General features: G+C 39.4%; 1 long non-coding RNA gene across 1 annotated transcript, besides 2 other annotated features; it reads left to right on the top strand.

Moving 5' to 3' along the window:
- Positions 33,225 to 33,425: a silencer, noted in NCBI's record as "peak2636 fragment used in MPRA reporter construct". NCBI's record gives its function as "represses an SCP1 promoter by STARR-seq MPRAs in K562 erythroleukemia cells {active_cell/tissue: K562}" and the evidence as "EXISTENCE:reporter gene assay evidence [ECO:0000049][PMID:32103011]".
- LOC124903722 (uncharacterized) lies at positions 38,664 to 39,420 on the top strand. Its single transcript, XR_007065119.1, has 2 exons — positions 38,664 to 38,705; positions 39,150 to 39,420. It is a non-coding gene; the product is annotated as an uncharacterized LOC124903722 (long non-coding RNA).
- Positions 47,742 to 47,851: a silencer, noted in NCBI's record as "silent region_7695". NCBI's record gives its function as "represses an Ori minimal core promoter by ATAC-STARR-seq in GM12878 lymphoblastoid cells {active_cell/tissue: GM12878}" and the evidence as "EXISTENCE:reporter gene assay evidence [ECO:0000049][PMID:35858748]".

Below are 72,089 nucleotides of genomic sequence, written 5' to 3'. Positions count from 1 at the left end.
TACTGAGAGTTCCTTAATAATCTCCTTGAGGGAAGGACAGTGTCACTTTCACTGTATCCCTAGGGTGCTCAAAGATATTTGTGAAATGTAAGACCCAATGAGAGTATCCATTTGGGTTAAAGGAAGGCTTGTGCTCCCATTTTCATGTTGTAACTACTTCTGAAATAATTATTCCCTTCCTCCTCTTATTCCTCTGTTATCTCCAAAAAAGCATTCATTGAGGGCTTGTGTTGAGTTTTCACAAGTGACACTACCCATCCTGTTGCCTAGGTTGTATTCATAATCTCAACAAGGAAGAGTTTCATGTTTGAAGTGATAGGGGTCTCTGCAAGGTGTCTGCCTGTTTGTTTGCAGACAAATACACTGCCCTTCCCTACTCTTCTCTGTATCATAGGGCCAACACCTGCAAACCACATTTCTCAGATTCCCCTGCTAACTGGTTTGTGGCCAGGATTGGCCAATACCAACAGAATTGTGGGCGGGAGGAAGGGAAAAATCAGGGGGTTCTGCTTATTAATGAGTGCCTGGCTGTGACTGTGTCCCCTCCCTGGGGCCAGCTCCCACCACATGCTCCTTCTGTAGTGGCTCCAGTTTCTGCTAGGGGGCCTGGCTCTTAAGTTCTGGTAAAACCTCATCTCTTTGTCTCTCTTTCCCAAGAGGTGATCAATGATTGTGGCTCCTTTTTCTCCTTCCTTCTTTTCTTTTCTTTTTCTTTTTTTTTTTTTTTTTTGAGACAGAGTCTCATTCTGTCGCTGTTGCTCAGCTTGGAAAGCAGTGGCGTGTGATCTCAGCTCACTGCAACCTCCGCTTCCAAGGCTCAAGAGATTCTCCTGCCTCAGCCTCCCAAGTAGCTGGGATTACAGGCACGTGCCACCATGCCTGGCTAATTTTTGTATTTTTAGTGGAAATGGCATTTCACCCTGTTGGCCAGGCTGGTCTCAAACTCCTGACCTCATGTGATCCACCCACCTCAGCCTCCTAGTGTTGGGATTACAGGCGTGAGGCACCGTGCCCGGCCCTTTCCTTCTTTTCTTTCTCCCTCCCTCCCTCCCTTCCTTTTGAGATAGAATTTAGATTCTAAAAAATTCACCCTTTTAAAATGTACAGTCCAGTGAGTTTTAATGTATTCACAGGCTTGTGAAACCATCATCACTATCTAATTCTGGAGCATTTTCATCATCCCCCTCAGAAAAACACCCCATACTCATTCTCAGTCTCTCCTCATTCTCCTCTCCTCAAAGCCCCTGGCAACCATTCTTCTACTTTCTGTCTATGGATTTGCTTATTCTGCACATTTTATCTGTGGAATCGTACAACATGTGGCCTTTCATGACCAGCTTCTTTCACTTAGTGTACTGTCTTCAAGGCTCATCTGTGTTGTGGTATGTATCAGTACTTTTTTTTTTTTTTTTTGTGAAACAGAGTATTGCTCTGTCACCCAGGCTGGAGTGCGATGGCATGATCTCGCCTCACTTCAACCTCCACCTCCTGGGTTCAAATGATTCTCCTGCCTCAGCCTCCCAAGTAGCTGAGACTACAGGCACCTACCACCATGCCTGGCTAATTTTTGTATTTTTAGTAGAGATGAAGTTTCATCATGTTGGCCAGACTGGTCTCGAACTCCCGACCCCAGGTAATCTGCCCACCTTGGCCTCCCAAAATGCTGGGATTACAGGCATGAGCCACCATCCCCGGCCAGTACTTCATTTTTATGGCTTAGTAATATTCCATTGTATGGACATACCACATTTTCCTTATCTGGCCATTCATCAGTTGATGGACATTTGCATTGTTTCTGGGTTTTTTGGGCTATTATGAATAATGCTGCTATAAACATTCATGTATAAGTTTTTGTATAGACATATGTTTTCAATTCTCTTGGATACCCATACCTAGGAGAATTGCTGGATCCTATGGCAACTCTGCATTTAACTTACTAAAAAACCGGAGAGTGGTTTCTTTCTGTTGCAAATGTCTCCATTGTCTCATTCTTTTCTTTGACGATTTGTTTTTCCAGCCCCTTTATAAGTACTTCCCTATATAAAATATCCTGCATTAAAATTCCAGGCATGGACTTCTATTTTCTTGATTGAGCCTTGACTGAGAATTTCCTCTGTGTTATACATGAAAGTGAAGGCTATTTTCTCCGGCCCACCAGAGTTTCTTCTCTTTTGTATAGATGATAGTGAAAGAAGCCAAAAGTTATTAGCACTGTCCAGCAACAGAGTATCTGGTTAATGAGATTTTGCAATCATATTTAGTAATTTGCTGCCATCACTAACCTGGTGACAGTTCTTTTAAACCCACCTTATTTTCTCAATAGTCCCCAACTTTGAGTGTAGGTAATACAGACAGAAGATAGGGAAATACTGGGTAGAAGAGGGCAGTTCCTTGGCAAAGGCCCACCCTCAAGCCTGGATACCCATGGCCTTAAATGAGGAAAGGCATTCCTGTTTTTGCACCCAAAATCTGCCTTTTGGCCCACCACACCCCCTAGGCTGTACCCACATAAACCCCAGACCCCAGGCTCCAGAAGCAGACAAGGAGATGATCAGACAAATGGAAGAGCAGACGGCACAGCAGAGAAAAGAGAATAGGAGTCTGAATGTCGAGAGGAATTTGGCTGGGGTTGATCAGAGGAGATAGGCTGCTGGACAACCAGACTCCAGGGGAAGATCATCTTCCCACTCCATCCCCCTTCTAGCTCCCCATCCATCCCACTGAGAGCCACCTCCACCACTGAATAAAACCCCTGCATTCATCTTTCAAGTCCGTGTGTGACCCGATTCTTCCAGGATGCTGGACGAGAGCTTGAGATACAGAAAGCTGTCATACTGGCCCTGTGCTGTCATAGTGGCCCTGTGCGCTTACAAAAATGTAGAGGGTCCACTGAGCTGGTTAACACTTAAGCCATCCACAGATGGCAAGGCTAAAAGAGCGCACTGTAGCACACTCCCATTTGGGCTTTGGGAGTCACAGGCTCCCACTCCTAGATGCTGCCATGGGGCCAGAGTCCAGCGCCCTGGCTCCTGCACCTGCCTATCTGCATGTTCCCCCTCCCATAAGAGGTTTGAGCAGCAGTGCCCAAAAAGATGAGCCACACCCCTATTGCACATCCTGTGAGGGGAGTCAGGGAACTCTCCTGTATCACAGGTATTTGGAAAGTGACTCCAGGAAGGGTATGGGGAAGTGAGACAGGGGAGGGAAAAAGGCCAGTCAAGGTGCATTAAAAAGAAGGTGACTATTGAGGGCAACTGGGGCTCAGTTCTACTGAAGACCTTGGAGGAACTCTACAGCATATGTCCCAGAGTTGTCCTGCCTGAGGAACAAGGAAGCTGGGCTTTCTCTCTACTGTATTTCACTGGTCATTGGTCAAGGGCTGCTCACCAAGGAATTACTTTCCTAAGGACTTCAGGTCTTGTGGCCAGAGAAAGCTCTTAGACAGAGTCCCAGGCATTTGCAGAAAGAGGCTGTGTGTGTGTGTGTGTGTGTGTGTGTGTGTGTGTGTGTGTGTATGTGAGTGTACATAAGAGGAGTCTGTAAACTCCTTGAGTATGAGACCTTGCATTTGTATGTAACTTCTACTTGTAAATAATGATTTACAAGTAAATGCATTGATTTTATGCATTTATGAAGGAAACTGCCCAGAAAAAGATGCTTCCTGAATTGTTTATAGGAACTGTCGCTCTATGTTTATCCTGGAACTTTTCTTCCAGGTTTTGGTTGATCTCACAATTATGTGTTTCTAGAAAGTACCACAAATTCTCAATTTGTAACTAGACCATGAGCTGCACTGTCAACATGCTTTGAAAGAAGCCTCATAAAAATACAAAGTTCAAATGTTCTAGATGTCTTTAGCTGCAGAGGATAAAACCTAGAAGGGAAAATAACATCTCACTCCCAGACTTTTCACAGGCACAAAGCAGAATGCTTCAGAAATCCCTGAGAAATGACAGGTGTTTTTTATTTTTATTATGTATGTATTTATTTTTGAGATGGAATCTCTCTCTGTTGCTCAGGCTAGAGTGCAGTGGCGCGATCTCGGCTCACTGCAACCTCCGCCTCCAGGGTTCAAGCAATTCTTATGCTGCACGCCACCACGCTCAGCTAATTTTTGTATTTTTAGGAGAAACAGGGTTTCACCATGTTGGCCAAGCTGGTCTCAAACTCCTGACCTCAGGTGGTCTGCCTGCCTCAGCCTCCCAAAGTGCTGAGATTACAGGTGTGAGCCACCGTGCCGGCTGATGGCCCTAATTTAGGCATTCGCTTCTTTCACTCTCAGAGACCCACCCTTCCCCTCTGCTTTCCAGCCCCCAACTGGCTCCTCATCCCACCATGGATTTTCCTGCAGCCCAGCCACATGGATTCCCCAGGCAGAAGCAGCCCTGGCCTGGTGCCTGAGGCCAGTTCTGGGATCTGGAGACAAGGTGTTATAGGAAAAGTGAGATGGAGATGTAGCACGCAATTCTGGTTCATGTTCGCATGAGATCATAGGTGCTAGAAGCTCCCACCTAGGTTGGAGTTGTCACTTTTCTCTTTAAGGGTAATATAAGCTTCAGCCAAATCTCACCATCTCTCTGAGCCTCAGTTTCCCCAGCAGATAATAGTAGCTACTTTGAAGGTGTTGTGAAAGTTAAATGAGAAAATGCATACTGGTGGCTTTATGCAATGCCTAGATATAGTAGTGCTGAGTAATGGTAGCAGTTATCATTATAAGCTGGACCCTTTAACCCCATTCATCTGTTCAACAATATGGAAGGCCTTTTCTGAAAGACCTGGTTATTAATCCATCTAAAGAACCCATCTGAGGTCTGGTGCGTGGTGGCTCATGCTCATAATCCCAGCACTTTGGGAGGCTGAGGTGGGCGGATCACCCAAGGTCAGGAGTTTGAGACCAGCCTGGCCAACATGGTGAAACCCCATCTCTACTAAAAATACAGAAATTAGCCAGGCATGGTGGCATGAGCCTGTAGTCCCAGCTACTCAGGAGGCTGAGACAGGAGAATTGCTTGAACCCAGGAGGTGAAGTTTGCAGCGAGATGAAATCATGCTACTGCACTCCAGCCTGGACAACAGAGCAAGACTTGGCTCAAAAAAAAAAAAAAAAAAAAAAAAAAAAAAAAAGAACCCATCTGAAGAACTCATCAACAATTGTGAACATTATGAGGAGACACTGGAACTTGCTAGAAGGTCCTTGCAAGGATTTTCTCAAATTGTGTGCCAGGGGTGAGTATATAAGGATCTTTCATTCATTATTTTTCACATATTACCAAATACTTGAAACATCTAGGTAGAACAAGTTTCTGGTGCTTTGGTCAGAAGGCTTCTTCACACCAAGCTAATTTTTGTATTTTTTGTAGAGACAGAATTTTGCCACTTTCCCCAGGCTCATCTGGAACTCCTGGGCTCAATCAATCCACCTGCCTTAGCCTCCCAAAGTGCTGTGATTCCATGCTTCAGCCACCGTGCCTGGCCTGAGTTCATCTTTTTTAGATTCCATGTATAAGTGAGATTATGCAGAAATACAAAAAAGGAAAACAAAGAGATTAACCTTTTGTATTTTTAATAGAGATGGGATTTCACCAGTTGGCCAGGCTGGTCTCGAACTCCTGGCCTCATGTGATCCACCTGCCTCGGCCTCCCAAAGTGCTGGGATTACATGTGTGAGCCACCACACCTGGTCTTTTTTTTTTTTTGGTACAGATGGGGCTCACTATGTTGCCCAGGATGATCTTGAACTCCTGGCCTCAAGTGATCCTCCCACCTTGACCTCCCAAAGTGTTAGGATTACAGGTGTGAGCCACTATACCCAGCCTAAATCTCTTATTATATTAACTGATTCTCAACAGTTGCAGTCTCATCACTGAGGAATCTATTTTGGGGTATGCATTTTTATAATTCAGTCAGATTTATTATGCTGTGTATTTCATTATTAAAATTCTATTTTCATTAAAAATTTGATAAACATTTTATGGATACCTTAGAGCAAGGGACCTCAACTCCTGGGCCACTGACTTGTACCAGTCTGTGGCTTGTTAGGAACCAGACCCCACAGCCAGAGTTCACTGGTGGGCAAGCGAGCATTACCACCTGAGCTTCACCTCCTGTGAGATCAGCAGAGGCATTAGACTCTCAAAGGAACATGAACAACCCTATTGTGAACTGTGCATGCAAGAGGTCTAGGTTGCGTGCTTCTTATGAGAATGTAATGTCTGATGTGCCTGATGATCTGAGGTGGAATTTTTTTTTTTTTTTCTTAAGATGTAGTCTCGCTCTGTTGCCCAGGCTGGAGTGCAATGGCAGGGTCTCGGCTCACTGCAGCCTCTGAGAGGTGGAATAGTTTAATTCTGAAATCATCCCTGTCCTCCCACAGATGATGAGAAAATTGTCTTCCATGAAACCAATCCCTAGTGCCAAAAAGGTAGGGGACCGCTTTTTTATAGAATGGCAAGCAGTATTTTCCATTTGTAGTAGTGATATGATGCTTCCTCTTAAATGTATATAAGTAAAAAAAAAAAAAAAAAAAGAAGAGGGAGAAAGCTGACCTAATAAAAATTTAAAATACAATGAAGCAAAATAGAAGAGTGGGTTGCTTATAGAAATGACAAAAATTGTGAAGTGTGCTTTGTGACAGTTGGCACTTGGGAACACTAGCCTCACTGCATTCAGACTCAGCATGGCCTCTGTCCTGGGTTGAATAGTGTCCCCCCAACATTCATTCATCTCCACCTGGCACCTCCAAATGTCACCTTATGTGGCTGCAGATGTCATTAGTTAGGATGAGGTCCTATTGGGTTAGGGTGGGCCTTAACGCCCTAATCCCCACAATGAATGTCCTTGTAAGAAGACCACATGAAGATACACGTGGAGAGACACCATGTAACAATGCAGGAGAGATTGGAGTGGTGCGGCTGCACACTAAGGAATGCCGAGGACCACCTGGAGCCACCACGAGGTAGGAGAAAGTCAAAAGACATTCTCCCCCACAGCCTTCAGAAGGAACCCATCGTGTCAACACCTTGATTTTGAACGCATGGCCTCCAGAACTGTGAGAGAATGAACTTCTATTATTTGGAGCCGTCCAGGACATGGTGACTTGTTGTACCACTTTCTAGAAAGTGAATCCAGCTTCCCTTCTGTATTAGTCAGGATTCTCTAGAGGGACAGAACTAATGGAATATATATATATGGGAGTTTATTAAGTATTTTTTTAAGCAGAAAGGTTTTTATTTTTATTTATATATATATATTATGCTTTAAGTTCTAGGGTACATGTGCACAATGTGCAGGTTTGTTACATATGTATACATGTGCCATGTTGGTGTGCTGCACCCATTAACTTGTCATTTACATTAGGTATATCTCCTAATGCTATCCCTCCCTCCTCCCTGAATCCCACGACAGGCCCTGGCGTGTGATGTTCCCCATTCTGTGTCCAAGTGTTCTCATTGTTCAATTCCCACCTATGAGTGAGAACATGCGGTGTTTGGTTTTTCGTCCTTATGATAGTTTGCTGAGAATGATGGTTTCCAGCTTCATCCATGTCCCTACAAAGGACATGAACTCATCATTTTTTATGGCTGCATAGTATTCCATGGTGTATATGTGCCACATTTTCTTAATCCAGTCTATCATTGTTGGACACGTGGGTTGGTTCCAAGTCTTTGCTATTGTGAATAGTGCCACAATAAACATACGTGTACATGTGTCTTTATAGCAGCATGATTTATAATCTTTTGGATATATACCCAGTAATGGGATGGCTGGGTCAAATGGTATTTCTAGTTCTAGATCCCTGAGGAATCGCCACACTGTCTTCCACAATGGTTGAACTAGTTTACAGTCCCACCAACAGTGTAAAAGTGTTCCTATTTCTGCACATCCTCTCCAGCACCTGTTGTTTCCTGACTTTTTAATGATCGCCATTCTAACTGGTGTGAGATGATATCTCATTGTGGTTTTGATTTGCATTTCTCTGATGGCCAGTGATGATGAGCATGTTTTCATGTGTCTGTTGGCTGTATAAATGCCTTCTTTTGAGAAGTGTCTGTTCATATCCTTCGCCCACTTTTTGATGGGGTTGTTTGTTTTTTTCTTGTATATTTGTTTGCGTTCTTTGTAGATTCTGGATATTAGCCCTTTGTCAGATGAGTAGATTGCAAAAATTTTCTCCCATTCTGTAGGTTGCCTGTTCATTCTGATGGTAGTTTCTTTTGCTGTGCAGAAGCTCTTTAGTTTAATTAGATCCCATTTGTCAATTTTGGCTTTTGTTGCCATTGCTTTTGGTGTTTTAGACATGAAGTCCTTGCCCATGCCTATGTCCTGAATGGTATTGCCTAGGTTTTCTTGTAGGGTTTTTATGGTTTTAGGTCTAACCTTTAAGTCTTTAATCCATCTTGAATTAATTTTTGTATAAGGTGTAAGGAAGGGATCCAGTTTCAGCTTTCTACATATGGCTAGCCAGTTTTCCCAGCACCGTTTATTAAATAGGGAATCCTTTCCCCATTTCTTGTTTTTGTCAGGTTTGTCAAAGATCAGATAGTTGTAGATGTGTGGTATTATTTCTGAGGGCTCTGTTCTGTTCCATTGGTCTATATCTCTGTTTTGGTACCAGTACCATGTTAACTCACACGATCACAGGGTCCCACAATAGGACATCTGCAGGCTGAAGAACAAGGAGAGCCAGTCCGAGTTCCAAAACTGAAGAACTTGGAGTCCAGTGTTCAAGGGGAGGAAGCATCTAGCTTTGGGAGAAAGATGTAGGCTGGGAGGCTAGGCCAGTCTCTCTCTTCACATTTTTCTGCCTGCTTATATTCTAGGTGCGCTGGCAGCTGATTAGATGGTGCCCATCCAGATTAAGGGTGAGTCTGCCTTTCCCAGCCCATTGACTCAAATGTTAATCTCCTTTGGCAACACCCTCACAGACACACCCAGGATTGATAATTTGTATCCTTCAATCCAATTAAGTTGACACTCAGTATTAACCATCACACCTTCTGAGACCTGCTCATCATCATACTCATTCTTAACATTTCCTGAAGGTGCGTGGTGCTTCCAGGCTTCTGTTCTCTTCCTCCTCACCTCCAGCTTCATCTCTGCATAGTCAGTCTTTCATTCCTAGCCCTTTACGGCACTTATTTCATTGTCAGATTTTCGTTTCCTACAGTGTTTGACGTAGCTTGTTGTTCAGAGTCATTTCCTGTATTAACCCATGGACATCCTAAAGGTTGGGATTATTTCATCTTTTTATTCCCACAACTCGGGATATGACTGGCACATAATTGGCTCCCACTCGATATTTAATGAAAGTTTCTCTTAAGTTTTTTTTTTTAATTTTTGGTCTCTATATTTTAAAAATCAAGCCCCTTTCTTTCATTCTCTTTGGAAGATGTGTGTGAAAATAAATGCCACTTTGAATGTAAAAACAGGTCATCGTGAGATCAAAAGTTAAGTCTTCCTGGCCTGGCTATTAGAAACTGCTATTTAAAATTTGCTTAATTTGGAACTTATTTTATTTTATGAAGATAAATGATGGAGTAAAAGGAATAAACCAGTAAATAACTGTCTTGAAATTGTAGAGAGTGAAAGCCGCGGTGGCTTCATTGAAGGCTATTAAGAGCAAGGTCACAGGCAGCAAATCAGAGAAATATTTCCACCTAATTGATGGAGGTGAGTTCATGTTATTAAAGACCTGAAAAGCTTTTATGCCCAGAATTATTCTTCATACCATCTCCTGCCACAGTGTGTGGGAAATGGGTCAGGGAGAAAATTTGTGGGAAGGGGTGGAAAACTTTTTTATATTCCATAATTAGTTGAAGGTGATAATAAGACAGCCAAGTCATTTAAAGAGTAAGAATGATTTTACTCTAAGGAAAGAAAGAGAATTACAAAAGAGAAGGCCAAGCATTTCAAGGACTCCATGTCTGTCGAATAATCTTGTGTTTTTGAACCATTTTATGCCATCATGGCATTGGCTGCTAGTTAATTAATTTATTATTCACAAAAGGGAGGAATATCCTGAGTCCAACATGTCCTGAAACCATAAATCAAATCCCAGTGAAGTTATGAATTTGAAAGGGCTGACTGTGGTTGTATCTTAAATATCAGTTCTGTGTAGGGAGAGAAAAAATATTAGCCAAGTGGCTTTTGGTAATAAATTCAGATTTCCTGAAAGTGAGACATAAGTTGCAAGTTGTTTTTCTATGAGCTCTGTCAGAAAGATTTTTAATAAAACATTCTTTCATCTGTAGTGAGAAAGAATTGCCCTTTTACCAGAAGCATTCTGGCTGTTTTCACTGGCTGGGTCCCTTCTTGTAGCCTCTAACCAGTGAATCTGGGGTTGTCCTACAAAGAAAATTGTTTTTGGAATCACAGCTCCTAGTGCACCTACACCAATAATAATCTGTTAAGAGGGGAAAGACAAGGCTGGACATGGGTGGCGCCTGTAATCCCAGCACTTTGAGAGTGTGAGAAAGGAGGATAGCTTGAGGCCAGGAGTTTGAGACCAGCCTTGGCAACATAGTGAGACCCTGTTTCTATAAAAAATAATAAAAAAACAGCCGGGTATCGTGGTGCTTGGAGGCTGAGGTGGGAGGTTCACTGAAGCCCAGGAATTGGAGGTTGCATTGAGCTATGATTATGTCACTGCTCTCAAGCCTGGACAGTAGAGTGATACACTGTCTCTTAAAAAATAAGAGAGAGAGACAGAAGGAGAGAGAGAATAAAGATGATTTGATTAGCAGCTTCTGATGGTCTTAGGCTACAGATAATTACAGTTCATAGTTGGCAGGTTTAGACTCTGTTTCATGTCTATTACCCAAAACTTTAATTGTTTTTTTTCTCATGATTCTGTGGGTCTGTGGGTTGACTGGGCTTAACTGAGTGGTTTTCCTGCCTCATATGTCAACTGGGTTTACTCATGTTGCTGCATTTAGTTGGCATCTTGGCTAGGCTGGAAGTTCCAAGAAAACTTCGCTCAATGTCTCGACTTTGGTGCTTCTCCACGTGTGCTTGTCATTTGCTAGGTTGGGCCTCCTAGCAACATGGAGGCCTTGAGTTGGTCAGACTTCTTACACTGCAGTGAGGTTCAATGGGGAAAGCAGTAGCAGCATGCTTCTTCAAGGGTTGGCCTGGGTCTGGCACAGTGTCACTCTCACTGAAGTTAAAGAGCCAACCCAAATTAAGGGGAAGGGAAGTGGACTCAACTTCTGGATAGGCAGAGTGACATACTTCTACAGGGAGAGGAGGAATTGAGGGTGGCTGTCTTTGGAGAAGACCTATTACAGCCTCATTATTCACTTTAAATTAGCACCATTTAATTTTTTTTAAATTATTTTTTATGAATACATCATAATTGTACATATTTATGGGGTTCATGTGATATTTTGATGCAAGCATACAATGCGTAATGATCAAATCACAGTAACTGGGATCTCCATCACCTTAAACGTTTGTCATTCCCTTGTGTTAGGAACATTTCAGTTCTCCTCTTTTAGTTATTTTGAAATATGCAATAAATTGTTGTTAACTATAGTCACCCTATTTTGCTGTGCAACACTAGATCTAATTTCTTCTATCTAATTGTGTTTTTGTACCCCTTAACCAACCCATTTTAGTCCCTCCTTCCCCTCTACCCTTCCCAGCCTCAGCCTCTGGTAACCATCATCTATTCTCTTCCTCCATGAGATCACCTTTATAGCTCCCACATATGAATAAGAACGTGTTGAATTCTTCCTTCCTTCCTTTCTCTCTCTCTCTCTTTCCTTCTTTCCTTCCTTCCTTTCCTCCCTTCCTTTCCTCTTCCCCTTCCTCCCTCCTTCCCTCCCTCCCTCCCTCCCTCCCTTCCTTCCTTCCTTCCTTCCCTCCTTCTTTTCTTTTCTTTTCTTTTTTAACAGAGTCTTGCTGTGTCACCTAGGCTGGAGTGCAGTGATGCGATCTTGGCTCACTGCAACCCCCATCTCCTGAGTTCAAGCAAGTCTCGTTCCTCAGCCTCCTGAGTAGCTGGGATTACAGGTGTGTGCCACCATGCCCGACTAATTGTTGTATTTTTAGTACAGACGAGGTTTCATTATGTTGGCCATGCTGGTCTCGAACTCCTGACTTCAGGTGATCCAATGCCTTAGCGTCCCAAAGTGCTGGGATTACAGGTGTGAGCCACCATGCCCAGCCTTGTCTTTCTGTTTCTGGCCTATTTCATTTAACATAATGTCCTCCAGTTCCATCAATGTTGCAAATGATAGAATTTCATTCTTTTTAAATAGCTGAATAATATTCCATTTGCATATGTACCACATTTTCTTTATCCATTCATTTGTTGATGGACATTTAGCTTGTCCATCATACCTTGGCTATTGTGAATAGAAGCACTGTTTAATTACATAAATTATATTTTCTCATGTATCTTCAGTTCTCCTTATAAAAACAATCTTATATTCACTTTTTAGTTCCAGCCATCATTTTCTGGTCCTTTGGGAAAGGTGTTCCTAATTATTCTTAATAATTTGTACTATTTAGGCCTTACTGTGTGCTCAGAACTGAGTTTAGTTCTTTATGTTCATGAGCGAATCCTTTCAACAACTCAGTGAGGAAGATAGCTCTATTTTCTTGGTTTAAAAAACTTGGTCTTTGAGCAAGCCAGAAACTTGTTCAAGTTCTTACAGCTTATAAATTGGCAGAGCCAGCATTGGAAACCGGAAGTTACTGACTTTAAAGATGTTGTTGTTGTTGTTTTCTTTTTCTTTTTTTTTTTTTTTGAGACAGATTCTCGCTCTGTCACCCATGCTGGAGTGCAGTGTCCCAATCTTGGCTCACTGCAACCTCTGTCTCCCGGGTTCAAGTAGCTGGGATTACAGGTGCCCGCCACCACACCCGTCTATTTTTTTTGTATTTTTGGTAGAGATGAAGCTTCACTATGTTGGCTAGGCTGGTCTTGAACGCCTGACCTCAAGTGATCCACCTGCCTCAGCCTCCCAAAGTGCTGGGATTATAGGAGTGAGTCACCCTCCCTGGCCTGTTTTTTTTTTTGTTTGTTTTTTGCACTGAAACATGATACTTTTTTTTTTTTTTTAGGTCTGCTATGAAGTTTCTTTTTGATTTTGTTTTATTTCATTTTTTTTCGTTTTTGTGGGTACATAGTAGGTGTATATATTTATGGGACCCATGAGATATTTTGATACAGGTGTACAATATATAATAATCACATCAGGGTAAACGGGGTATACATCACCTCAAGCATTTATCCTTTCTTCGTGTTGCAGACATTCCAGTTATACCTTTTTAGTTATTTTTAAATGTACAATAAATTATCGTTGACTGTTGTCACCCTGTTGTGCTATCAAATACTAGATCCTTTTCATTCTACCTAACTATATTTTTGTATCCATTAATCATCCCCCTACTATGAAGTCTGTATTTGAAACTGCTGTCAAATTTATCTGTACCAGATTTGTTAATTTCTCTGAATTTTGCTCACAGAATTTCCCTAAAATAGTTATTCTTGTTCTCAGCATGCAGACTGGGACAAGGTCTGTGAGATTTCTCCATTAACGGAAACTGCTTCCAAGCTTTGTGATTTATTGCTTCTCTAATAACAAAAACAGTTTTCAGGACTTCAGGACTTCTGCAGTTCTACAGTCCTCTTCCACCATGCCAAATAAACCTCACCATTCCATGTTCAAGTATTGCCCACTTGAGTGGTATGGAAGGCATTTCCACATTCCTGGGTCTTAATTTTTTTGTCCAATATTAGCATATCTTAATTACATTTTCACTGCTGAAGTCTTAGACTGTGGCTGTCCAGACTACAGTGAATTTTTCAGTGAGTTAAACAAATATAAGATTGACTTTTACTGTTTTGAACATTAGATTCTTGTCGAGTTCTCTTGTGAGCTTTATAGTCTGTTAAACCCTCTGCTACATTCCTTTAGGCTCTCAATACTTTCTGAGCCTTTCTATATTTCACTTTGATGTTAATATTTTATATTTCTGGTCATGTATTTACTGTTCACTATCACTAAAAATAGTTAAATTACTCAGTCTCAGGCTTGGATTTTTTATAACTCTTCAATTCCCTGAAACCTGTTTCTCTGGTAGAAATGACAAATATATCCAGAAATTAGTTAGAGTTGGGTGTTTGTTTAAATACTATAATCCTATTATGATTTTCTTGTATTTCTCAGAGAAGACAAATAGAGGTATAACTAAAAAAGATCATAAAAAGACCATAAGTAGATTAACTTCCATCTTTTTATACCATGAGTACAAAAGTTGGGCCGTCATGATGACACCGTTCTATTGTTTCAATGCCAGGGTGAAGATTTTTAGTCAACGTTGAAATTGATATTGCATCTTAGACCTCAAATACTGGATGAGCCTCCTAAATGTAATCCTAGTTACCATCATTGTTTTAGAAGAAATTTTTGATTCCAAGAAATACAGTGAAGAATAGAGCTACAAATTTCAATATGCTGTGCTTTCGTTTTCACTCACTTCCAAATATAGTGTAATTTCTGTTTGATTTCTTCCTTTACCCATGTATTATATTCAGGTGTATAATTTAGTTTTCAAACATTTGAGGATTTTCTAGAAATCTTTCTATTATTGATTTCTAATTTAATTCCAATGTGACCATAGAAACATTTATGTGACTTGAATGCTTTTTAAATTTATTAAGAATTCTTTTATGATCCCAAATATGGTCTATCTTATGTATACCATAGGCATGTGAAACAGATGTCTAGTCTGCTGTCATTGGGTGGAGTATTCTATGATTGTCATTTAGATAAAGTTGGTTAATAGCATTTTTCATAAGTTGTGTGTCTTTACTAATTTTCTGTCTCCTTGTTCCATCAATTATTGAAATGAGTGAAAATCTTACAGTATAATTGTAGATTTCTCTATTTTCCTTTTTAGTTCTTTCAGTTTTTGCTTCATGTATTTTGAAGCTCTGTTATTAAACACACAAATATTTATGACTTTTATGTCTTCTTGATGAATCAAGTCCTATATTATTATAAAATGACCTTTTTCATCCCTGATAATAATTTTTGCTCTGAAATCTACTTTGGCTGATATTAATATAGCCATTTTCACTTTCTTTCAACTTACATTAGTAAGAATATATTTTTCCATCCTTTTTACTTAAAAAAAATGTAGCAGCATAGAGTGGGTGTTATTTTCTTTCCTCCTAATCTGATAATCTCTGCCTTTTAATTTGGTTGCTTAGACCATTTACATTTAATGTGATGAACTAATATGATTGATTTGAATCTAAAGTCTTGCTATTTGTTTTCTGTGTGTCTTTTTTGTTCTTTATTCTCTTTGTCCTCTATTTCTATATTCTTTTAGATTAATATTTTTATAATTCTATATTTCTACTTTATTTGCTTATTAGCTCTGTTTTTAAAGAATTAGTTGTTTAGGAATTTATATTATATATTTTTAACATATTATAGTCTATCTTCAAGTGACTTTGTGCTACTTATAGTATAAAAACCTTACAATAATATATTTTAATTTCTCCTTCGCCTCCTGGCCTTTGAGCTACTGTGATCATACATTTCACTTTTACACGTTAAAATCTCTGTAATACATTGCTATTATTTTTGCCTTAAGCTATTGATTATCTTTTAAGGAGGTTTAAATTTAAAATAATTCTTTATATTTACTTTTGTAGTTTCTATTTCTAGGATTCTTCTTTCATTTGTGTACATCTGGTCTCACTTGTATTCTCTTTGAAGCACTTATCTACCATTTCTCATAGTGTCAGTCTTCTGGTGATTAATTCTTTCAATATTTGTATGTCTGGAAAATGTCTTTATTTCATCTTCATTTTTTAGCAGTTTTCACTGATTTCCTCCCCTATATTCCAGCCAGTATTTTAAAGATGTTGGTTCACCATTATCTAGCTTATATTGTTTCCAGAGAGAAACCTGCCTTCCTCTTTATCTATTTCTCCATATACAATATGTCTCTTTTTCTCCTCTCTGGCTGCTTTTAACATTTTTCTCTTATTGCTGGTATTAAACAGTTTGATTATGACATGCCTTAATTTTGTGTTTGTTATGCTTGGAGTTCATTGAGTTTCTTGGATTCATAGGCTTATAGTTTTTATCAAATTTGGAAAAATTTCAGCCATTAATGATTTCTTTAAATATTTATCGCCTCTGTATTCTTTTAGGGATGCCAATTACGTTGTATTTGGCCATTTGAGGCTGTCTCATAGTTCACTAATGCTTTGTTCATTTTTTCCTGTCTTTTAATTTTTTTAATTGGTGTTCCATTTTATAGTTCCAGTTTATAGACACATTGCTATATCTTGAAGCTTGCCAATCTTTTCTTTTGCTTTGTCTAATCTCCTGTTAATCTCATATGGTATATTGTTCATCTCAAACATTATAGTTTTCATCGCCAGAAGTTCAATTTGTATCCTTTTTCTTTATATCTTTCAGGTCTTCACTTACTATGTTCAATCTTTTCTCTGTCATTTCTTCCATCATTTTTTCCTTTTAATTTTTGTGAGTTTTTAATTTTTATATTTTGAAGCTATATTGTGTTAGGAGCACAAGGTAATGCTTTGTGTGTGTGTGTGTGTGTGTGTGCTCATTTTCATGTACGTATGTGTGTGCATATGGGTGTGTGTACATTACTAAAATTACTACACCATCTACCAACTTTCTTCTGGTTAGTATTTGCCTGGTAAATTTTTTTCCCATATGTTTAGTTTCAGTCTTTCAAGATCCGTAATTTTAAAGCACCATAGAGCTGAATTTTGTTTTAATCATCTAATATGTCATTGAATTAGAAAGTTTAATCTATTTAAAAAGTTTTGCTCTCTGACTTCCTTTCTTGAACAGAGGCTGGAATTCCACTGACTCCCGTCAAATCATCTCTCCTCTTGCTGTGTAGGCCTGAAGGTGTAGATAGAGAAAATTGACCTTACTTTCCTTTTATTGGAGACTGTGCTCAAGGAACTCCCCCAGCCTCCCATCCCATACAAGAATAGATCTCTTTAAAACACTTATGCGCAGTATTATTTTGTATTTTGCTTGAAGGTTAATTTTAAACAGTACGAATCTTTTAAAAAATAACTATTTATCAGCATGTAGGCTTTCCAGTTGTCTCCATATCCTTTTTATATTATGGGTTGCTTTTGGGCCATTCCTTTTTAAGATGTCCATACACCAAGTTTACCTGATCAATGTCAGGGTGAAATTTTTTTTATTCTAATAGACTATACACCATGCAGGGTTATTTATAATGAAAACAAGGTAACATGCCTATTACATAAAAATAAAATAATTTTTTTGTGAAATGAATTGGAAGATGTGGCATAATTAAACAGTGGGCATTTGTATTCTCCTATTGGCACTTTAGAGCTGCAAAAAAAAATGGAAATAATTTATTTCATCTTGGTAATGCTCCTTCTTTCTGGTCCAACAATTTATCAGAAATGTTAATCCAGCAAGCAGTAAGTGGAAGGGGGAGAGGAGAGAGGGGATTTAAAATTAGCCTGGAAATATTGCATAACTCATTAAAAATGTAATCATGTGTAAAATGAGATCAATGAAAATTTATCTAAAAGTGCAAGGAAAAGGCATTTTCTAGTATGATACTGGATTTAATAGACTGGATTTTAATTTAGTCAGTTTGCTACAAAAAAATCCCTCCAGGCTAAATAAAACCGTTTTCCCTCCCAGTTATTGTACAGACAGCTAATTTTCAGACTCCTTCTTTCTGATATTCAATCTTATCTCTTGCTGGATACGAGTTTCAGTATATTGCAGAATTTGTTTTCTTTACATTTTCCATTACTGCTTTCATTTGCATGATAAATGATTAGAAGTAGAAACAGGAAAAAAAAAAACTCATGCAGAACATTTCTTTATTAATTTTGTTTAAATTAGAGTAACTTTTTAATTCACCCATACCCCTCCCCATTTAACAACCAGTGTGTCTGAGAGTTATTTTAATATTTTGTTGTACAGCTAGTGAAATGGGTTACACATTTTTTGCTTTGCGCTTTCTTCGTGTAACATTTTATTTCATTCATATATTTGTCGTTTACGTTTTGCTTTCTGTCTTGCACTGCTAATGACATTGATGAGTTTTTCTTTTAAAAGAGACCCCTATGTTTAAGGCTGAACCTAAGATGCAGAGCTTTAACATATGTTAATACTGGTGAAGGTAAGAGCTTTAAAGATTTATTTTACAGATGATAGCATCACAATTCCTAAACAATAAATAGAGTTTGTAAAATAGGGCTTCATTTAAGTTCTTCTGCCCCTTCTATCTTAGCTATTTTTCTAGTCTGTAATTTAGAAATGTGAAATTATGTAATTAACAAAACACAATGAAAATCATCTAATACCTTACTTTCCCTTCAGGTTCTAAATCAAAAGAAGCTAGCTTTATCAATAAAAACTTGCCCGGGCAAAAATTATTACACAAACTCAATGAGTGGTTTCTACAAAATTTGTCTCTAAGAGATGACTCATGTATGATCACCTTAGAATCATTCACATGGAGAACTTTTCTTTTGCTAGTACACAAATATTAAGTAAATATCTTCCTGTTGTAAAAAACCATCAAACAGTAGAATTAATTGAATGTCCCCTTGATCTTTCCTTCTATCCTATTCCCTTCCTTAAAAGTAGTACACTGTTCAGCATCTATCCTCCCTGACATTTTTCTCTGTAAAATAGAATATGTACCTGTAGAAATACAATAGTTTTAATTTTTGTTAAATTATCTTAATATAATAAGTATCACACCTCCTTTATTTCTGCATTTTGTCTATTTTACTTAACATAATGCCTTAGAAGTATTACCGTTTCAGCACACGTAACTCTATTTCATTCTGTTTAACTGTTGTATGGTATTCTATAGCATGGTGCTAGAAAGACCTGGAAAAAAGCCTGTGTTCATCAACAGAGGAATGGTTAACCATGACAAACAATAGTGCAATAAAAACCTTTGTACACGTCTTGGTGCACAGTGAAAATGTTCCTTTGAGGAATACCAAGAAGTGGAAGAGCAGGGCCAGAAGTGCTTTTAAATTTTCCTTAAATACTGTTTTACCTAAATCATGATGACCTCATCATCATTCATTTCTAAATGTAGTTTGTAAGTTCTGTATTGATTTTTCTCCTAAACATAAGAGTTATTCTCAAGGGCGTTTTAAAGTTTCTAAGTCTATGGATTTTTTTCTATCTTTTTGATGATGAATCTAATTTTATTTCATTTTGATCAATCAATATGGCTTATATGATTTCTGCTTTACGGGAGTCGATGAGATTTTTCTTCATGACCTAATACATGATCAATTTTCTTTTGTGAGTGTCCTGACTGTCTCAGAAGGATGTTCTTCATTGTGTTCAATGTTATATTCTATATCTATTAGATCAAACTTGTTAATTAGATTAGCCAAATATTCTGTATTCTTACTTTTTGTTCATCTATTTTGTCTACTGGTTCCTGAAAGCTGCAATTGTCAAATATACCCAAAAGTTTATATGTTACATCTTCTTGGCAAACATCCCTTTTTATCCTTTTACTGCATTTGCCTAAAATTCTATCTTTTTTCCTGATATTCAGAATTGTTGGTATATCTTTTCTTATACTCTTGTCTTCTCTCTTTCTGTCATCTTTAGGTATGCCTTTAAGAATTAGCCTGTGTTTTTTTTTATTGCAAAATGAAAATTCTGTTTTAATATATAATTCATCCTTCACACAGATTATTATTACCAATGTGTTTGAACTTATTTATTTATTTTTCTGTGACACTGTGCCATTTTAGTTTCCCCTCTTTCTGCCTATTTTTGGTTGACTGGATTATCCCATCATCTATTTTATTCCATTTTTTCTTCTAGGTGGTTTCTAAGTTACACCTGCCATTCCTGTTCTTCTACACTTAGACTTTTAATACACATATTGATTATACATCTTCCCACCATCATGTAGACTACTGCTATGTTTTGAATGTGTCCCCTCCAAAATTCAGGTGTTGAAACTTAATAGCCAATGTGATGTGGAACCTTTAAGAGGTATTTGGTTTTGAAGGCTCAGCCCTCATGGATGGAATTAGACCCCTTACAAAAGGGCCGGAGGGAATGAGTTCACTTTCTTTTGTTCCTCCATCATGTGAGGACACAGCTTTTCTCTCCACTACACAGGATGGAGCTCAAGGCACCACCTTAGAAACAGAGAACAGCCCCCACCAGACAACGGAGCATGCTGGTGCCTTGATCTTGGACTTCGCGGTCTCCAGAATTATGAGAAAATAAGTTTCTGTTCTTTGTAAATTACCCAGTCTCAGATATCTTGTTATAGCAGCATACATGGTGTGATGATTAATACTGAGTGTCAACTTGATTGGATTGAAGAATGCAAAGTATTGATCCTGGGTGTGTCCCGAGGGTGTTGCCAAAGGAGATTAACATTTGAGTCAGTGGGGCTGGGAAAGGCAGACCCACTCTTAATCTGGGTGGGCACCATCTAATCAGCTGGCAGTGTGGCTAGAATACAAAGCAGGCAGAAAAACATGAAAAGACTAAACTGGCCTGACCTCTGAGCCTACATCTTTCTCTCGTGCTGGATGCTTCCTGCCCGTGAACATCGGACTCCAAGTTCTTCAGTTTTGAGACTTGGACTGGTTCTCCTTGCTCCCCAGCTTGCAGACGGCCTTTTGTGGAACCTTGTGCAAGTTAATAAACTCCTGAATGTGGAGAGACATATATATACACATATATACATATATATGTACATATATATAGAGATACACACATATATATGGAGATATATATATACACACACACATATATATGGAGATATATATACACACACATATATATGGAGATATAAATATGTATCTCCTATGAGTTCTATCCCTCTAGAGAACCCTGACTAGTACAGATGGACTAAGACAACTGCCCTTCCCCTGTCCCTGAATAAGGTGAAAACTTTGATGTATTTTTACTTCCTTTACTTCCTATCTTCTCCAACATTTCTGAAGTCTTTAGTTCCAAATTGTTAAAAGATATTTTTCTTTGCAATCAACATTTATTTAAATTTAATTAGTTTTCTGGTTTCTTTGCTCAACCCTGCTTTTTGTATCCAGTTTCTCTCTGATTCTTTTTTTCTTCCTGGAGTGCATTCTTTAAAAATTCTTTTAAAAGTTATTGGTTTAAATTTTTTTTTGGAAAATTATGGAATGTTTCACAAATTGGCATGTTATCCTTCCTTTCCACTTTAGTGTATGTGCTGCTGCAGTGAGTAGGAGAAACTTGTTGGAGAGTTTGTATATGACAAACGGAGTCTTTGCATGTCAGAAAGGTCTTTATTTTGAAAAATATTTTTACCTCTTATAGAATTTTAGATTCACATCTTTTCCTCTTTGGACATTAGTGTTATATTGTTCCATCAGAAATCTGAAATCAGTCTGTTTCTTATTTCCTTTTAGGTTATATATGTTTTCCTCTCTGGAATATTTCAAATTTTTATTTTTTATTATAGGTAATATATTTACATAATTCAAAATTAAAAATAATTAAAAGTTACACTCAGAATTCTTGCTTCCATCCCCTTCCCTCCTCATTGTTCTGCCCTCCATTGGTAACAATTTCTATTAGATTCCTGTTTATTTTTTCAGTGTATCTTTCATCAAAGGAAAGCAAATATAAATGTATATTCATTTCTTTCTGTTATTGAAAAGGTAGCATACTACACAATTAGCTTCAACTTTTGCTTTTTTTTTAAACAACAAATATTTTGGAGGTCTTTCCACATCAGTAAGTAGAAATAGTGTTCATACTTTCATTTGATTGCATAGTATTTGATTGGGTTAATATATCCGTAGTTTCTTCAGTCAACCTTCTATTCATGGACTGTTGGATCATTTCCAATCTTGTGCTATGGCAAATAATGCTGTAATGCATAATCTTCTACATATGCCATTTAATGTGGGTAGATCTATCTGTGGGATAGATTCCCAGAAGTAGGATTGCTAGGTGAAAAGGCAAGTGCAGTTGTATTTTTGGTAGAAATGGCCAGATTGCTCTCCATGGGAGTTGCACCGTTTTCTCTTTCTCACCAGCACAGTGTATTAGGTATTTTTTCTCCCTTCAGCCCCACTGACAAGAGTGTTGTCAGAGTTTTGGATTTTTGCCACTCTAATAGGTGGTACATGATATGTATCTCAGTGCAGTTTTATTGACCTTTATCTTACTGTGAGCAAGGTTGAGACATTTTTCATATGCTTGATGGCCATTTTCATGCATCCTGCCTGCAACCCCTGCAAGGACTGTTTGTGTCATTTGTCATCTTTATTTCAAATTGTTGGTCATTTTCTTTCTGAATTTTAGGTAATTTTTTTTTTTTTTTTAAAGACAGAGTCTCACTCTGTCACCAGGCTGAAGTGCAGTGGCGCAATCCCTGCTCAATGCAACCTCCGCCTCCGGGGTTCAAGCGATCCTCCTGCCTCAGCCCCCTGAGTAGCTGGGACTACAGGCACCCACCACCACGCCCGGCTAATTTTTGTATTTTTAGTAGAGACGGGGTTTCACACATTGGCCAGGATGGTCTCGATCTCTTGACTTCGTGATCTGCCCGCCTCGGCCTCCCAAAGTGCTGGGATTGCAGGCATGAGCCACCGCACCATGCCAGGTAATCTTTATAGATTAGGGAGCTCAGTCTTTGTAATATAAATTATTACCTCCCCATCTTCTCCAAATTAGTCATTTACCTTGTTTTTTTTTTTTTTTTTTTTTTTTTTTTTTGAGACGGAGTCTCACTCTTTCGCCCAGGCTGGACTGCAGTGGCGCTATCCCGGCTCACTGCAAGTTCCGCCTGCTGGGTTCACGCCATTCTCCTGCCTCAGCCTCCCGAGTAGCTGGGATTACAGGCGCCCACCACCACGCCCGGCTAATTTTTTGTATTGGCATGCAGAAGGTTTTGATTTTTTTTCAGTCAAATTTGTCAACCTTATATTGCTGCTGAATTTTGAAGTCTTACTTGCGAAAGCCTTCCCCACTCCGTTTTTAATCTTTAGCAGTTCTAGCACTTCATTTTCTACCTTTTAACATTGAATTCTTTGGGAAATTATACTTGTGCACAATGTGAAGTAGGGGACTTACGTTATCTTTTTTTCCCCAGACTGCCATCCAGTCGTCCCACTGTAATTTATTAAAATGCCCTTCTTCATCTCAGTAGTTTGGAATGTCCTCTTTATGATATAATACATTCCTTTATACATTTTGGTCTATTTCTGGACCTTCTATTCTGTTCCATGTGCTTATATGTTTCTTCAGATACCAATTGCACATTTTAAATTGGTGTATTTTGATACCTAGTAGGTCTGTTCTATAATTTCTCTTCATTTTCTGGCTATTTAAAATTTTATGTTTCCATGTTAATTTTAGAATCAATTTGTCTAGTTCTAGAAAAAAAATCCTGCTGTTATTTTTGTTGGATTGCTTTAAATTAAGAAGAATTGACTTTGAGTTTTCCTTTCCAAGAATATGCTGTTTCTTTTTCATAATACTTTTAAAGCCATTAGTAATACTTCCAAGTTTTTCTCATATTATTTGGTTTTGCATATTTTTAGTTAAGTTTGCTCCTAGCTGAAAGTGGGGTATTCCATCCTATTATATCTTCTGTTGTTTTACTATATAAAGGGTAACGATTTCTCTCTCTCTCTCTCTCTGTCTCTTTCACCTGCCTGCCTGCCTGCCTGTCTTCCCTCCCTCCCTCCTTCTCCTCTCCCCTCCCCTCCCCTCTCCTCCCGTCCTCTCCTCTCTTTCTTCCTGGTTTCACTCTGTCATCCAGGCTGGAGTGCAGTGGTGCAATCATAGCTCACTGCAATCTCCACTTTTCAGGCTCAAGGGATCCTCCTACCTCAGCCTCCCTAGTAGCTGGGACTCCAGTTGCATGCCACTATGCCTGGCTACTTTTTTAATTTTTTGTAGAGACAGGGTCTCTCTATGTTGCCCAGGCTGGTCTTAGACTCCTGGGCTCAAGCAATCCTCCCACCTCGGCCTCCTAAAGTGATGGGATTACAGTCATGGGCCACCATGCCTGGCCATGATTTCTTTTTAATTAATTTTACATACTGCTATTTTACTGAATTATCTTATATTTTGTTGTGCTATTTCAGTTACTTTATTGGGTTTATGAATACAAAATCGTATCATCTCAAACTAGACATAGCTTTGCCTCTTTCCAGTCTTATGCCTCTAGTTTTCTTCTCTGGTCTACTTGTATTGGTTTAATATGGTGTTAAATAGAGTAGTAATTGTGAGCATCTTTGCGTCTAACAGCAGCAGGAATGCTTCCAGTGTTTTTCCCCCATGTCAGAAGCTGGCCTCTGCACCAATTTTACACAGATGTGTGCACACACATGCACCTGCCCACCCAGATACCAGCAGCCACCCCAGAGGTTGCCTGCAGGTAGTTCCCATCCACACGGCAAACTTCCTGCCCCTTTCTGCTTGAGCACATTCTCCAGCAGTGGGAGGGCGTGGCCCTGTGTGGGCAGACAAGGTATCCTGTGAAACTACAGCCTCTAGAAGGGACTCCCAACCAATGAGGTCTGGGAGTCAATGGAAAAAAAGTTGTTCGCCCTTCTAGGGAACAACTCAGTTGTGTGTTCCACATGGGCTCTTAGAAGATCTCAAGGGAAACTGAACCTCAGCTGCCCGCAATGTTAACCCCTCATGCAACTCTCATTAGCTTTACTTGTCTCAATTCCCTACTCCCTCACGGTGCCTCCTGAAAATCACCTCCCAAATCAACTACTTGTACACACATCCTTGTCTCGGGGGACTCAAACTAACAGAGAAGTATACAACTGTTCCTATTGTTTTTGCTTTTTAATTTTTTTTCAACTTTTATTTTAAATTCAGGGTCCGTGTGCAGGATATGCAGGTTTGTTACATAGGTAAAAATGTGCCATGGTGGTTTACTGCACAGATCATCCTCTCACTCAGGAATTAAACCCAGCATCCATTAGCTGTTCTTCCCGATGCTCCTGCTTCCCCCACCCCCCAACAGGGCCCAGTGTGTGTTGTTCTCCGACCTGTGTCCATGTGTTCTCATCAATCAGGTTCCACTTATAAGTCAGAACATGCAGTGTTTGGTTTTCTGTTCCTTTGTTAGTTTGCTGAGGATAATGGGTTCTAGCTCTGTCCATGTCCCTGCAAAGGACATGATCTTTTTCCTTTGTATGGCTGTATAGTATTCCATGGTGTGTAAGTACCATATTTTCTTTATCCAGTATATCACTGATGGGCGTTTAGGTTGATTCCATGACTTTGCTATTGTAAATAGTGCTGCAATGAACATATGCATGCGTGTATCTTTATGACAGAATGATTTATATTCCTTTGGGTATACACCCAGTAATGGGATTGCTGGGTCAAATGGTATTTCTAACTCCAGGTATCTGAGAAATCGCCAGTTATTCCTATTGTATTGCATTTTTTTACCTGGACTTAGCATTGAATTTTGTCACAAGTTTTTCCATCTGTGGACTTGATTATAGGAACTTTCCTCTTAGATTGGTATAGTGAATTTTACTAATGGGCTTCCTAATATTGAATATTTCTTCCATTCCTCAAACTCTTGTTCCGGGTTATAACGTGCCATTGGGTTCTGCTTGCTAATGTTTTCTTTAGGATATTTGCACTGATATTTCTAAGGATGATTTGTCTGTCATTTTCTTTTTATTGCAATCTTTATCAGATTTTGTTATCAGTGTGCTTATACTGTCATAAAAAGAATTTGGAGTGTTTTCTTCTTTTCCTATATTTGGAACAGTTTAACACCGGAATTATCTGATCTTTAAGTCTGGTAGAACTTCCCTGTGAAATTGCTCTGTAGAACTAGCTAATCCTGGCCCTTTTTGAGGATCGTGTCACTGACGACATCCCATATTTCCTCTATGGAAATTTATTTATTAGGCTTTCTATCTCTTCAGTTAAAAAATTATACTTTTGTAGAAAGGACATGTTTTAATTTAGATTTTCAAATTTATTTACAGAGTTATGGAAAAATCTCATAATTTTTAAAGTTTTCTGTTGTTATGGTTACCCCCTCTTTTGTCATTTCTTATTTTGTGAATTTTTTCTTGCTTTTCTTTGTAGTAGTAGGTTAACTACTTATCTATTTTACTGTCTTTCCTCAAATTACCTGCTTGCTTGCTTGTTTCCTTATTTACTTATTTCTATGTTAGTTTTGACTATTTTTCTGTATTCTAACCTAGTGATTCAGCTTTAATCTTTATTAATTCTCTCTATTAGGTTGGTGCAAACGTAATTGCAGCTTAATACTTTTTTTTTAGTTAATTTTGTTGTTCTTTCTATGTTTGGTGGGTTGGAAGCTTAATTCATTTACTTTTAGTCTTTCCGTTTTGTTGACATAAGTATTTAAGACTGTGAAGTAGGCTGGGTGTGGTGGCTCATGCCTGTAATCCCAGCACTTTGGGAGGCTGAGGCAGGTGGATCACTTAAGGCCAGTTCGACACCAGCCTGGTCAACATGCTGAAACCCTGTCTGTACTAAAAATACAAAAATTAGCCAGGCATAGTGGCAGGAACCTGTAATCCCAGCTACTCGGGAGGCTGAGGCAGGAGAATCACTTGAACCTGGGAGGTGGAGGTTGCAGTGAGCCAAGATTGTGCCACTCTACTCTAGCCTGGGAGACAAAGCGAGACTCTGTCTCAAAAAAACAAAAGCAAAAACAAAAACAAAAACAAAAAAACCCAAAACTGAGTTCTTTAATGGAGAGAATGTTAATCAAGTCCTTTTTGCTTATTGATTTTGTTGTTAAAATAATTGGTTTTATTGCATTATGTTCAGAAACTTCTGTATCTTTTCTATTTTGTGGGGCATTGTTTTATTTTCTTTGTGCCAATTTGGTCTCTTTTTATGAATGTTTCATGGACATTTGAGAAGGTATATTCTCCATTGTCAGAATACCTGGTGTGACTGATGTGCATATAGTTATCTTACTGATTAAGTTGTCTATAGTCTTACTTTAACTTGACCATTTGATCTGTCTTGCGATGAGAATTGTCAGTTAAACATACTGCTGTTAATATTTTTCTATTTATATTTCCTAGTATCTCTTATAGTTTTTGCTTTATAAAAATTGCTACTGTGTTTGATGTGTAGATTCTCCCAACTCTAACACCGTCACTGTGAATTTTACTAAGTAATGCATAAGGTAGTACTCTAAAATATTTATAAAACTAAGTTCATTGACAGACTCTTCAAAATCTGGGCTCTGGTACACTGTCTGTGGCCATTGAATTTGACATCCGCACCATTTTGAAATTGGGCCGCTCTTGCAAATAGCCTCTAATACCCCTCCTTGGTAATGGCCCTCCCTTTGCCATCCTCTTGTGCATCTTAACAACCTCATTTAAATCCATTTTGAGCCATCTTTTTTCAGTGAGCATTACTTCCAATCTTCCCTCATAGCAGAAATCTCAGGATTTTATCATTTCAATCTTGTCACACAGTTTTTCCATTTTGCTTTCTGTGAGGTGGTTCCGAGATGGGTCCTGGAAAATCGGCTTGCAAGGAAACAATTTCCTGCTCAGGAGTCCTGCATTCCTATCATACTCTGAACTCCAGGTTAGACACAGTGGCCCACATTTGTTCCAAGGACACTTGATTGTATATCCTTATGCTAATTACATTTTCCCACTATGAGGTTTCCTGTGTATTTCCGTATGTTATACCCTTCCTTGCTGTATTAGTCAGGGTTCTCTAGAGGGACAGAACTAATGGAATATATATATATTAAGGGGAATTTATTAAGTATTAACTCACACGATCACAAGGTCCCACAATAGGCCATCTGCAGGCTGAGGAGCAAGAAGAACCAGTCCGAGTTTCAAAACTGAAGAACTTGGAGTCTGATGTTCGAGGGCAGGAAGCATCCAGCATGAGAGAAAGATGTAGGCTGAGAGGCTAGGCCACTCTCTCTTTTAACATTTTTCTGCCTGCTTATATTCTAGCCACTCTGGCAGCTGATTAGATGGTGCCCACCCAGATTAAGGGTGGGTCTGCCTTTCCCAGCCCGTTGACTCAAATGTGAATCTCCTTTGGCCTCACCCTCACAGACGTACCCAGGATTGATACTTTGTATCCTTCTATGCAATCAAGTTGACACTCAGTATTAACCATCACACCTGCCCAGAGTAAGTACTGCCGTTTAGGTCAGGACACCCCAATCTCATCGCAGGTTAATGTCTTAAGACCTCTAATGTGACTGTAAAAATAGCATTTCTTAAACTTTTGCAATTCCTTGTGGTCACTATAGTACATTTAAAAATTGTTTTAGATCATACCATAATAATTGTTGAACAAAATTGTTTCCTCTGTTTTGTGGATTAATATTTTCTTTTTTTTTTCCTTCATCACTTTTTATCCTGGTGGTTGTCTTTTAATGTCTCATCAGAGGTGTTCCACAATGCATGCCCCTGCAAGGCAGACCTCTCAGAATCTGAGTGCCTTGGGTCTGTAATACGGGAAAAATAGGAATCATGCCTTCCAGTATCTCTTATGACTGTCACTGTTTGATGTAAGAGTTTGGCAAAGTACTTTGAGATTCTTGGAGAACAAGCACTGCCTAATAAATGCATGGTGTCATCACTGTCATCGCTTGATCTATTTAATGTTACTGGGAGTATCAAGGCAGGCTATGTCTATTTCTTTCCTCATCTGTTCTCTGCATTATCTCCTTACGCTTTCCCTGAATGGGCTACGTGGGATTCGCCTTCATGGCACTGTGTTCTGGCTTTCATTTCTCTATCAGCCCATCTTTCTCCAGATGGCTTGTGATCTCACCGCTCACTAAGCGCTTTTCAAATTCAGATCGCTTTTACCGTTAGATTTGCTGATGACTACTGATCTGTAACATTCTTGTTCCCTAGAAGAATGGAAAAACAAATGTTGCCAAATTGTATAATAATTTAAAGACAAAGCATACGTGGTCTAGTAGGGAAGGCTTTTTTGGTTCAAGCATGGGACAATGTATAATATTGACACATAATTTGTATACTTTTTGGAAAACTGTATTTCATCACCTAGGTATTTATCTACATTATATTTATTCCCTGGTGGCATCCCAGATATGTTGTATCACAAAGATAACCTGCTGATGACCTATTCAAACTAAAAATGTAGCACGAGGCCACGCTCAGTGGCTCACGCCTGTAATGCCAGCACTTTGAGAAGCCGAGGTGGGCAGATCACTTGAGGTCAGGAGTTTGAGACCAGCCTGGCCGACATGGCGAAACCCTGTCTCTACTAAAAATACAAAAAAATTTGCTGGGCATGGTGGTGCTTGTCTGTAATCCCAGTTACTCAGGAGACTGAGGCAGGAGAATCACTTGAACCTGGTGGGGCACAGGTTGCAGTGAGCCAAGATCACGCCACTGCACTCCAGCCTGGGCAACAGAGCAAGACTCTGTCTCAAAAATAAATTAAAAAATCAATCAATCAATAAATCAATCAATAAAATAAAAATGTAGCATGAGGGCAGGGATAGAAGAAATTAAAATTTTAAAAAATTTTAAAAATCGATTTAAGGGGTACAAGTGCAGATTCCTTACCTGCATGTATTGTATAGTGATGAATCTGGGCTTTTAGTGTCCCCGTTACCTGAATAGTGAACAGTGTATCCAATAGATGATTTTTCAGCCCTCACCCCCTTCCCCCCTCCCACCCTCGCACCTTTTGCAGTCACCAATGTCTGTTACTCTATTCTGTATACCCATGTGGACCCATCGTTTAGTTCCCACTTGTAAGTGAGAACATGTGCCATTTGACTTTTTCTTTCCCTCCCTTTCTCTCTCTTTCTCTCTTTCTCTCTCTGTCTCTCTTTCCTTCTTTTTTTGAGTTTCGCTCTTGTTGCCCAGGCTGGAGTGCAGTGGTGTGATCTCGGCTCACTGTAACCTCTACCTCCCGGGTTCAGGTGATTCTCCTGCCTCAGCCTCCTGAGTAGCTGTGATTACAGGTATGCACCACGATGCCGAGCTAATTTTTTGTATTTTTAGTAGAGACAGGGTTTTGCCATGTTGGCCAGGCTTGTCTTAAACTTCTGACCTCAAGTGATCCACCTGCCTCGGCCTCCCAAAGTGCTGGGATTACAGGCTTGAGCCACGGTGCCTGGACTGACTTTCTGTTTCTGAGTTACTTCACTTAGGATAATGGCCTTCAGTTCCATTTATATTGCTGCAAAAGACATTATTTCATTTGTTTTTATGGCTGAGTAGTATTCCGGGGTGTGTATGTGCCATGTAGTCTTTATCCAATCCTCCACTGTTGTTGTTGGACACTTTGGTTGATTCCATAACGTTGTTTTGTGGATAGTGCTGTGATAAACATACAAGGGCAGGTATCTTTTTGATATGATTTCTTTCCCATTGGGTATATATACCCAGTAGTGGAGTTGCTGGATCAAATGCTAGTTCTATTTTTAGGGAGAGCTTATTTTTTAAAAAAGAGATTGCTGAAGTTTTCTTCTGCTGCTAGAAATAAGAATATAGATCCTCTTACATTGTTTCTCTTATAAATAATTCATAAGCCCATTTTCTTTTCTTTTCTTTTCTTTTCCCTTTTTCTGAGACAGGTCTTGCTCTGTTGCCCAGGCTGGTGTACAGTAATGTGATCATGGCTCACTGCAGCCTTGCCCTCCCAGGCTCAGGTGATCCTACCACCTCAGCCTCCGAAGTAGCAGAGACCACAAGTGCACACCATCATTATTTGTAGAGATAGGATATCCCTATGTTACCCAGGCTGGTCTTGAACTCCTAGGCTCCAGCAGTCCTCTAGCCTCAGCCTCCCAAAGTGCTGGGATTACAGGCATGAGTCATCATGCCTAACCAGCGATTTTTTTTCTTAGTGGAAAAAGATGTCCACTAATTCTCTAAGACTTTGTGTCTTTGTTCTATAGATGCACTTGGTAGATTTTCATAGGATTTTTGTGATCTTGCAACCCCAAAATGGGAAAAAAATATATTTTATATATATAATAAATATATAAAATATATATTTAAATATAATATAATATATAATATATTATATAATATATATTTTATATATTTATATAAAATTATAAATTAAAATTTATATATTATATATTATATATTTTATATAATATATAATATATAATATAATAATGTTATATATTATATAATATATAATATATAATATAATAATGTTATATATTATATAATATATAATTAATTTTGTTATATATTATATAATATATAATATAATTTATTATATATTATATAATATATAATATAATTTATTATATATTATATAATATATAATAAATTATATCAATATATAATAAATTATATCAATATATAATAAAATAAATATATTATAAATTTATATAATATATTTTATATATTATATTAAAATATATTTTTATATATTTATAATATATATATTTTATATAATATATAGTATATAAAAATGTATTTATATATTAAATACATATTTATATGTAAATATATATAATTAAGTATACATTTATATGTAAATATATATAATTAATTATATATTTATATGTAAATATATATTAAATATATATTTACATATATGTAAATATATATTTAATATATATTTACATATAAATATATATTAAATATATATTTATATAATATATAATTAAATATATATAAATATATAATTAAATATATATTTATATGTAAATGTATAATTAAATATATATTTATATAATATATAATGAAATATATATTATATAATATATAATTAATTATATATTATATAATATATAATTAAATATATATTATATAATATATAATTAAATATATATTATATAATATATAATTAAATATATTTATATAATAAATATCTATAATTAAATATATATTTATATAATATATAACTAAATATATATTTATATAGTAAATATCTATAACTAAATATATATTTATATAATATCTATAACTAAATATATATTATATAATATCTATAACTAAATATATATTTATATAATATCTATAACTAAATATATATTTATATAATATCTATAACTAAACATATATTTATATAATAAAGATATATAACTAAACATATATTTATATAATAAAGATATACAACTAAACATATATTTATATAATAAAGATATATAACTAAATATGTCTTTATATAATAAAGATATATAACTAAATATGTCTTTATGTAATAAAGATATATAATAAAGGTATATAATTATATGTCTTTATGTAATAAAGGTATATAATTATATGTCTTTATGTAATAAAGGTATGTAATTATATGTCTTTATGTAATAAAGGTATGTAATTATATGTCTTTATGTAAGAAAGATATAATTATATGTCTTTATGTAAGAAAGATATAATTATATGTCTTTATGTAATAATTATATGTCTTTATGTAATAAAGAAATAATTATATGTCTTTATGTAATAAAGATATAATTATATGTCTTTATGTAATAAAGGTATATAATTATATGTCTTTATGTAATAAAGGTATATAATTATATACATGATATATAATTATATATTTATATAATAAAGATATATAATTATATATGACATATAATTATATATTTATATAATAGATATATAATTATATATCTATTATATAAATATATAATTATACATATCTATTATATAAATATATAATTATGTATATTTATTATATAAATATATAATTTATATATTTATATAATAAATATGTAATTAAATATATATTTATATAATAAATATATAAAATTAAATATATGTTTATATAATAAATATATAATTATATGTTTATATAATAAATATATAATTATATGTTTATATAATTATATATATTTATACAATAAATATAATTATATATGTTTATAAAATAAATATAATTATATATGTTTATACAATAAATTTAATTATATATGTTTATATAATAAATATATATATGTTTATATAATAAATATAATTATATGTTTATATAATAAATATAATTATATGTTTATATAATAAATATAATTATATATATTTATATACCCAATGGGAATTTTTTGGCTGCAAGCAACAGAAAGTTCAACTTAAACCAACTTAATTTAAAAAAATGAACGAATTGGCTCATATACCTAAAATGTCCATGGAGGCTTCAGGCACATTTGGTTCCAGGAATTTTGGTGGTGTCATCGGACTCAACTTATTCTCTTGCATCTTTATTTCCTTTCCTTTGTTTTCGTTTATTCTCAAGCAGGCTGCTACCTGTGTTGGCAAAGTGGTTCCCAGAAGCTCCAGGTTGATATGCCTTTCCCAGGAGAAGGAGAACATTTTTATCTTGGACTCTCTAGCAATGAACTAGGGATTAGTTCTGATTAGACTTGTGGTATGGGCCATAACTGCTATTAGGGGGATGGGATAGCCTGATTGACAAGGCCTGGATCATGTGCCTGCCCCTGGATCTGGATGTGAATTTGACTACTCCTGAACCATAGATACACAGGATTGGGCTGGGGGTAATTTCCAAAGGAAAACCTAGATGCAGAATGTGGGATAGGCAAAAACAGCAACTGTCTACCACAAATGGCAACTCAGAAGAATCAGATGACTTTTTTGGGGCATGGAAGACCTGCTCTCTATATAAAGAAAAGCAGTGTATATAGGAAGGCTGGGTCTTTTTAGTCCTAGCATTGCCTTATGGAGTAGTCAGAATTGGCCCAAATTATGAGATATTTTAAGCTTGATAATTTAATATATTAAAAATAATGACTCTATATTCAAATATTTAATTTTTGCTCCAGAATATGAAAATAATTCTCATTTATTTACAATTCAAGAAGAAATGATTAGCCACACTCCAAATCTGGAAATGTGACTTACTGACATGTTATACGATGGTGACTCTCTCCTTTTCTTTTTCTTTTCTTTTCTTTCTTTCTTTTTTTTCAGGGTCTTGCTCTGTCCCCCAGGCTGGAGAACGGTGGCGTGATTATGGCTCACTGCAGCTTTGACCTCCTGGGCTCAAGAGATCCTCCTATCTCAGCCTCCTGAGTGGTTGAGATCACAGGTGTGCACCAGCACGCCTGGCTAATTTTAAGATTTTTTGTAGAGACAGGGTCTCCCTGTGTTGCCCAGGCTGCTCTTGAACACCTGAGCTCAAGCGAATCTCTCGCCTCGGCCTCCCAAATTGTTGAGATTGCTGTTAAGTAGAAAAGTCTTTAAGGCAGAGAACTTTACTCCCCCGAAATAATCTGTGCTTCTTAGAAGCAAAATTTCTGTTTGCTTCTATTTGACGTTGAACCGAAGAAGGTGAGCCCTTTATGGAGAGGGAAAATACTGGCATTTGCAAATTAAGCTGCTGAGAGCTGTCCTTAAAGTTCATTTGGGAATGCAATTTCCTCATAATAGTGTCTTGGCACATAAACGTGTCGAGACTGACTCACGGATTTGGAAGTTGATTTTTATTTGAGGAGGTGGAAGTGAAAGGAAAGACGAGCTAGTAATGACCCTGTTATCCCTCCCCCACCAGCAGGGGGAGGTAGGATTGCGCTTGCTGTTGTTAGCCATGCAGGCAAGAAATCTGGCTTCTGGACGTTAGGAAGCATTTCTGATCGTTAGGTAGCAACTGCTCTACTTACCGAGGAGGAAATTTCCAGGTGCAGAGGCCTGCAAGAATGAGGGAGGGAAGTTCTGCCAGTAGATTAGAACCATGTAATCCCAGCATGTTGGACGCACAGGGATTTTTGAGATCATCTGGTCTGACCTGTCATCTCATGCAAGAAGAGAGTGGACTTTTTAGAGGTGACATGACTTGTGCAGACTAGTTTTTGGTCTATATGAGTGGTAGATGGCAAAATGGGAAAGGCATGAATGACCCTTGGAGTGAGAGAGAACAGTGTGTAGTTTCCAGTTTTCTCACTCGCTAAGCATGCAGGCTTGAGCTGGTTGCTCAGCATCCAGGTGCTTTTTGTTTGTTTGTTTGTTTTGAGACAGAGTTTCGCACTGTTGCCCAGGCTGGTGTGCAGTGGCGTGATCTCGGCTTGCAGCAACCTCCGCCTCCCAGGTTCAAGCGAGTTTCCTGCCTCAGCCTCCCGAGTAGCTAGGATTACAGGTGCCCGCCACCACTCCCGGCTAATTTTTTTGTAGTTTTAGTAGACATGGGGTTTCACTATGTTGGCCAGGCTGTTCTCAAACTCCTGACCTTGTGATCCGCTCACTTCGGCCTCCCAAAGTGCTGGGATTACAGGCGTGAGTCACCGCGCCCGGCCCCAAGTGCTTCTTACATAACATTGTAGAGTGGGGCGTTAACTGGAATAATGGAGGGGAAGCAGCTACTGGATTGCCTGCACATAGTGTGTGCACTCAGTAACTTCTAATAGCTTCCCCCATGCTGGGAATATCTGACTTCCCTTTGTTGAAATTATTTCATTCCCATCTTAAAGTGCTCTTGTGAACCTTCACTTCATAAAACCCAGCACAATGCCATTGATCAGTGCCAACAATTCACTCATTTTGTTGATTTTGTGTTTTTGAAACCAACCCTTGGGCCAGGCGCAGTGGCTCACACCTGTAATCCCAGCACTTTGGGAGACTGAGGTGGGAGGATTGCTTGAAGCCAGGAGTTCGAGAACAGCCTGGACAACATGGTGAGACCTCATCTCTACAAAAAATAAAAAGATTAGACAGATGTTGTGTTGCACGCCTATAGTCCCAGCTACTTGGGAGGCCGAGATGGGAGGATCTCTGGAGCCCATGGATTTGAGGTTGTAGTGAGCCATGATTGTGCCACTGCACTCCAGCCTGGGCAACAGAGTGAGATCTTATCTCCAAAAAAATATTTCTTTAAAAAAAGAAACCAATCCTTCCCCATGAAGACAGGACAGGTCCGAGTTCATATTGACTTGGTAACATTAGGTGCTTTGTGTATTAAACAAATCCGTGCGCATGAGCATTTCACATTCCAAAATGGAGGTCAACACGCATATAAATACAGGTGTATACAGAGCTCGCCTGGGCTGTCGCCCACCTTTCACACTGCCCCTCTTACCCCGTCACCCTCCTGTGCCAGGTTCCTGCCACACGGGCCTTCGTGACCTTCCTCCAAAAGGTCAGACTAGCTTCTGTGCTATAGTCTGTGTCTGTGTTCCCTCTGCGGGGAAGGCACTGCTCCCATCCTGCTTGTCTCCTTCTTGTTATTCAGGTCCTTTTGGGGAGGTTTTTGCTGATCAGCCAATCTGAAAGCGACCCCTAGTCTTTTTCTATCACATCAACCTGTTCCATTTTCGATAGCACTTGTTACGTGTTTGTGTATTTATTGTGTAGTGTCTGTTTCCTCCCATTGGACTGTTCACTATGTAGTTAACATAGAGGACTGGACGCGGTGGTTCATGCGTGTAATCTCAGCACTTTGGGAGGCCGAGGCAGGCAGATCATTTGAGGCCAGGAGTTCGAGACAAGCCTGGCCAACATGGCAAAACCCCATCTCTACTAAAAAAAAAAAAAAAAAAAAAAAAAAAAAATTAGCTAGGCGTGGTGACAGGCACCTGTAATCCTGGCTACTTGGGAGGCTGAGGCAGAGAATCTCTTGAACCTGGGAGGCGGAGGCTGCAGTGAGCCGAGAGCACACCTCTGCACTCCAGCCTGGGTGACAGAGTGAGACTCCATCTCAAACAAAACAAAACAAACAAAAAAAATAGGGCCTTCATTTTTCTCATTTTCCACTGCATAACCAGTGTCTAAAGCAGTGCCCAGCACACAGGTAGGCCCTTAGTAAATTGCCATTGGATGAATGAAGGACTGAATTTGAACAAACCATGCGGACAGCAGCATACATTATGGGAAGAGACCTGGGCTGGCATTTCAAGCTACTTTCACTCCAGACTGCATGACCTTCAGAGAGAATTCCAGTTTTTGAATATCACTTTTCTGATAAAATAAAGAGGTTAAACTAGATCACATAAGGTTCCTTTCAGCTCTTTATTCTGCAGTTGTATGTTGGTTTTCTTCCGTGCTGAACAATCTAATAGGAATTTACTGTTACAAGTCAAGGTGGTTTTTAGGTGGCTTCTGTGTATCAAAGCACAAACTACATGCCAGGCAATGGCTGATGGCTCTGGAGAGTCAGACAATAGGTGAGAAGGCGGCATTATCTAAGAAAGAAGGAATCGCTTTAGGTAGGGTGAAGTATTCCACTGCCAGTGGAAGATGTGTCTATCCATAAACACTAAGGAATCTTTTTGATAAATGGTAGAAGGCTAATTGCAATTAAAACAAAATTGCCCTTCCAGGCAGGGCACGGTGGCTCACGCCTGTAATCCCAGCACTTTGGGAGGCTGACGGGGTTGGGTCACGAGGTCAGGAGTTCGAGATCAGCCTGACCAACATGGTGAAGCCCTGTCTCTACTAAAAATACAAAGATTAGCTGGGCGTGGTGGTGCACACCTGTAATCCCACCTACTCAGGAGGCTGAGGCAGGAGAATTGCTTGAATCTGGGAGGCGGAGTTTACAGTGAGCTGAGATTGTGCCACTGCACTCCAGCCTGGGCGACAGAGCAAGACTCTGTCTCAAAACAAAAAACAACTAAAAAAAAAAAAAACATAATTGCCAAACCAAATTATTCCTACTGGCCAAGTGCCGTGGCTCACACCTGTGATCCCAGCACTTTGGGAGGCCGATCCATGCAGATCACTTGAGGTTAGGAGTTTGAGAACAGCCTGGCCAACATGGTGAAACCCTGTCTCTACTAATAATACAAAAATTAGCCAGGCGAGGTGGCGTCCACCTGTAATTCCAGCTAGTTGGGAGGCTGAGGCATGACAATCTCTTGAACCTGGGAGGCGCAGGTTGTAGTGAGCCGAGATCCTGCCACTGCACTCCAGCCTGGGCAACAGGGTGAAACGTGTTTCAAAAAACAAACAAAAACTCACAAATATTCCTGCCTATGTAATTTTAGGGAGAGTTATGTAAAATTAACGTTTAAGCCTCTCCTTTTGTGATTTCCTTTATTAACAAACAATAACAATTTGCAGAATTGCTTTCCTTTCTCCATACCATTTTACCTTTCAGAATAGGATGTGTTAAATCAAGTATAGCCTACAGCTGCCTCCTTATATATTTTAAGTTCTTATATATTTTAAGTTTGGCTTAACTGAGTTATGGCCAAAGGGGGACAAGTGTTCAAACTGTGTTCAAATCAGGCAACGGCTGAGCTGAAACCAATCTGGCTGTGTTTGTCCCTCACTTCCATTTTCCGGACATCACTTTCCTTTTTCTGTCTATAAATATTCTCCCACCACATGGCTGTGCTAGAGTCTCTCTGAGCCTACTCTTGCTCAGGAGGCTGCCTGATTTGTGTCTGGTTCTCTGCTCAGTTAAACTCTCTTAATTTAATTTGCTAAGATTTTTAGCAGGTGTATTGTTTAAATACTCTGTATTAGTTTCCTATTACTGCTTTAATAAATTACCACAAACTTAGGAGTTTAAAAGAATGCAAATTTATCTGTTAGCTCTGATGATAGGTCAGAAGTACAAAGAGGGCTCTCTCTGCCTGAGAGTAAGATCTCATGGGGCTGTGTTTTTTCTCTAGGCTCACTCTCTCACCTAGGCTGGAGTGCAGTGGTGTGATCCTGGCCTACTGCAACCTTGTTCTCCTGGGCTCAGGAGTTACTCCCATCTCAAATGCCCAAGTAGCTGGGACCACAGGTGTGTGCCACCATGCCCAGCTAATTTTTGTATTTTTAGTAGAGATGGGGTTTCACCATGTTTTCCAGGCTAGCCTTGAACTCCTGAGCTCAAACAATCTGCCCGCCTCAGCCTCCCAAAGTACTGGGATTACAGGCATGAGCCACTGCCCTTTCTCCATCTTCAGAGCCAGCAGCAGCCAGTGTTGGGGCTTAGAAAACAATACCCCAAAATATGGCACATGGGCATACTGAGTACTTTGAACACTAGGACATTGGAAGCCCTCAGAAGCAGGCTCAGAAACAAAGTCTCCTCTCTGACCTTCTCTTGTCCTCCTGTCACCCAACCCCTGTTCCCCCTCCAAAGTCTTAGAAACCAGAATTCCTCTTCCCCAAGGTAGATCCTAGTAATTAGAAACCCTCTCATTAAACCTAGTAATGTCACTCTCTGCTTTCTCCTTTGAAGATGCTCATTCCAGAGGGGTCCTGCCCCATACCCAAGAGGAAGGAATGCTACCCAGAGAGGCCAAGAAGAATCTGCATAGACAAGCCTTGTGTGTTCCCCACTTAGTCTATCACAATTAGATTCTTCTCTTTGTCCAGTCATGTTTCTACCTGGTTGCCATTCCTCATTGAACCTAAACATAAAATCAGTTTCCCCTTGGTGTTTAGGTCTTCATTTCTGATGGCTCCTGTGTCCTGTATAACTTTGATTAAATAAATTTATTATGCATTGATATGGTTTGGTATGTCTTCACCCAAATCTCTTCTTGAATTGTAGTTCCCATGATCCCCATGTGTCCTGGGAGGGACCAAGTGGGAGGTAACTGAATCATGGGGGCGGTTACCTCCATGCTAGTCTTGTGATAGTGAGTGAGTTCTCACAAGATCTGATGGTTTTATAAGGAGCTTTCCCTCCTTCTGCTTGGCACTTCTCCTTGCTGCTGCCATGTGAAGAAGGACATGTTTGCTTCCCCTTCCACCATGATTGTAAGTTTCCTGAGGCTTCCCCAGCCATGCTGAACCGTGAGTCAATTAAACCTCTTTCCTTTTTAATTACCCAGTCTTGGGTATGTCTTCATTAGCAGCACGAGAACAGATGAATATAGCATTTCTCTTGTTAACCTGTTTATTGTTATAAGAATGTTGGCTCTGACCTTTATAATGGATATGAAAAAGTATTGCACCTTTCTGTCTCTATACTGGTTAAGTCTTTCTCACATCATGTCCCTTTGATACCCACTCTCCTGCCTCCCTTTTCCACATTTAGAGACCCTTGTAATTACACTGCACCCACCTGGATAATCCAGGATTATCTCCTTATTTTAAGGTCAGCTGATTAGCAACCTTAATTCCATCTGCTACCTTAATTCCTCTGTGCCGTGCATTGTAACATCTTCACAGGTTCTGGGAAATAGGGCATGGACATTTTCTATTGTTCTGCCTATCACACATGCCTATAAGAAAAAGAGCAACCACTAAAGAAAAGCAGATTCTAAGGCATTTGCTGAAATGTAACAGTGTATGTATTAATATGTGAGAACAGCCACATTGCTGTTTTAATTAAGAAAAAAGGTGATAGTATCTACTTTGTTTTATTGAAGACCTACCACCATGGAAGGAAAAAATGTTCCTAGTACCTGGCTGAAAATACCACCAGTTGGGGATTTGTGTGCCAGATTTCAGAAAACATCCTGTAACTCTTTTGTTTGCCCATCAGCACTGTCTTCTGTGTGTGAAGTTGGTAGAAAGCAGACAGTCCCATTTACAGAGCTAGTTTGTCTATAGACCATGTTCACAAATGTAGTTTTGTTGAAACCCTTTTGTCCTGCAACTTTGGCTTCAAATGATTTCTTCAAGAATCTACAGCTATGACCAACTACACAATAGAAACCAATTATATTCCCCTGTGGAGCATCAGATGTAAATTTCTGCTTTGCCTACTTTATAGCAAGAAACACAGAGGAGGGAAAAGTTAACTTCTGGCCCTGATTCATCACTTTTATTGAAGTTAAATTCTTTTGTTTTAATGCACACTTGATTGAGCAAGCATTTATTGAGGCAGTTATGGTTTGTAGGAGAAAGAGACAGTTGAAGAAAGAACAAACGAATCTAATGTAAATCAAATACTTAGCCCTTTTATAGGAACTACAAAGCCTTAAATGTGTGTTCTTAACAGTAATTTTTACAAAACTCCAATAGGAAGCTTTGACAGTGATTGTTTCTGCAGGGAGATGGGTTTTTCCTTTCACATGCTAATCACCTGCTCCTGGTGATATTTCTCTCCTTGACTGCAGTCTTGGAATTGAATAATTTATGGAATGAATTTTGTTGTAAATTTACTGTGTCACAAGCAGGTTGTAATTTCACTAACAGTTCACTTAAGTTATTAAGTTAAAAAAAATGTGGTTGATAGGATAGTGCATTTGGAGGTCCCCCCAGCCCCCCAGGAAGTTCACATCTTATATATTTTCAAAACAGAGTACTTGCCTAATTTTTATTCAGAATCTGATATGAGAAAAGGAGGTACACATTAACATAAGTAGAATTGCATTTGCACACTATTGTTGAATTTTGGAAGTCGTAAACAAATTATTGAAGATTTTATAGAGACAGAAATAGCATTAAACCCACGGTGCTGTGGCGCTGCTGCCATTGTCTTCTGAGTAATTGTCCCCAGCTTGCTGATGACAAATGAAGAGTCGGTGGTGTGAAGGTGAAAATGCCCCTGGGAGGGAGAAAAGCCACATTAATCCCTTTAAATGTTGCTTCAACTTTGAGGTTAAGATAATGGCAAATTATCAGTCTCCCAAATCTTATCCGATCCAAATGGACTACAAGGAGAATAAAAACAAAAAAATCTTTAAAAATCTCTCACAGGGGTATCTGATTGGCTCCATCTACATTCACTGTGTTCCCAGGGCTTCCCTTTTAATGGCTGTTCTGCTGTGATAAGAGGCAACATTTGGCCACTGCAGAAACCTCTGCATAGTTTCTGCCCCAGATCCTTCAGCATTCAGCAAACATGCATTTAAGGCCTCCTGTTATTTACATTGAAATTTTTCTATTGACCCTGCCAGTGTGAATGAATTTCAAACAAGTCGTTTCTTTCTCTGTATAGATTATTTCCCTAGGTTCCTGGTAGGGGTTACTTTTAATTCCTCTGGGAGTTCCCTCTATTCTTGTTAGCACCCTGAGGATTTGCTTTCTGTGTTCCACCCTGGTGCCTCATGTGTGGCCCCCTCTTCCTGCACCCAGCCCTGGGTATTCCAACTCCTGCGCAGGGGATGCTGGGTAATAGCCACTATTCTTGAACAGGAATACTTTTTAGGCCTTCAGAATAGACATTTTCACCATCTGTTACATAGAATCTAGAAATGTGATGAGAAAACAGGTTGTAATTAACCAAAAAATGCTTAAGACTCTGGGTGTCTTAATGCATTGAGTTGAGGAAATATCCTCTCAAATTACATGAAAAGAAAGACAGCTTTTACAATTTTTTTTTTAAATTAAATAGGCCTTATTTTTTGGAGCTGTTTTAGGCTTACAAAAAATTGAGGGGAAAGTACAGAGTTTCCATATGCCCCTCCTTTCCTTCCCCCCGTCTAGTTTCCCCTGTTAACATCTTGCGTTAGTATGGTACATTTATTGCAATTGATGAGGCAATGTTGATCCACCGTTAATTAACTCAAGTCCATAGTTTACAGTAAGGTTCACTCCCGGTATTGTATATTCTGTGGTTTTCAGCAAGTGCATGACATGTATCTACCGTTACAGCATCACACAGAATAGTTTCACTGCCCTGCGCTCCATCTATTCATTCCTTTCTCGCCGCTAACCACTGATCTTATACTGTCACCATAGTTTTGCCTTTTCCAGAATGTCATATAGTTGGAATCATACAGTATGTTGCCTTTTCAGATTGGCTTCTTTTGTAAACATGATAGATTCATTGTGTGATGTACGTGACAAGTCAAGTCGCCGAAACACCAGGTTGCTGCAGAGAAAGAGGTTTCATTGGAGGGCCGCCGAATGAGGAGACAGGAGGAAATCTCAGAATCGTCTCCCAGAGGAGTCTGGGGCTAAGGTTTTTAAGGTTTTTGGAGTGGGCTGGAATGTGGCGATCATTGATTGGAAAGAGTCCATTATCTCATGGGACAGGGAGATGAAGAAACTATTCTCATGCTGATTCAGTTTCTCTATAAGGGGGCCACTGGAATTCGGAATCTGGAAACATGTTAAGCAATTCTTAAACAAAAGCCTTGTAATTCTAACATCAGAGATCTTATCTATAAGAACAATGGGGATGTATGTGGTCCGTATGTGGTACTACGTGACTTTTGGTTACAAGGGAGTGGAGCAAAGTGCAGCCTAATTAATGCTTAATTATAACGTATTTCTGTTCAGAATTCTTGTTAACCCTCTGAGGATGGCTTCATTTTCACTTAGCAATATGCATTAAGGGTACTCCATGTTTTTTCACGGCTTGATAGCTAATATCTTTCCATCGTTGAATAATTGGCTTGTGCTTTTTATTGTAGCTAACATTGTGTAATGTAGCAGAGGAAAATTAATTTTCTCTTTACACTTTATAGTTCTTAATTGGGAATGGGAGGGCAAAAAGGTGTGATGCCTTTTCTCATCCATCGTAAGGGTTACGGCCAGCACTCCTATAACAAAAGACAGGTTAACAAGATAAACACATAACACACTTATTTAATCAAAGTCTTACAGGACACAGGAGCCTTGAGAAATGAAGATCCAAACACCCAGAGAAGACTGTTTTTATGCATAGGCACAGTGAAGAATTGACAGCCATGTAGAAATGTGATTGCGTCAAAAGAGAATGATCTAATATTGTGATAGATTCTGCTGGGGAAACCCAGCGAGGCCTGTCTATTCGGATTCTTCTTGACCTCTCTGGGTAGCGTTCCTTCCTTTCAGGTGTGGGGCAGGACCCTCTGGAATTGTTACCAGAAAGGGGTCCTGATCCAGACCCCAAGAGGGGGTTCTTGGATCTCGCACAAGAAACAATTAAGGGTGAGTCCATTGAGTAAAGTGAAAGCAAGTTTATTAAGAAAGTAAATAAATAAACCGAGTGCAGTGGCTCACGCTTGAATCCCAGCACTTTGGGAGGCCGAGGCAGGTGGATCACGAGGTCAGGAGATCGAGACCATCCTGACTAACACAGTGAAAACCCGTCTCTACTAAAACATACAAAAAATTAGCCAGGCGTGGTGGCGGGTACCTGTAGTTCCAGCTACTCGGGAGGCTGAGGCAGGAGAATGGCTTGAACACGGGAGGCGGAGCTTGCAGTGAGCCGAGATCATGCCATTGCACTCCAGCCTGGGTGAAAGAGCGAGACTCCATCTCAAAGAAAAAAATAATAATAATAAAAATAAAAAAAGAAAGTAAATAAATAAAAGAATGGCTACTCCATAGACAGAGCAGCCCCAAAGGCTGCTGGTTGCCCATTTTTATGGTTATTTCTTGATGATATGCTAAGCAAGGAGTGGATTATTCATGCCTTCCCTTTTTAGACCATATAGGGTAACTTCCTGACGTTGCCATGGCATTTGTAAACTGTCATGGCGCTGGTGGGAGTGTAGCAGTGAGGATGACCAGAGGTCACCCTCGTCGCCATCTTGGTTTTGGTGGGTTTTAGCTGGGCTCTTTACTGCAGCCTGTTTTATCATCAAGGTCTTTAGGACCTGTACCTTGTGCCGACCTCCTGTCTCATCCTGTGACTTAGAATACCTTAACCATCTGGGAATGCAGCCCAGTAGGTCTCAACCTCATTTTACCCAGCCCCCACTCAAGATGGAGTTGCTCTGGTTCAAATGCCTCTAACAAAATGAGGGTCTTCAAGGGAGAAGGAGGAAGTCAGAGAATGACCTTTCTAGGTTGTATGGCTTACTCTGGAGAAGGTTTCTAATTTCTAGGATCTGCTTTGGGGAAGAGGAATTCTGGTTTGTAAGATCCACTTTGGGGAAGGCAGCGGGTTGGGAGACAGGAGGGCAAGAGAAGGTCAGAGAGTGACTTTGTTTCTGAGTCTGCTTCTGATGCCATTCAATCTCCTTCCGTTCAAAGCACCCAGCACACTAAAGGGTCATGCTTTGGGGTGTCATTTTCTAAGCCTCCAAAGTACTGTTTCCCATAACAGGCAGATAAATGAGAACAAAAACCCCCAGAAGTTTCATAACATGTATGTCTCATGCGTACATGGCAGATACCCAGAGAAATCTCCAAGTGCTGGCTTTGAATTCAGGCTTAAATACCATTGTCTGCTGAAACAAAGAAAGAGCAAAGAAAGAATGAGGAATGCCAGTTATGGGGAGGTGTCAGGAAAAACAGTGAACAGGGTAAGGTTTGTTCTGTAGATTTAAGTCCAGGTCTTCTCCATTGATATGAGTCTCTAGTGATTTAAGGTCATCCCTTTCTTCCTGGTACTGAGAGGGAGACAGCCTTACAAATAAAAATTTTCTTTATGGATGTAAATTACCTTACAAACGCGTAACTTCTACATGGTCCTTTCCAATGCATGTTACCATTGTGGGTAATTAGTTTTGGTCTTAATCTTGTATGATGAAAATTACAGTAGCTAACACATAGTGCTTCTCCTGTGGCTGCTGTTTCTCAAAATAATCCTGTTCCGAAGAGGCATGTTTTAGGGTGACCTATTCTCGTCTCCTACAGTCAGGTTTTGGAGCAGCATATTCTGGTCTCCTGGAATGGGAACACAGACTTTTGGATATGGCAGCAAAAGTAAGAGGAGTTGCCTTTCACTGTCGTGGGTCCAGCTGGCATCTTGTATTTTCTTTTCTACCACTGATAACCTAATAGGGTTAAGTCCCCTGTGTAATGCATGACCACAAAATAATGAGGCTAATGTAACAATCCACATGGGAAAATCAGGTTCATTAATTTGATCACATTTCATATATTCCTCTTAGCATTTTTCCTTGTTAATTATAAATGGCATACAGTATCTAGTCTCTTGCTCTCTAAGAAAAAGAGACTTATGGTTAATGCTGCAGGCATATATGTATCCAAACCAGCTCAGGGAAATTATAATCCCATGTGTCATAACTGTTTAATATCAGGCACATATTCAGTCTACAAATATATATATAGAGAGGGTCTTGCTGTGTCATCCAGGCTGGAGTGCAGTGGTGCGATCTTGGCTCACTGCAACCTCTGCCCCAAGGGTTCAAGCAATTCTCCTGCCTCAGCCTCCCAAGTAGCTAGGATTACAGGCACCCACCACCATACCCAGATAATTTTTGCATTTTTAGTAGAGATGGGGTTTCACCTTGTTGGCCAGGCTGGTCTCGAACTCTTGACCTCAAGTGATCCACCCACCTCGGCCTCCCAAAGTGCTGAGATTACAGGTGTGAGCCACTGCACTCGGCCTTCACAATTTTTTTTTTTTTTTTTTTAACACATATTGAGTATTAGGTGCCAATCTGTTTACTGTTTACTGGTGAACAAGTTGGAACTTATAACATTCTATTATAAACTACAAAGAGGCAATAGAACAAATAATTAACGTGATTTAGGTCCTTGCTATGGTCTGAATGGTTGCGTCTCCCCAAAATTCATACGTTTAAACCAAATCCCACATATGATAGTATTATGAGGTGAGGCTTGGCTGGGCATGGTGGCTCCTGCCTATAATTCTAGCACTTTGAGAGGTTGAGGTGGGAGGATTGCTTGAGTTTGGGAATTTGAGATCAGCCTGGGCAGCATAGCGAGACCTTGTCTCTACAAAAATTTAAAAAATGAGCTGGGCATGGTGGCATGTGGCTGTAGTCCCAGCTATTAGGGAGGCTGAGCTGGGAGGATGGCTTAAGCCCAGGAGTTGGAGGCTGCAGCAAACCATGATGGCAGCATTGCACTCCATCCTGGGTTGATGGAGCAGCACCCCATCACTATTTAAAAAAAAAAGAGGGCCGGGTGCCGTGGCTCACGCCTGTAATCCTAGCACTTTGGGAGGCTGAGGCAGGTGGATCACCTGAGGTCGGGAGTTTGAGACCAGCCTGACCAACATGGAGAAACCACATTTCTACTAAAAATACAAAAATAGCTGGGCGTGGTGGCACATGCCTGTAATCCCAGCTACTCCGGAGGCTGAGGCAGGAGAATTGCTTGAATCCGGGAGGCAGAGGTTGTGGTGAGCCGAGATCACGCCATTGCACTCCAGCCTGGGCAACAAGAGTGAAACTCCATCTCAAAAAAAAAAGAGGTGGCACCTTTGGGGGTTAATTAGATCATCAAGGCAGAGCCCCTATGAATAGGATTAGTGCCCTTATAAAAGAGGCCCCAGAGAGCTGCTGTACCCCTTCTTCCATGTAAGACACACAGAAGGCACCATCTATGAGGAACAGACCCTCACCAGACATTGAATCTGCCAGGACTTTACTGTGAGGAACACATTTCTGTTGCTTATAAGCCACTCAGTTTATGGGATTATTGTTACAGCAGCCTGAATGAACTAAGACAGTCCTAAAAAGTGCTATAAAAAAAGATAAGGGTGTGTGTGTGTGTGTGTGTGTGTGTCTTTAAAAGATAAGGTTGTGTGTGTGTGTGTGTGTCTGTGTGTGTGTGTAGGCAGGTTGAAGCTGCTTTTGCTAGAGTGTTTAGGGAAGGTGTCTTTGAGGAAGTGGCATTTAATTTTTTTGGGTTTTTTTTTTTTTGAGACAGAGCCTCACTCTCTTGCCCAGGCTGAAGTGCAGTGGCATGATCTTGGCTTACTGCAGCCTCTGCCTTCTGGGTTCAAGTGATTCTCCTGCCTCAACCCCCTGACTAGCTGGGATTACATTCGCACACCACCACACCTGGCTAATTTTTGTATTTTTAGTAGAGATGGGGGGGCTTCTCCATGTTGGCCAGGCTGGTCTCGAACTCCTGACCTCAGGTGATCCGCCCACTTCGGCCTGCCAGTGTGCTGGGATTACAGGCCTGAGCCACTGTGCTATTTAATTTGATGAGAAATAGCAACTGTGTGAAGATCTGGGGAAGAACATCCAGGCAGAAGGAGCAGCAAGGGCAGTAGCCCTGAGTGGGAGGGCAGGGCAGGGCAGGGCATTGGGGAAGTGAAAAAAGGAAGGCAAGATAGTCAATACATGGTCCTTTCCAATGCATGTTACCATTGTGGGTAATTAGTTTCGGTCTTAATCTGTTTGATGAAACTTGCAATAGCTAACACTTCCATAGTGCTTATTATGTGCTAGGCACTGTCCTAAATCCTTTACAAATCTTAACTCATTTGTTACTTATAACAACTTCATAGTTTCTCGATTTTACAGATGAGGAAATTGAGGCCGAGAAAGATTGATGTCTGTGTCCAAGTTTACATAGCTAGTGAGTGGTAAATCCAGGAATCTACAAGACTTTCATGGACCATAGGACCAATTAATTATCCAGGAGAAAATATTTTTAATAGTGAAATGGTTCACTATCAAAATATAACTATTAAGTTATATCACCGGTGAAGATCAGTGCAAAGTACTGCTTTGCTTTTTAGTGATTAAATGTTTACAAAAACCCAAGCATGGCCTTTAGATATGCCATTCTAGTTTGAAACAGAATGGGCAATAATTTCCCATTTAAAAAAACTACTGGCTAAAGGAGTGTGTCCACTTGGATGATATCAAAATGGATTTGTTATAATGCTGTGTATGAAATAAGAATAGGGAAAAACATATAAAACCAGCATCTTTTGTTTTCGTTGACATTGGCTTATATATTCAGCTGCTTTCCCCCATCAGTGTGTATCAAAAATTAAAATAGAGAAAACATTTTTTTTTTGTTTTTGAGATGGAGTCTCACTCTGTCACCCAGGCTGGAGTACAGCGGCATGATCTCGGCTCACTGCAAGCTCCGCCTCCTGGGTTCACGCCATTCTGCACCACGCCCGGCTAATTTTTTGTATTTTTAGTAGAGATGGGGTTTCACCTGTTAGCCAGGATGGTCTCCATCTCCTGACCTTGTGATCCGCCCGCCTTGGCCTCCCAAAGTGCTGAGATTACAGACGTGAGCCACTGCGCGCGGCCGGAAAACATTTTTTTTAAATTATAAATGCTGTTAGGACTCAAATGTTGTCATAATAGGTTTAATTTTTAATGTGCATTTCCTTGCTCTGTCCCATTGATGTAATTGGCACACATTCACTCCAGGATACAGGTTAATAACCTCCTAACCTGAGAAAAAAAAGAATAACAAAGAGAACAGCCCATGGTTTAGGTGACCATTTAAGTCACTGTTGCTCTTTTTAAAAATAATCTATTCTATTTCTTCCCCTTTCTGCTCATACCATTTGGTGCTTTCCAAAGCTCTGTTGATCATGAAAAAAAATAATTATTACTTCAAGGCATTATTTTCAAAAGAACTGTAAATAAATTACCTTAAAAATTAGACCTTGGTTTGCACAATGGTAACAAAAAGATAAAGTATTTCTATTTCATGGACTTATATTTAAATTAGAGTTGTTTGTGATTTGAAATACACACGAGGGTATTTTTCTTATTCATAGCTTAACAGCAGTGTCAGCTGCTCCTAATGTGCTCCTTAAGCATATTAGCTAATTGATGTTGTGGAAAGCTATGTAAAGACAATAAGAGTTCTAAGAAATGTACAAAATTGTTGGTCAGAAAAGTATGCAAACCTGCATAGCACCTATCATTATGTGTTGTAAATAAAAACATGAGTATAGGGTGGGCATGGTGGCTTATGCCTGTAATCCCAGCACTTTGGGAGGCTGAGGCGGGTGGATCACCTGAGGTCAGAAGTTCCAGACCAGCCAGGGCAACACGGGGAAACTCTGTCTCTACCAAAAATACAAAAATTAGCTGGGTGTGTTGGCGCATGCCTGTAATCCCAGCTACTTGGGAGGCTGAGGCAGGAGAATCGCTTGAACCTGGGAGGGAGAGGTTACAGTGAGCTGAGATCACGCCACTGCACTTCAGCCTGGGTGACAGAGCAAGATTCCATCACATTCACACACACACCAACAAACATGAGTATAGCAGCTAACATTTGTGTGTCAGTGGCATGTGGCATGCTGCTTTGTGCATGGTAGCATCATATGAAAGCTGGTTGAATAAACAGAAGGATGAACGGATATAGGATGGTTAATTTTATGTGTCGACTCGGCTAGGCCATGGAACCCAGATATTTGACAAACCATTATTCTAGTTGTGTCTGTGAAGGTATTTTAAAGCTGAGATTAGCATTTAAATCAGCAGCCTCTGAGTAAAGCTGATTATCTCCTGTAGTGTGGGTGGGTCTCATCCAATTAGTTGAAGGCTTTAATAGAGAAAAGACTCAACTCCCCTGAGAAGAGGAAATTCTGCCTCCAGACTACATTCAGACTGGAGCTAAAATATCAGCCTCTTTGGGTCTTTAGCTTGTTGGCTTACCCTACAGACTTTAGATTTGTCAGCCTCCACAGTTACGTGTGTAATCCTTAACATCTCTCTCTCCCTTTCTCTCTGTTTCTAGAGATAGATATGTATATATCGAGAGAGAGAGACAGAGAAAGAGAGAAATATATCTTATGTATATGGATATATAGATAGAGACATCTGTGTCTATCAATATAGATATAAATAGAGATATCTATAGATATAAAACATATTCCTATTGGATCTATTTCTTTGGAAAACCCTGAGAAACACTGAATGATAGCCATTAACTAAGTATGTTATAATGTACACAATTATCTTAGAGTTGTGAAGGCAGAAAGTGCACTGTTCTAAATCTTGTGTTGAGACGAACATCAACTTCATTATTGCCATTGACATTTCTTACCATTGCGAGGCCGTGTTAAGGGTACAGGTGCAAGGAAGGGTGAAGATTTGCGGCCAATCTCTCAATCTGTACTCTGTGTGGTATGTATTATTCTGCACTTTTTAAACAATTAAAAAAAGCTTTACTAGTCCCGTGTAGTGGCTCACGCCTGTAATTCCAGCACTTTGGGTGGCTGAGGTGAGTGGATCACCTGGGGTCAGGAGTTCAAGACCGGCCTGGCCAACGTGGTGAAACCCTATCTCTACCAAAAAATACAAAAATTAGCTGGGCGTGGTGGCTTGTGCCTGTAGTCCCAGCTACTGGGGAGGCTGAGGCAGAATAATTGCTTGAACCTGGGAGACAGAGGTTGCAGTGAGCCGAGGTCATGCCACTGCATTCCAGCCTGGGAGACAGAGCAAGACTCCGTCTCAAAAACAACAACAACAACAAAAGACACTTTACAGTGTATCAGGCAAATCAATCGAAAGGAATCTTTGTTTTGGGGATTTCTTTTTAGTCCAGTAAAACTTGATCTGTGTAACTCAGAGTTCCATTGGATGGATAATTAATACGGATATTAGTTAAAGGGTTAGATGAAGAATTCCTTCTCCATGTAAGCCACTATGGTTTCTGATGCTTAATTTGATAAAACATTTCAGGGAGGCGAAACCTTCCTATTGGGAGTTATATATATTACCTTAATCCTCTGAGCCAGTTGTTTCTTTGGATGTAGACATCTTGACATTGTTGTTGCAGTTGATGGGGTATTGATCAGTTTTCCAGCGTTATAGATCTTCATTCAGCCGCAGTGCTCCTAAAACCAACGCAGAGTTGTCTTTGAGGGAAGCATCTGTCCCATAAAGATTTTAAGAACAGGAGCAATGACTATCTGTTTTCATTATTTTAAGTGCAGTCCTTTTTGGCAGTCTGGCTCAGAAGATGACCTCTTTGTGTCCTTTTCAGTAGTGTGGTTTTAAGATTCTTTGCTGGAAAAACTAACCAAATGTCTTGCAGAAATAGATCAACAAGGGACTCATAAGTGTCCATTGTCTCACGTTTGAGAGTCTTTTGCTGCTCTGAGGATACAGACTGGCTCATTCCTGAGGATTAAACAACTTCAAGGCAGGCCAAATGATAACCTGCTGGCCCAAAGTAAAGTTTATGTTCTCTTTCTTTTAAATCCTCCAAATATTTTATATTCACAGAAGAATTCAGAATGAATTTTCTATTAGAACATGTTAGTATCCTCTAAGTTCTGTCATACAGGAAACCAGATAGGAAGTTCTGGAAGACAAAAGGAAGGAGGCATAACACAGCAAATGTGAGTGCCAACTTAGGAAATTTTACAGGCCTGATAAACAATGGTGGACCTAATAATGTTTTTGGAAGCACTGAAGGGTAGACTGGTGCAAATTCCATGTTTTCATTAGCCCAAAGAAAAATACAAAACTAGGGAAATGAAGCTGCATAGCTTGACTCTCCTGTATATTCTTTTCTTTCTTCTGCAGTAATAATTCTTATTTCTTTGTTTTTTGAGATGGAGTCTTGCTCTGTCGCCCAGGCTGGAATACGGTGGCGTGATCTCAGCTCGCTGCAACCTCTGCCTCCCAGCTTCAAGTGATTCTCCTGCCTCAGCCTCCCAAGTGGCTGAAATTACAGGCCCGCACCACCATACCCGGCAAATTTTTGTATTTTTAGTAGAGACGGGGTTTCACCATGTCGACCAGGCTGGTCTCGAACTCCTGAACTCAAGTGATCCACCAGCCTTAGCCTCCCGTTACAGGCATGAGCCACCACACCTGGCCTGCAGTAGTAATTCTTTATTAAAGAAAAAAGGTGTGCTTCAGAGAGGGAATCATAAGTTGAACTAGGTGGCCTGTGCATTGTCCTTCTGACATGGCGTTTGGTAATATTTAGTTGAGAATCAACATCACAACAGTCAAGAGACCACGAATGACTTTCTGTTTCTAGGCAAAGGCAAGGGTTGCTGTTGTTTCTTTGTGGAAGAGATCCACTGAGATACAAGGCCAGTTTTCATTATCCTGAGGAAATTTCCCTTTGATCTTCAATTTTTTTGCCCCATCAGGATTCTGAACCTCATCACGCGGACTTCGTTTCATTGTGAACATCTTATTGTATCCTCTTGTGCATATATGAAATTGAGTGCTTTGAGGCAGGAGAAAATCCAGAATTTGTAGAGCCTAAAGTTTATGCAGGTTTTAGAGCCCTCTTTAACAGAATACAAAACGATGAATACAAAATTAAATATAGAAGTAAATCATTAGATTGAAAGAAGCAAACAAAATTACAAAGCCTAAAAGGCAGACAAATACAACAAATATCATATGATTCAGGAAAATAATATTCCATTTTTAGTGATTAACTGCCTGACACACCTCCGTGGTACTATTTCCCTTACAGTTTTTGGTTGCATAGTCTTGAGATGATTTTTTAGTATTCTTTCTATTGAGAGGACAGAAATATCATTCAGTTTTTTAAAGCATGCTTGATCAACATTTTAATTTATTATTGATGTTTAAGAAAATTTGTTTTAGCATTCTAATTTGTTATCGGAAATGCCATGTAAAGTTTTGAAATTGTTAAGGATTCAAATTTGGGGAAATTATCAAGTTTCTTTTTTTTTTTAAGATGGAGTGTCGCTCTGTGGCCTAGGCTGGAGTGCAGTGGCGCGATTCCGGCTCACTGCAACCTCCGCCTCCCAGGTTCAAGTGATTCTCCTGCCTCAGCCTCCCGAGCAGCTGGGACTGCAGGTGCCTACCACCATGCTGAGCTATTTTTTTGTATTTTTAGTAGAGATGGGGTTTCACCATGTTAGCCAGGATAGCCTCAATCTCCTGACCTCGTGATCCACCCGCCTTGGCCTCCCAAAGTGCTGGGATTACAGGCGTGAGCCACCACGCCCAGCCAAGTTTCTTTTTTATATAGGCTTCGAAATTTCAAGGCATTTCACATTTTCTCAGGCAGTGATTAGTGTTGGTCTTTGAATTGACAACATTCCTTGTTGTCAATGTCCTTGTACGTTTTTAGTTTTAGATTATCTTTATTGATGTCAGAACTTCCTGTCAAATCAGGAAGAAATTGAAGCTTTTCTCAGCATGTTTGAGTTCCTCCTCTTTATTAACTTAATGATCACACATATGAAGAGTGTATTTGTTATTACTAGTCAACATTGATCTCCTCCTTGAATGAATTATTGCTTTTGGCATGATTTGAACATTTTTGATACAATACTTTTCTTGATGTCAGAGTAGTATCTACTGGTTTCAACTCTCATTTTTATCTCTTTTGTTATATATTTCATTTTTTTATCTGAACTTTCAGTTCTTTAATAAATTTAAAGAGTCTAAAAGAGGAAACTCTTTATATACATCCAAATCAGAAGCCTACAATCTATCTTTTATTTTATTAAAACCTTAGAAGACATCTTTCAAAACTGTAGTAAAAATGGCATGTTTAAACATTCCTATTTAAAAAAGACAAAATAAATGTATGGTATGTTTCAAATTGTACACATTGTACCATTTCTGACAGGAGAGAGCTCTATTTTGACTACGCATTGATGAGCACTAAATCCGCTGCTTGCGATTATATATATCTGATGATGGGAAGACTTTTTTACAGACTGGTTTCTGGCTTGATACTTTTCAAACTTTGGCAGATCATTATATAGCTCCTGAGCCTACTCCTTTGTTTCAGGTAGCTGGATGAATGGGCAAAGTGGGAAGTAAGGAGTATTCCCAGGCATTCCTCTGGGAAGGTGAGCAGTATTTTAACAACACTTGGAAGGATGACAAAATCCATCAGTATCCCCCATAATCCCCAAATCAGTGTATTCCCAACTCAAGTTCCCCTTTACCCAACATCAGAAATGCCTGCAGTTGCTGCAATGCCATCTGACACAAAGGAAAGGATGTCAGAGAATTCAGAATGAAAAGAGACAGTGTCTTTAACTAATGATGGCTAAAAATATCTTGATTTGAAAATTTTACAAAAACAGATTTCTAGGACTCCTGTAGGGCTTTAGAAAGGGCTGTGCAATTGAGGGGCCTGGAAGCTTAAACTTCATTAGCTTCCTTGTAAAGATGCCTCAGTTGTAAAGATAAAACACAATTTTGTATGTTTTTATTGAGGTCTTCTCTTGGTCATCGATATAAATTTTTTTCTGGGCATAAACTTCTCGTATGTTACCTAAGTTGGTTTTTGGATCTAAATTTTTTTGGCATACTTTACTTGTTATCTCCTCTTTCTGGTTTTTCTTTTTGCGATTCCTCTTATCGTTGTTTATGTTGAAGGCACATCTCTTTGGGCATATGTATACCTCATAAAAGTACTTCGTGTACCTTCTTATGCAGTTTTAACTTGAGCATGAAGCCAAGTGTTTTCCATGCGTTCTATAGTTGCACTTGAAAATGGTTTGTTTGTATGCTTTGATTGAGTTTCAGATGCTCCCTAAAAGGACTTCTTTCAACGTTATATACATATATACAATGTATACATACATCACATACATACTGCTTTTGCTGATTTTCATATTTGCTTTAAAGCACTTCTTCAAGTTTAATTTTACATTGAATTTTTGATTATAGCTATTAACAATTTATAGAAATATACCTCAACAAAACAGAGTCCATGCATGACAAATCCATAGCTAACATCATATTCAGTGGAGAAAAGTTGAAAGCTTTTTCTCTTAAGATCAGGATATCCAGCCAAAGCAATTAGGCAAGAGAAGGAAATAAAAAGCATCCAAGGAGGTGAAAAATCTCTACAATAAAAAGTATAGAACACTGATGAAAGAAATAGAGGAAAACACAAATGGCAATATATCCCATGTTCATGAATTGGAAGAGTTAATATTGTTAAAATGTCCACACTACCCAAAGTAATCTACAGATTTAACACAATTCCTATCAAAATACCAATGACATTCTTCACAGAAATAGAAAAACAATCCTAAAATTGATATGGAACCACAAAAGACCCCAAATGGCCAAAGCAATTTTGAACAAAAAGAACACAGCTGGAAGTATCACATTACCTAATATATATATATATATCTCCTAATATATATATATATATATATATATATATATATATATATATATATTTTTTTTTTTTTTTTTTTTTTTTTTTTTTTTTTGAGATGGAGTTGTGCTCTGTCGCCCAGGCTGGAGTGCAATGGCGTGATCTCGGCTCACTGCAACCTCCACCTCCCGGGTTCAAGCAATTCTTCTGCCTTAGCCTCTTGAGTAGCTGGGATTACAAGCGCCCACCACCATGCCCAGCTGATTGTTGTACTATTAGTAGAGACAAGGTTTCACCAGGTTGGCCAGGCTGGCCTCAAACTCGTGACTTCAGGTGATCTACCCACCATGGCCTCCCAAAGTGCTGGGATTACAGGCATGAGCCACCGCACCCAGCCCCTCATTTTAAATATACTACAAAGTTACAGTAACTAAAGTGGTAATGGTACTGGCATAAAAACAGACACATAGACCAACGAAACAGAAGTGAGAACACAGGAGTAAATCCACATGTTTGCAACCAATTGATTTTTGACAAAGGAGCCGAGAACAAACAATGGGCAAGGGACAGTCTCTTCAATAAGCAGTGTTGGGAAAACTGCCTATCTACATGCAGAAAAATGAAATTAGACCCTTTGTCTCTTACCATATACAAAAATCAACAAAAATGGATTAAAGACTTAAATGTAAGACTCAAAACCGTAAAACTACTAGAAGAAAAGTCTGGGCAATGACTTTTTGAATATGGTCCCTAAAGCACAGGCACCAAAAGCAAAAATAGAAAGTGGGATTACATCAAACTACAAAGCTTCTGCCTAACAAAGAAAATAATATTCAAAATACATAAGGAACTCAAACAACTGAATAGCAACAAAATGAGTAACTCAATTAAAAATGGGCAGAGGGCTTGAATAGACATTTCTCAAAAGAAGATATCCAAATGGCCAACAGGTGTCTAAAAAGTGTTCAATATAACTAATCATCAGGAAAATGCCAATTAAAACCACAATGGGATATCACCTCACACCTCTTATAATGGCTATTATCAAAAAACCAGAAAATAGATGTTGGTGAAGATGTGGGGAAAAGGGAACCTTTGCACACTGTTGATGGGAATGTAGATTAGTACAGCCATTATAGAAAACAATATGGAAGTTCCTACAAAAATTAAAGATAGAACTATCATGTGATCCAGCAATCCCACCATTGGCTGTACATATCCAAATGAAATAAAATCAGTATATTGAAGAGATGTCTGCACTTCCATGTTTACTGTGGCATTATTCACAATAGCTAAGATATGGAATCAACCTGAGTGTCCATCAGTGGGTGAATGGATAAAGATGATGTGGTATGCATACAATAGAATACTATTCAGCCATAAGAAAGAAGGAACTCTTGTCATTTGCAACAACATGGTTGAACCTGGAGGACATTGTGTTATATAAAATAAGTGAAGCACAGAAAGAGAAAAATGCATGATCTCACTCCTATGTGCAATCTAAAAAAGTTGGTCTCATACAAGTAGAGAGTGGCAGTTACCAGGGGCTGAGGTGGTTGGGAGAGGAGCTGGTGAGATGTTGGTCAAATCATACAAAATTCTAGGTAGAAAAAATAGGTTTAAGAGATCTATTGCACAACATGGTGGCTATAGTTATTAATAACAATGCATTGAATTCTTGGAAAATGCTGAGAGTGTGGATGTTAAGTGTTCTCACCACAAAAACGCTAGCTATGTGAGATCATGCATATGTTAACTAGATTTAGTCATTCCACAATGTATGTATACTTGAAAACATCAAGTTGTACATGATAAAATATACAATTGTGTCTGTCAATGTAAAAAGAACAGCAAAAGCTCCCAAAATTTACATGTAGAAATGGCTTTTCTCCATTGTGTATGAAGATGCGGCAATTGGGATAATGGACCCTAATTAAAGCTTTGTCACTTTTGCATACACAGAAAGTCTTTTGGTGCCCTTTGCACCATGTGCTTGCACAGGTGTGCATGAGAAACCTTCCTGGAACAATACCAGGGAGGTGGAAGAGGGTCTTTCATTCCGTTATCAGAGTACAGTGAGAGAGACAGATGATAGTGTCAGATGCATTTGAACCAGAGCGACTCCATCTTGAGGGAGGGCTGGGACTACCTGGCTGTGTTCCCAGATTAGGTATTTCTACCCTCTAGGGGTTTACTGTTGGGGGAACAGATTGATAACATTTACTAAACAGACCCAGACTCAGGAATGTCCTGATATCCCGATATCTTGAGAAGAAGAGCATTTCTAATTTTGCTTTAAAGATAGTAATATTGATTCTTGCAAAATATAGTAATTAAGAAAATTAATCCTTTATCACAAACCCTTGTAGTAGAGCACATTTCCCCATGACATAAACAAGCATCGTACGTAGCGTGGGCACATTCCTTCTGTTACTTTTGGGAATGACCCACTCAGTCTATGGAGTAGCCATTAGTTATTCCTTGACTTTCTTAATAAATTTGCTTTCACTTTACTCTGTGGACTCGACCTGAATTCTTTCTTGTGCGAGATCCAAGAACCCTCTCTTGGGGTCTGGATCAGGACCCCTTTCTGGTAACAATAGTATCCAGTGAGCGAAAGTCACAAACTCCAGAGAGCCCTTGGCCATCTATTTCTTGGCCCTTTTGCCTGTCATTTTGTAAGATGAATTCACCAGTGTTAACACTAAGCTAACTTTGTAAGATGAATTCACCAGCGTTAACACGAAGCTAGCTGGTGGTGGGGTGTTATCATTTCCAAAGCATTTCCCCAAACGCTTTGGCCATTTGGGGTCTTTTGTGGTTTGGGGTCTTTTGTGGTAAGATGAATTCACCAGCGTTAACAGTAAGCTAGATGGTGGCTGAGTGTTATCATTTCCTAGTGAAGGAATTTTTTTCAATGTAGTGAAGTTATTCTTTATAGAGATGGTTTGCTTATGTTTATTTTTCCAGGAAAATTATGTCTGAAGATCTTTTAACAGATAATTCATAACTAAGGGAAGCAATATCTGATAATTATGATTTTTTTCAAGGTTACCCTGTTAATTAAAAAATGAAAATTCTCTTATTTCCAAGGAAATTCAATGCAGTTCAGATGTGAGAAGCCAAGTGAACACACAGTGTCTATTTTCCCACTGTATTACTCTAATCTTTTTCTTTAGGTCAAGGTTAAGCGGGTCTGGAAAAACAGACATCTGTGTTTGCAATGCAATAAAGTGTAATGAGTGTGGCGACTTTTTCTAATTTACCTCAGCTGGATATGCAAATGAAACGATTAAACTTATAACCCATAACTCTATGGGGAACTGATGGGTGACCAAAGTGCAGAGTATTTACTGTAGCTAATGGGAAAGTTGTTTGATGATAGGAATGTAATATGTTCTATTTGCAAATGTACTAAAGAGCCAGTTAGCAGTGTAAATGAGGATTTGGTTATTGAGGAATGACCTTCAAATTGGCAAAATTAGTCCCAACAGCGCAATTTAAATTAAAAAAAATCAATCATTTATTTTATGGTGTTTGAATTTACTAACTACAGCTTGTTAGGTGTATTTAGAGATCAGTTTCATAAGTGGGAAGTTAGTAATCTTAACATGGAGATAAGGCATTTAGGCGGGATACTGGTTCTCTATTTAATGTAGTATTTTTCTACAAGGAACTCAGAGTACTTCATCATGATCAATTAGCTAATCCCATAACACACTTGTTAGGAAGACAAGGGTCAGGGTTATAATAATAACCTTGTAAATATTAAAATTACAGAGGCAGATATTTACTCAAATCCTATCGCTGAATACATTCAGAGTAAAACACAAGCATTTGGTCTCAGCCAATATTTAGACAAAACAATGATTTGCTCCTGCAACCAGTTTGAAGTTTTCCATTCTGTAAGCTGCACATCTACACATTGCCTAGCTTTCAGGGTCACCATCTCCCTTTCTACCCAAATGACCTGCCCTCAAGTATTCTGCAGCCACAGAGAGGAATGAATACATTTGCAAAAGTGTGAAAGAGGTAAATACATCATGTCAAGGAAGCAATCCCTCTTCTGACTCACCCTGAAAGGGAAGTGTACATCAACCAAAAAAACACAAACCCTTAGGATGAGAAGGGGCATTAGAGGCGATTTGGTCCACTTTCCTCATAATGTTGCATGAATTCCTTTACTCTGTCATATCCTCCTTGGCCAGAGACCACCTGACTTGAACACTTGAGATTGCAGGAAGCCAGCAGATATATGATATTGCTAGCATGCATTCACTTTTGACCTATAAAATGGCAATTTCATATGGTTCCCCCTAATATGTTCTTCCTTACCATAGGCCAAAATCTGTCTCATTGCTACATAGGAATTTTCTAAAAACTGTTCAGGAGAGGAGATTTAAGCACTGTCTTTGGTATATTATTCTCATACTTCACTTTTTTTTTTTTTTTTTACCTTTTTGAGTATGAAATACGAGAAAAACAACTTCACATATTCTTTCACGATTATGTCTTTTTAAAATGACTTATAAATTCTGCTGGGTGCTTTGGCTCATGCCTGTAATCCCAGCACTTTGGGAGGCTGAGGTGGGAAGATCACTTGAGTCCAGGAATTTGAGACCAGCCTGGGCAACGTAGTGAGACCTCCTCCCTACAAAAAATACAAAAATTAGCCAGGCATGGTAGTATGGGCCTGTAGCTACTTGGAAGGATCACTTGAGCCCAGCAGGTCAAGGCTGCAGTGAGCCAAGATCTCACCACTGCACTCCAGCCTAGGTGACAGACCGAGACCCTGTCTCAAAAAAAAAAAAAAAAAAAAACCAAAATAAAATAAAAATGATGTATAAATTCAAAATAGAATTGATTATTGCTTCCATTTGCTTCAGTTCTGTTTTGCTTCAGGATTTCTTGGCCGGGTGTGGTGGCTCATGCCTGTAATCCCAGCACTTTGGGAGGCCGAGGTGGGCGGATCACCTGAGGCCAGGAGTTCAAGACCAGCCTGGCCAACATGGCAAAACCCAGTCTCTACTAAAAATACAAAAATTAGCCAGGTGTGGTGGTGCACACCTGTAACCCCAGCTACTAGGGAGGCTGAGGCACGAGAATTGCTTGAACCTGGGAGGCAGAGGTTACAGTGAGCTGAGAGCACACCACTGCACTCCAGCCTGGGTAATAGAGTAAGACCCTGTCTCAAAAAAAAAAAAAAAAAAAAAAAAAAAAAAAAAAGAAAGGATTTCTTACTGATTTTAGTTCTGGCTTGGTTTCAATTGATTGGCTTTATCTTCATTATGGGTCCTGTTTTCCTTCTTCCTTCCTTGCCTGGTAATTTTCTATTGGATGCAGACATTGTGGATTTTGCTTTGTTGGGTGCTGGATATTTATGTATTTTTATAAATATTCTTGGGGTTTGTTTTGGGACACAGTTAAGTTGCTTGAAAATTGCTCCATCATTTTGGGTCTTGCTTTTAAGATTCGTTAGGCAGGATCAGAGTTGTGTTTAGTCTAGGCCTAATTATCCCACACCACTGAGGCAAGACTCTTCTGAGTACTCTGCCCACATCCTCTTGAATTATGAAGTTTCCCAGTTCGGGTGGTGGGAACAAGCACTGTTCTTGGCCTTGTGTGAGCTGCGAGTTCTGTTCCGTCTAATCCTTCCAGGTGGTTCTTTCTCCAGCCTTGGGTAGTCTCCTCAGACCATGTACTGGTCCATTTTCTGCTGAAAGCGTGACAGAAAGAGCTCTGGAGATCTCTAGAATTTTCTCTCTGGGCAATTCTCTTTTTTCTAGTCTCTGCTCGGAGAATTCTAGATGCCTGGTCTCCCTGGACTCTCAGCACTGTGGCTTCAACTCAGGGAGTCACTGGGCCTGTCCTGGGTCCCCCTCTTCCTGTACGGTGGCCTGGAAATGCTCCCCAGGCACTAAGTTGGGGCAATCAGAGCACTCACTGTGTTTGTTTCCCATTTGTCAGGGCTCACTGTCCCTCATTGTCTTATGCCCAATGCCTTAAACACTGTTGTTTCATATATTGTGTTCCAGTGACTGGAGAGTAAATCCAGTCACTGCTACTCCATTTTGGGCAGAAGTAGAAATGCTGGAGTCATAGCAGTTAAAACTATGCATAATTTAAAAAAGGATGGTGTCTTCATTTAAAAATATCCAAGCCGATCGTGGTGGCTGCCTGTGATCCCAGCATTTTGGGAGGCTGAGGCAGGAGGATTCCTTGAGCCTAGGAGTTCGAGGCTGCAGTGAGATATGACCACACCACTGCACTCCAGCTTGGGTGACAGAGCGAGACCCTGTCTAAAAAAAAGATATATATATATATATTTATATAAAATTCTGGCTAAAGGTCAGCGGATAGAAGGCAGTTGAAACTGTAAATAAGCAGTGAAGTGAGCGTGTTTATATGCACATCACCAGATGAAAAGCTAAAGAGAAAAGCTAGAGGGGAAGTGTCTCACGTGGTCATGCGTTTCCTGCACACACACGTAAAAAATTCATCGCTCTGGTTAAGTGTTATTAGGCTGGTGCAAAAGTAATTGCAGTGTTTGCCATGACTTTCAATGGCAATTACTTTTGCACCAACCTAATATAAAAGTGAGGGCACAGGATTGCATATTTATTCTGTCAAAATCATCTGTGGAGCCATAGCTCTTTCCCGACTTTCCTCTTTAGTTTCCTCTTTCATTTAGTGAGTTTTACTCCAGGTGGTATTTGGACATACAGGTCTCTGAGGTTCCTAAATCCAAAGTCAGAGCAAAATGAGAACTGCAAATCTTTCATCATTTTCTTTTCTTTGGTTGTACCATCATTCTTTTATTTTATTTTATTTTTTTGAGACGGAGTTTTGTTCTTGTCTCCCAGGCTGGAGTGCAATGGCACGATCTCAGCTCACTGCAACCTCTGCCTCCCAGGTTCAAGCCTCAGCCTCTCGAGTAGCTGGGATCACAGGCATGCTCCACCATACCCAGCTAATTTTGTATTTTTAGTAGAGATGGGGGATTTGCTATGTTGGCCAGGCTGGTCTTGAACTCATGACCTCAGGTGATCCACCTGCCTTGGCCTCCCGAAGTGCTGGGATTACAGGCGTGAGCCACTGCACCTGGCCCATTCTTTTATAATCAATCTCCAAATAGTCAAATTTCCCAAATTCATTTATGGAAAGAGACCACATCCCAAAGTATTAGTGGGATGATGCTTCATTCTGAATAGAGGTCATGAAATGGACTGGAAAAGTCAGGTAGGGGTTTTAGAAAACACCCGAGACAGGTAAAAAGTGAGAAAGAGTAAAGAACAGGAAGAGGACTCAGCAAAGATTTAGTTCAGGTGGGCTGAACTCTTAACTAATGAGAATGTTCATTTTCTACTTATAAGCGGATTTCACTCTTCATCTTTGTTTTAATCTGGAATTATTTATAAGTGAAAATAGACATAGTTCAAAACATAGTTAGTTTAGGAAAATGGCTTGTTTTCATTGAAAAATGCCTGGTGAGTTGATGGGGTGTTTCATGTATTTCTGCTACTTTCAGTTATTCATATCTGAAGCACGACTACCCACCACATTATGGTAAATAGTCACAAAAATTTGCCTGGAGGCAGTTTTTTAAAGACAGACATGGTGTTGGAGAGAGTTAATTTACTTCTTTAAAGGCTTGCCTTGAATACTAATTCAGGATGTAAATGTCACAGTTTGCAAGCTGCAAGAGTTACAGTGATTATTCCACAAGTACAATATTTGAATAATCACAACAGTTTTTTTCATTATGGAAGAGAAAAGATGATCATTTAGTAAGCCATAAGTACCAGCAGCTATACTTCTAGTCTCAGACATAATCCAAATTCACTGTATTCATTATAATGAGTATGCCATTTATAATTAGATATTAGTTACTGAATGACATAGTTTTCCGGTTTTGATCTCTGATATTTGAATACATGTGTTTGCAGAAATATATAACTAAGTAATGACTCATTTTCTGAAAATGATTCACAAAAAATGACATTTGAAAATAAGGATTTTAAGCCATACTCATCCTTATGCTCATGAAAATTTGTCTGAATTGTCTTATAAAAGATTTTAAAGCAAATCATTCCTATGACTTAATTACTTTGAAAGCTCATTAGAGCTGGATTAAGATTATGTATCTAAAATAGATATTTATCTAAAGCTGTGTTTCTCAAAAGTGTTTTTCTCCGGATCAGTAACATCGCTATCACCTGGGATACCTCTTAGACATGCCAATTACCCAGCTGCCTTAGAACTAAGTAATCAGAAACTCTGGGGTGGGCCCCAGGCCCGTGTGTTTTAAAAAGCCCACAGTGATCCTGACACACACGAAAGTGGGAGCACCTCTTGTCTGAAAGAGTCGTTCTCTGATTGCACATAGGTGTCAGAAAAGCTGCCGTTCACAGTATTTTCCCTGGTGTTCACTTGCACCTCTGAAACTCCTGTCGTGGATCTGGTTTTCAACTGTTATTTAATAGTTGAAGAATTAGGATTTGCACCTATTTAGAGGGAATGGATACAGTACACCCTTCTCAAACCATTTTTTTTTCCAATTTAATGCTTAAGTGGTCATTGATGGCTTTCGATGAGAGTAATATGTCTTATGATTTCCAAACTGTAACTAACTCAAGTTAACGAGGAGAATTTCACTTAATGGCACCAATTCTTGATGGCTAAACTCGCTGGAGGTAATCTGAATGAAAAGACTGACTTTGTCGTTTCTCTTTCTGCACCCACAAAAGGGGGAAAAGAACTAACTGCTGATAGTTATTGCTTTCATCTGTACCATTTCCAGCTTGCATTTACTGTCACGAAACACACTTGTGTTTAATTCCACATATTTTAGTAATTGTTGCAAACTGGAGAAGAGGTATCAAGCACTTATCTCTAGGAGAACTTAAGTATGGTATTTCAAAGCCAGGAAGAGGAAGAAGAGCGTTACCTCCTTGTCTTCCAGGGGAAAAGAAAGACCTTTGAAGGGTGAGTTTAAGAATTTTTCCATCCTTCTAGGACAGAAGTTTCTTAAATTAAATACTGCATCACCCTAAAGAGTTGATAGTATTATGAAGGTTTATGGTTCTGCACACTGACAGAAATTCATTGTTTTTGATGAGAAATTTCTGTGAGTTGCAGTGAAGGATATTTGCTCTCTTTAAAACTTGCAATGAGTGTTGAGTATTAATATTGTGAAATTTAATCTTTTAGGCAGTTGTCAAGTTCTTTATTCTTATTGGAATAGCCTCCTGAGATTCATGCTCTGATAAGCAATGAAAGTTTGCAGTGGCGAAATCTTAGCACAAACTTCAGACGTATCCAGGATTCTTATTTAGACTCAGAGGTGTGCAGGTAGCCTCTGAAAAATGTGTTAACTTTGGTAGTCCTGTGATTTCTGGATTAAACATTCCAAAGTTGCCACTATAAGCAACAAAGTTGGAAAAGCAAATTCCTGAGAGATACGTGTGGGAAAACAGTTGGGTAATGTTTTTGCTCCCTGATGTTTTCATGTGTGACCATTACAGGATGCCTTGTAATTATTGTTTTGTAACTAAATGCTAATAAAGCCACCAGTTATGGCTCCTAGTTGGATTCCCAGAGTATAATGAATACAGTTTTTTAAGAGCCTAACTCTGTGTTTTTAGGATTATAAATTTGTTCAGCTGTAAGTAGTTCTGCGTTCCCCATTTAAACCTCTTGAAGGCAGCTGTTTCCAACTCTTTTAGCTATTTTGTTCAGGATTTTTCTCCTCAATCATTGTTATACATCGCTACTGCTCCCCACTTTCTCTGGCCAACTTTTAGACATTATCCTTGATTTTGCAACAGGAAGATGAGTTTTTAGCCTTATTAAACTATTCACCTCCCCATCTGATACCCACTCATTTCTTTCTTCTCCAAATATAGTGGTGCCATAATTTTGGTGACAATAAGACTTAATGCTTATATTAACTACATAAATATTGTTCTCAACTGAGCCATACAATGTTCAGCAATTGGATTTCCTTTCTGGGGCTACACTTTGTTTTTCCTAGAGATATTAACTGTTTTGTTGTTGTTTTGTGCTTGTTTCTGGGGAATGTGTCACTAAATCTTTCCACCAGCTTTCTTTCAGAGCTACTAAACTCCTCTGAACATGGCCAAACATGTCAATAGGTCTAGTGGCTTTGTGATGGTGATGGCTGGGGAAGGAGTGGGGGCTAGGAGGGAGGTGGTTCTCCTGGCCTTGGCCTTTCTCTTGGCCCTACCTGAGCCAGTTGTTTTCTAGGCCAGATGCTCAGCCTGGGAGCTCAGGGACTTGCGTTCACTACCTTTTTAGGAATTTCCTTAGACTCGGGGCCATGGGGAGGGGGTTTGGATTTTGGTGGTGTGCAGAGTAACATGTTTCAGGGAGACTGTGTTGAGATGCTTTTGCAAATGTTAGAGTAGCAGTGGGAGGGAGGGAAAGAAGGAAGGAGAGAGGGAGGGAGGGAGGGAGGGATGTGCCGTGTCAATTACATTCTCTCGTGTCCTGGTGTCACTCACCCCTGCTACTCTGTTTCTCTTGGCTTCCTTGTCTCCATCGTTCTCTCCCTGCCATCCTCCATTCCCTCCTCCTGCTTTATTATGACATAGTCACATACCATATAATTCACTCATTTTTAACTTCTTTTTATAATTTCAACTATTAGGGGTACATGTGAGTTTATTACATGGATATATCATATGATGCTGAGGCGTAGGGTATGACTGATCCCATCACCCAGGTAGTGAGCATAGTACACAATAGTTAGCTTTGCAAACCTTCTTCCTCCCCCTGCCTCCCCCACAGGCCCCCCGTTCCTATTGTTCTTATCTTTATGTCCCTGAGTACCCAATGTTTAGCTCCCACCTATAAGCGAGAAGATGGGGAATTGAGTTTTCTGTGCCTGCGTTAATTTGCTTGGGATAATGGCCCTCCAACTGCATCCATGTTGCTGTAAAGGACATGATTTCATTCTTTTTATAACTGCATAGTATTCCATGGTAATTCACCCATTTAAAGTGCACAATTAAGTAATTTTTAAAATTTGTTCACAGATACATTCAACCATTACCACAGTCAATTTGAGAACATTTTCATCACCTCAAAAAGAAACTGTGTACTCTTTAGTGATCACTCCTCTGCTCCGTTCCACTCCCTGTGATGTCCCCGCCACCTGACAATCACCTATTTTCTATCTGCATGGATTTGACTATTCTGGACATTGCATATAAATGGAATAATAATATGTGCTATTTTGCCTGGCTTCTTTCACTTAGTATCATGTTTTCGAGGTTCATCCATGTTGTAGCATGTATCAGCACTTCATTCCTTTTTATGGCTGAATAATATTCCATTGTGTAGATATACCACATTTTGTTTATCCGTTCATCAGTTGATGGACGTTGAGGTTGTTTCTACATTTTGGCTACTATGAATAATGCTGCTATGAACATCTGTGTACAAGTTTTTGTGTAGAGTTATATTTTCAGTTTTCTCGGGTATACACAAAGGAGTGGAATTGCTATGTCATATGGCAATCTGTTTAATCTTTTGAAGAACTGCAAGACTGCTTCCCATAGAGCATGCTCCATTTTGCATTCCCACCAGCTGTGTAGGAGGGTTCTGATTTCTCCACATCCTCACCAGCACTTGTTATTATCTGACTTTTTAATGTTAGCCATTCTAGATGGTATAAAGTGATATCTCACTGGGTCATCCCGTTTTCTAGATCCTGTGTCTCCCTCCATCTAGGTTTCCTTTCTTGTGTTGGAGCATAACTTCCAATAGCTTCCTGAGAACCAGTGAACAGGAGCTAAATCATTTTAGGTCTTGCATGTCTTTAAATGTTTTTATTCAAATTACATTGAGGGGCCTGGGGCAGTTTGTATTCATAATTTTGTATTCTTTTTTCTTAACAAATTCTGTAAGCTTTCGGCTTCACAAAACTTGAATCCACCCCTGGAGAAGACACCATATAAGTCTTTCATATGTTCTATGATCATCTGTGTACCCCTAAGCCTAAGGCAAACTGGAGACTTCCCCAGCTGGGTCCTCAGTCCTATTTACTGCTGATCTTAGGCATAACCCAAGGTAATTGGAGTGGATATAACAGGAAACCTACATGATCTATCACCTGAGCAAAACTGAATTCAAATAAATATTATGCAGTCTATGATAAAAGAATTAAAAACAAATTAACATGTTTTAGGTATATTTTGAAACAAGCATTTCTAGAAAAACTTTCTTCTGTTTGCACAGTTTTCCATCTCACATGTTGTATTTCCAGTAGCTTTATTCACGATACGTTTCCTGGAGAGGTCACGATAGAGGATTTTGCATAGACAGACCCTGAGCAAAGCTTTCTAAAGCTTGTTTTTTGTGATCTCTCTCCTTTCCCAAGTTCCATACACTGGGCAGATGCTAAAAGATGACTTCTCTTTAGGAACCTCTTCATCACCAATTCTTGCACCTCTCCAGGGAGCTGAGGGATGGCTCATCTCACTTCCCTCTCTTGGCTTCTGCAGACCCTTGTTTCAGCTCCTACAGTGCTATTCACTGTTCCATTTTCCTTCCACCTTCCACACTTGTATGACATCTTTCATTTTTGTGTGTGTTCTCCCTACTTGTTTTCTTTGCTCTCACCAGTATCTTAAAATATTTAAATATTTATTGGCTAGGCGCAGTGGCTCATGCCTGTAATCCCAGCACTTTGGGAGGCTGAGGCAGGCAGATCACGAGGTCAGGAGATAGGGACCATCCTGGCTAACACAGTGAAACCCCATCTCTACTAAAAATACAAAAAATTAGCTGGGCATGGTGGCATGTGCCTGTAGTCCCAGCTACTCAGGAGGCTGAGGCAGGAAAATTGCTTGAACCCGGGAGGTGGAGATTGCAGTGAGCCAAGATTGCACCACGGCACTCCAGTCTGGGCAACAGAGCAAGACTCCATCTCAAGAAAAAAAAAAATTAAATATTTCTTTAGTATCATTTCAATGGGCTTTCAGGAGCAGAGATAAGATGTCTTAATCAGAGATGCACTGTACAACTCCCTCTGGCCTACCTGCTTCTACACCCTGGGTTCTCCGCCTTCAGCGCATCGGAATCACCTGGAGAGCTTGTTAAATAGCATCTGGGTCCCACTCATGGTTTCTGACTCAGCAGGTCTGAGGTAGAGCCTGAGAATTGCTTCTAACAAGTTTCCCAGGTGATGCTGATGTCGCGGTCTGGGGATCCCATTTTGAGAACCACTGCTCTAGACTTTCTCAACCCACTGCTACACATGATAGTTTTTCAAAGCAAACATGCATGGGTTCATGCCCTGCATAAACATTGCAATCATCCCCAGTCATCCATGGGATGCCGTCCAAACTCCTTGGCTTGTCCTGGGCAGTAATAACATTTGAGAAATCAATTTGGATTTTGTTTTGTTTTGTTTTTTGTTTTAGTCAGCTAGAGCATCTGTAACAAATTATAGAGTGGGTGGCTTAAACAGTAAACACATATTTCTTACAGTTCTCAAGGCTGGGGAGTCCAATATCAAGGTGCTTACAGATCTGGTGTCCGGTGAGGGCTCACTTCCTGGTTTGCAGACAGATGTCTTTTCATTGTTCCTCACACGGTGGAGGGGGGATGGATGGAGGGGAAGAGAGGGGAAGGGAAGGAGGCATGCTGTCACGATTCCTTATAAGAGCACTAATCCCATTCATTAGGGCCCCACACTCATGACCTAATCACCTCCCAAAGACCCCTATCTGCAAATACCATCACATTGGGGATTAGAATTTCAATATATGAATTTTGGAGGGATCTAAGCACTCAGTTCATAGTTAGTTGAGACCTTTTCCCTATACTCTTGCAGGGATGGTAACCAGGCCTCTTTGTTCTCCTTTGCCTTGGGAGGTTGGAGGTACGGGCAGAAAACAGAGAGAGAGAGAGAGAAGTGTGTGCGCGCGCACATGTGCATGCGTGCGCTAATGATTTCCTTCCTAGCTTTTGCTTTCTTAAAATGGATGTATTAGAGGATTTTGCCACGGGAAGAGAGGAGGAAGGAAAGGGAAGAGAGATCCTTCCCTGCCTGGGAAGCTGCTGGATAGAAGTTGCTACCTAGGCTTAGGGACCTTGCCGGAGGGTTCTGTGTATGAACGTGGTGCACAAACAGCCTGGGAAGATATTGATGGCAGCTCACCCTTTAGTCTGACCATCAAGTTTCTTTTGGTATGTATTGAAGGATGTTTCAATTGGAGGCACTTAAATGTGAAACCATGTGCAGTTCAGAGTGAAGTGTAGTAGTTCCTGGTGTTTGTCAGCTACCTTGCTGTTTTCAGGGGCTGGGACAAATGCTTTCAGTGTATTACCTCCTATTACTGATCATCTCTACTTTTCAGGTGAGAAAACTGGAGCACAGAAAGGCGTCACTGGCCAAAGTCACACACTGGTGCGACTTGTTTCACCCGGGTCATGAAACCTGCCCGAGAGTCCTGTCCTCCCTTCCCCGGCACATTGAGCAGCTTTTCCACCTTGCTCTTAAAGCAGTCTGTGTACACATCCCTTCTCATTTCCCTTTGGAAAGTTCTAGTATAAGAGTTATACTTCTGTATCACTCCTAGCAACCGTGAGCATTTCCAGTATATGAACTGTGAGTCATTCTTGTTACTGGTATTTGAAAGAGTGGAAACTGGGGCTTGGGAGTAGGAAGTGTGAACAGTATAACTCAGAAGACATAAGGGAAGCTGAGGAGGGTGTACCCTGTGTCTTAACGCCGCATCCCTGGTGCTGTGGGAGGAGGGCACAGAATCAGCCGGGGAGGACAATTCCTGAGGGTTGTGGGGAGGTTCAGAAATACACACCATGCTGAGTAGGTTACATAAATGTTACCTGCAGTAGTAGCAGCAGCGGTAGCTCCTTCTCTGCTTCCTCATCTTCTTCCCCTTCTTCTTCCTATTTCTCTTCCTCATCACCTTCTTAGTGCAGTCATTCTGTAACTTGATTACTCTGTGGGACCTGGAAAGAATTTATTCTGAGTTATAAAATTGGGAAGGGATTGAATATTTGGATGAATGACTGACATGGAATAAAGTTCATGCGTCTGCTGCAAAGCAAAATGAATTGGCAAGTATTTCATAGAACTCAAAAGAGAATTATATGGTAGATTACTCCCAATTTGTTCTTGCCTCCCCAGCTCTATTTCTGTACTGACTCTAGTCTTGACTATGTGCCTTGCTTTTGGGATAATACAGATGATTCAGAGGCTGGAAAATTACTTGTGATTAGGATTAACACGTCTAGTTGCTGGGAACCCTTCTGTCCCCATGTGACCAAGCCCAGCCACCCTCTTGGAGAATGAGATGCCAACCATCTAGGCCATCCAGCTGAGGCTACAGACATGAGTGAAGCCATCTCATCTCATTTAGCTGTGGCCAGATCACAGCCCAGATCAGAGTCATGAGAAATAATAAATGTTTGTAGTAAGTCACTAAGTTCTGAGGTGGTTTGTTCTGTACCAGAAATTAACAATATGGTAACCTCTATTATATATTTTTGCTACATGAAATATAGTTCATACTCGGTTCATTTAATGTTCTATCTTTGTTGCATTTTAATCACGTTTCATTGATTTTGCATGAGGAGTGTAGGCTTTATGGTTGAACTATCTGAGTTTAAAGTTTGACCCATCTGTGATCTGCAAGTTAAACATTTTTGGGGGACTTAGTTATTAGTAAGTTAGAAGTGATAAGAAATATTTATAAGGGTGCTCATAGGTTAACTTGGTACTTTTGTTCTCTGACCTTATTTTTCCATATGTAAACTTCTATAAGGTGTTTTACATGTCAGTTCCACTATAAAATAGATTTTTAAGAATAGACTTCAGGCTTGGTGAAGGACTTCCTTCTTGAGCGTTTATCATACAATTTTGCTTCTCATTCCCCAGGGTTGGGATCGTGAATAGCTGTATGATGAATATTTAGCCTGGTTTGTGGTGTGTTGCTAGACACTCGGTGTCGGTTGAATGACTGGAATTGGCAGGAGTTAAGTGGCAGCTCCAGAACTGTGCGCCTTTGGCAAGACCCCCACCCACCCTCCCTCAACGCTCCCCACCTTGCCACTTTTGTGGCTCCTCTTACCCTGCCCTTGGAGCCATCAGGATCACTCTCACTGTGCCTTTATCCCTGTTTATGATACTCATAAAGCCAAAGCCATTGAAGGCATTTGCATTTGTGACCCCTGACCTGAGCCCCATCAAACATAAGAGCTCAGTCACATCTCTCTGCCTCCTTGCACCTTATGGTAAAAGTCAACATCATCTCCCATTTGAAGAACAGGTCTTTGAGATAGAAGGGTGTAAGTAACATCAATCCCAAGTCCATCAGGAGATGCTGATAGGACCCCTAGTAGAAACCAGATTTAAGGGCCTTTGGCCTGGCTGTGATGGTTCAGGAAGATGAATGAACGACGTGGCAAATGCAGCTGACACCGTGCCCTGTGTCCCCTTGACTGGCAGCTGAGTCATTTGTGGCTACCGTGGCTGGTTCCTGTGCACAGTGACAGTGTCCAGTTCTGTGTGTCTCTG

Source organism: Homo sapiens, chromosome 16, assembly GCF_000001405.40.
Source record: "Homo sapiens chromosome 16, GRCh38.p14 Primary Assembly".
NCBI lineage: Eukaryota > Metazoa > Chordata > Mammalia > Primates > Hominidae > Homo > Homo sapiens.
This window is presented reverse-complemented; position numbering and strand designations above follow the sequence as displayed.